This window comes from Episyrphus balteatus, chromosome 4 (genome assembly GCF_945859705.1).
Source record: "Episyrphus balteatus chromosome 4, idEpiBalt1.1, whole genome shotgun sequence".
NCBI lineage: Eukaryota > Metazoa > Arthropoda > Insecta > Diptera > Syrphidae > Episyrphus > Episyrphus balteatus.
In genome coordinates, this window is record NC_079137.1 from 65,105,564 (window position 1) to 65,177,038 (window position 71,475).

At 32.2% G+C, this 71,475-nt stretch overlaps 6 protein-coding genes across 9 annotated transcripts; 3 read left to right on the plus strand and 3 right to left on the minus strand.

Annotated features, from left to right (window-relative positions):
• Positions 1-7,502: 7,502 nt before the first annotated feature.
• On the minus strand, positions 7,503-10,197 carry LOC129918403 (vacuolar protein sorting-associated protein 26C). The gene is made up of 4 exons (XM_055998909.1): positions 10,041-10,197; positions 9,433-9,978; positions 9,147-9,369; positions 7,503-7,844 (listed from the first exon to the last, which is right to left on the minus strand). Exons 1-4 carry the CDS (start codon positions 10,098-10,100, stop codon positions 7,726-7,728), a joined length of 948 nt encoding a protein of 315 aa, XP_055854884.1. The 5' UTR covers positions 10,101-10,197; the 3' UTR covers positions 7,503-7,725.
• Positions 10,198-15,363: 5,166 nt separating this feature from the next.
• LOC129919695 (distal membrane-arm assembly complex protein 2) lies at positions 15,364-16,443 on the plus strand. The gene has a single exon (XM_056000666.1). It carries the CDS (start codon positions 15,497-15,499, stop codon positions 16,367-16,369), a length of 873 nt encoding a protein of 290 aa, XP_055856641.1. The 5' UTR covers positions 15,364-15,496; the 3' UTR covers positions 16,370-16,443.
• Positions 16,366-16,913, minus strand: LOC129919696 (coiled-coil-helix-coiled-coil-helix domain-containing protein 7). The gene is made up of 3 exons (XM_056000667.1): positions 16,766-16,913; positions 16,609-16,707; positions 16,366-16,551 (listed from the first exon to the last, which is right to left on the minus strand). Exons 1-3 carry the CDS (start codon positions 16,808-16,810, stop codon positions 16,441-16,443), a joined length of 255 nt encoding a protein of 84 aa, XP_055856642.1. The 5' UTR covers positions 16,811-16,913; the 3' UTR covers positions 16,366-16,440.
• Positions 16,914-22,419: 5,506 nt separating this feature from the next.
• LOC129918122 (serine/threonine-protein kinase PITSLRE) lies at positions 22,420-36,024 on the plus strand. Of its 3 annotated transcripts, XM_055998472.1 has the most exons (5): positions 22,606-22,736; positions 23,171-23,675; positions 23,760-23,896; positions 32,634-35,085; positions 35,156-36,024. In XM_055998472.1, the coding sequence occupies exons 3-5, from the start codon at positions 23,883-23,885 to the stop codon at positions 35,669-35,671; spliced, it is 2,982 nt and encodes a 993-aa protein (XP_055854447.1). In that variant the 5' UTR covers positions 22,606-22,736; positions 23,171-23,675; positions 23,760-23,882; the 3' UTR covers positions 35,672-36,024. The 3 variants fall into 3 exon arrangements, with proteins under 3 accessions (XP_055854446.1, XP_055854447.1, XP_055854448.1); XM_055998473.1 differs by lacking the exon at positions 23,760-23,896; XM_055998471.1 differs by lacking the exons at positions 23,171-23,675; positions 23,760-23,896 and having other exon boundaries at positions 22,420-22,736.
• Positions 36,025-38,979: 2,955 nt separating this feature from the next.
• LOC129918412 (uncharacterized) lies at positions 38,980-40,021 on the plus strand. The gene is made up of 3 exons (XM_055998925.1): positions 38,980-39,330; positions 39,398-39,502; positions 39,757-40,021. The coding sequence occupies exons 1-3, from the start codon at positions 39,187-39,189 to the stop codon at positions 39,850-39,852; spliced, it is 345 nt and encodes a 114-aa protein (XP_055854900.1). The 5' UTR covers positions 38,980-39,186; the 3' UTR covers positions 39,853-40,021.
• Positions 40,022-42,436: 2,415 nt separating this feature from the next.
• LOC129918699 (RNA-binding protein lark) lies at positions 42,437-47,160 on the minus strand. Of its 2 annotated transcripts, none has more exons than XM_055999397.1 (4): positions 46,982-47,160; positions 45,656-46,609; positions 43,353-43,594; positions 42,437-43,287 (listed from the first exon to the last, which is right to left on the minus strand). In XM_055999397.1, exons 2-4 carry the CDS (start codon positions 46,346-46,348, stop codon positions 43,188-43,190), a joined length of 1,035 nt encoding a protein of 344 aa, XP_055855372.1. In that variant the 5' UTR covers positions 46,349-46,609; positions 46,982-47,160; the 3' UTR covers positions 42,437-43,187. The 2 variants fall into 2 exon arrangements, with proteins under 2 accessions (XP_055855372.1, XP_055855371.1); XM_055999396.1 differs by having other exon boundaries at positions 43,353-43,633.
• Positions 47,161-71,475: the final 24,315 nt, after the last annotated feature.

Consider the following 71,475-nt stretch of genomic DNA (forward strand, 5'->3'; position numbering starts at 1 on the left):
TTGGATTTTATGATTGAAATATATGATTCTTTTGTAGACAAAACAAATAAAACGACCTTAAAGTTATCAATTAACGGGTAGAATTTCTGACAGTCAAGAAGGTGGTACCTACCGACCTCTGAGTTTTAAATATGAGTTGCTCTCAAAAACTGTTACAATACATATCTGTACACTCAGTTATTCTGTAACTACATATTTGCATAGTCACTTTATAGAAATCAATGAAATTTTGCGTATAACTATTTTTTAACGGAAAATAGTTAGAAAATAATTAAAAACGACTATTATAATAGTCAAATAGTAAAAAATAACTATTAGTAATTACGTAACTATTGAAATACCTGTTGTTCGTTTAGTTCTTTAAAAAAAAAAAAAGTCTCTTTTATTGATTAAAACCAGCGTCAAATCATAAAATTTTTATTCAGGGTGTTGCTCCAAAAAAAAGTAAGTAATTTTTATCATAATTATTATTAATAATTACACTGGTCTGCAAGAAAATCCTCCTTTTAATAAAACTGTAGGATTTTTGTAATCTGATTCCGAATCCGAAGTCAGAATTTTTCTATCAGGTCACTTTTTTAGATATTCCCATTGGAAAATCTCAAAAATACATTTGTTTGCTATTTTCGAAGCAATATTTTGGTATAAGGTAATCTTTGTCAAACTAAATTTGTCACGGTTTATGAAAGAACTTATTTTTTTCTTTCAAATTCTTTTCAATCTTCTCAATATATCATTTTTTCTCCGAGATATCTAAATTTAACTAAGTTTAGTAGGTTTAGCTTATCTTACCATAAAGAAGCTGATCTTTAAAAATTCATAAATCTTTCTCAGAAGAACAAAAGTATACTTTTCTAATGGATTTTAGTGTGCTGATTTTGAATCCGAATTCAAAAAATTTCGGTCAGCTTTCGTTTTTTGATATAAAGTAGTTTTTTTGAGATTTTCTAAAAAAAAACTTGATTTTGTCATTTTTTAATGCGTATATCTCAAAATCCTGACATGATAGAATTTTTTGACTTCAGATTCGAACTCAGCGCACCAAGAACCGTATGAAAAGTATACTTTTGTTCCTAGGAGAAACAAATCTGAAGCAGTTTATCGAATGGCTTATCAAAAATAAGATATTTCTAAATATAAAAATATGTAGTACATAAATTTAGAAAACACGTATAAATTTGTTTTAATATAGTTTTCTTTACATATTCGACTTTTAAAATATAATGGGCGGTGAGATTTTACATTTTCTTTAATTAAGGTGTTTTTGTTCATGTGGGTTTTACTAAAAACTGCAGGGTTTCAATATTTTTGTCAATATTAGTATCTTAAAATTTGTGTAAACTTTAATTATTAAATACAAATTTGGTGTCATATAATAGATTATGTTATGAGAAATAAGTCATCCAAATTTGAGCTATAAATACGAAAAATAGTTTTATTTTTCAACCGAATCTAAAAGGGTTATTTTCTACAAACTCCTACTCATATTTTTCAAAAATCATTTTGAAAAAATTTGAACCATTACTTTTGGGACATTGTATAAAAAAACTTTATTCTCTCTGTGTGGTGTGTAGGTACTAACTTTTTATCCATGACGGAAACAAAAGTAACATGTAGAAAAGTTATAATTTTAAATTAACATTTATATTTCTTAAAATTAAATACATATTATACACTACACAGACCATCCAACACAGCAACATCCCAAATGTTAACTATGGACAGGAAAATGTCAGTCCCGTAGAAATCATAAATCGTGCAAATATTTTTAAAAGATTTTAAAACATATTTGAGTTAAATAAGTATGTTATTGCTTAACATTTTTGAGCATGAAAACATGTTACGAGTATCACTTAAAGATTTGTATCAAAACTCCCATAATTTTAATGATACCTATTTCCTAAAAAAAACTTTAATTTATTTCTTCCTTCACAAAGTTTTTATATTAATCAAAAACAAATTGAAGAGTTAACCTGCAATATGAATCCTCTTCTAGCTACGGCTTCGTGCTCCAACATTAATTTTACGTTACATTTTATTTCCATTTTTCACTCAAATTCTTGTATAGCAACGTTTCAAATTAAATTGAAATTGCATCGTATACGTCGGATGCTGTATAACAAAAAAGTACACGCAAAACTTTTCCATTTAGCTTGCGATTCCTGAAAATCCCCTAATATACTTAATTCAAAAATTATAATACACATGGTCTCTTGAACATAAAACGTGCAGCAGTATAAATCCTGGAAAAACAGACAGAGGACAGCAGCAGTCGGTTTTCTTGTCCGTAGTGGGCAATTAATCAGGAAATTTCTAATTAAATTCCCTCCCAAAAGCCATGCGGAGTGCTTAAAGTTTTATGCGCCCTAAGGACACAACATGGTTTTATATACTTCACCTACTTTGACCCAGACTCTTCGCTCAATCTAATAATCAATTTTTAGCGTAAATAAGTTTTGATCCTGTTTCCAGGAGTGGTCTCTCTGTCTTGCGTGTGTATTTTTGTCTGGAGCATATCAGAACACTAAACTACCTATCCAAAGTATTTTTTTGAGACTTGAGTTCTTTGTCCTATGTCCTTTGTGGATGTGGTTGTGTGTGTTTGTTTCTTTTTACAATTTAACTCTTGGTCAACTTGGGAGCAGTTGGATTTTATGATTCTACCAGAAAGCAACCAAAAGACCAATGGTGCTGAGAAAAGGATACAAAATTATGGTCACCGCACACTGTGGGCTAAAAAGCCCTTTGGGATAACTTTGAAATTGAGATCCTTTAGATATAATATTAAGCATACATATCAAAATATATATGATATCAGCTAAAATTCTCACAAATGTGTGGTGTTCGCTCCCTTGAGTGTCACCAAGTGTGATACTTGAGAAAGAAATCTAATTTCGTTTGAAAATATCATCTCTACATTCACTTCAATCCCTTGATTCTTTTTTTTTGTGTGTTAGAAGAAATAGAATTGGTTCATTGAGAAGTGATATGACGAACAATTAGATTTGTGAGAATTTGTCGAAACGAGAAAATCTTAAGGGATTTAGGGACACAAACGACTCGTATCATTTGCACTTCCGTCATGTATGCGTACTGATGGGATAAGGAGTTTTTGCTTTAATGATCCGTGTTATAAATAAGAAGCTGGAGACATCCGCAACGAATAAGTGTTTATATTAAGACATTCCCAACAGATGGGATGGTAGCGGAAGAATTCTCAAGATGAAAACAACAAACTTCGTGGTGAACATCTTATATGGGCTATTTTAACATATTCAGATCAAATGCTTGTAAGAAGGGGTTCTAAACTTAAGGTTAGGTGTTGTGGGAAGCAACTAGATCCTTAAGTAGGTACCTTCTTAAGAATGCTTAGATATTTGAAATTTTCATTTACCGTCTACAGTAAAATAGTTAAATTATCTCCAAGCATTTTGGTCATGATTTTAATACTCACTCAACACTTTTCCCTTTCCATATTAAATATCTAATATGTATACTTATGTTTAAGGATTTTATTTTCTGGTTTAAATGTGCAATGAAATATTAATGCCAAATTTTATCACGGTATCATCTAACTTAAAAAGTTTCTTAGTGATAATTTTACTGTTTTAATTTTTGTACAAGAAGAAAAACTATCTAATTAAATAAAAATATTAATGATAAATAGAAAAAAAAAAATAAAATCAAATCTTGGAATTTATTGAAACTCTTGACGGATGGCGCGGATTTGTTTATTCAAATTTTTAGAAAAAAAAAAATCGTTAACGGATTAAAAAATTATGCTACAAACAAATAGAAAAATAAAAATAGTAATAAAAATAAACGGTTTTCGCCAAAAGATAATAGATACATATATTAAATAAAATGGTTTTTGCCAAGAAAACTATCAATCTACAAGAAATCAATACAATTTTTTAAAGTAGTTGCAGTGATTTCCAGTGATGTTGCTTTCGGTAAAATAAACTTTGATAAGTTTATACATTTATATTTTTTAATTGTTTTTACTTTTTAACAATTTTTATTTTTTTTTAGTACCAATATTTATTTATTTATTTCGTCAAGCAGAGTTATAAATCTCTTATAGACTACAGAATTCAATAAGACTTATAATATATATATTCTACCCACCAGAGAAGAAAAAATATATAATATTTTTTTTAAATACATCTCTGCTTAAAAACATATTGAAATCAGTAATGTTAACCTGTCTTAAACAACGAGTAATAGCTTCATTGTAACCATAATTCACCTTGTGACAAGGGATCTCAAATAGCAATCGAGAACGAAGATTACGCTCAGGAGCATACCAACAGACTAAAGAAAGCAAGAAAGGGCAATTGATTTTAAAGTTAATAATATCTCTTATGAACATTATTTCAAAATATATTCTTCTAGATTCAAGAGATTGAATTCCCAATAACAAACACCTCGAAGTATAAGAAGGCATATCAATATTCCAATGAAGAATTTTGATAGCCATTCTGGTGAAACGCTTTTGAATCCTTTCAATTCTCATAGAATGAGTTTTATACATAAGGTTCCATACAATGCAGCAGTATTCCAAAATAGATCGAACGAAGCTGAAATATAGTGATCTTAACGTAAAAGGATCTGAGAAATCTTTTGAGTTACGATAAATGAAACCAAGCATTGAGCTTGCTTTGGAGACAATATAGGCAATGTGATCAGAAAAGTTTAATTTAATATCGAATATAACCCCAAGATCTTTTTTTTCAATAATTCTGGCTAAAGGTGTTTCACCTAAACTATATGAAAAAATTATTGGGAATTGACTTCGATAAAAAGACATACACTGACATTTAGAAACATTTAGATGAAGGTCGTTAACTTCACACCACTCGAAAAACCTATTCAAGTCTCTTTGTAAATTAATACAATCGAGAGTTGACTTGATTCTGATATAGAGTTTAATGTCGTCAGCATACATTAAACATTTGCAATTATTGAACTGATCAGGAATATCGTTAATGAAAATAAGAAACAATAGTGGTCCTAAATGACTACCTTGCGGAACGCCAGAAGTAACATTTACAGAGTCAGAAAGAATATTGTTGATTTGAACACGTTGTGTTCTACCTGTAAGGTAAGATTCTAACCATTTTAAAATCGAGGAGAAAAACCCAATTTTTTTCAATTTTGATAGCAATATTGAATGATTTACGCGATCAAAAGCCTTTGAAAAATCCGTGTAAACTACGTCACATTGAAAACCACGTTCAAGGGAGTTAACTAAATAGTTATTTACGAAGCCATGCTGGAGAGGAGAAATAACTTCTTTCAAAAGAAATACTAATTTGTTATAAACGATTTTTTCGAAAAGTTTAGGTATTACAGGAATTTTACAGATCGGACGATAGTTACAAACTTCATTCTTACAACCTGATTTAAAAACTGGGTGAATGTATGATAATTTCCAAGCATCAAGGAAAATACCTTCATGAAGGGAACGGTTAAAAATGACTGAGAGTGGACAAGCCAGAGCTTTTGCACAATTTTTTAACACTAATGCAATAATTCCATCCGCTCCTGGATGTTTATCATCGTTCATCGTTTCACTTCTAAAACCGTTTACTACACTATCAAAAACTTTCCACTGCATGTTGCATTAAACTAAACAATTCATCTCATAAAAAAATAGCTCAAAACAAGTAGATTCCGTATTAAACTAAGCGGATTTCTGTATGGTTATTGGTCAAGATGAATTCCGTCTTAAATTAAGTGAATAAATCTAATTAATTTCTTGATTGTGCTAATTTAAAAATAATCCACTTAATTTAAGATAAAAATACTCTTTATTTTATGTGGAAACATTTTAATTAAAAAAAAAAAAAAAAACTGGCAGCCAATGGTGATCGATCCTACAATTGTTGGTACACTAAGTGATTGCTTTACCATCAGCCTATCTCAGTGTTGGAAATAAGTATGATAAACTGCAACTCAAGCTGAAGTCTAACGATAATTTTTAAATATTAATTTTTTTTGTCGGTTTTTAAGATGAAAATTCATATTAAAATAAAAAAAAGGTTCACCTTAAATTTAATAGAATTCAAGCGGATTCTTCTTATTTTAAGTGGACAACGTTTTAAGAGGGTCTGATTTAAGGTGGACATCATCTTATTTTAAGGTGCTTTATTATTATCCGTGTAGGAAAAGTTTATAATGATTCCCTAAGTTAAAGAAAATCATTTAATATCAATTAGTTTGCACATAAAAATATTAAGAAACTGAAAAATTGATTTTATGAAAGGAACATTAAAACGGATTTCCGAAAAAAAAAATATCTTGATCATTTTTCCAGGATATTGTCTGTTTTTTAGTCATCCATGAGTTGCAGAGGCTTTCAAAAAAAATATGTTTGGCTATTTTAATAAGATAAACCAGTGAAAACCATGCCACTTTATTCAGAGGGTTCGTTTAAAATAAACTACTCAATGATTTGTATCCAATTATGAAAACATTTAAAAAATCGTTTCATTAAATAAATTTTTAACAATACTAATAACTAATAAGTCCAAAAACTTAAAAAAAAAAAAAAAACTTTTTCTAAATTTTCAGTTTGGTCAATTCTGTTTGCCTGCTAAAGCCTAATTAAAAAATGATATTTAAGGATTTTGGATGGTTCCCTAAAAGGTAAATTTAATTTTTTTTAGTTCCGAAACGAATTTTACCTCCCATTTAAAAAGCCTGGTACGCAGTTCGCGCTAAATTTTAGCTCCCATACAAATTATCGAAAAAAATTATCCGAGCTACAACGTATTCCATACAAATTATCGATAACTTGTATGGGAATTTTATCTCGGGTAAAATTTACCTCGATCTGCGTACCCAGGCTTTACTCAAAAAAAATTCTGTTTGCTACAGTAAATATTATCACATATGTACATATTACCTACGTACCATAAAACTGTTTTAAAATCTGAATTTTCTTAAACCACTCAGTAGATTTCGTTTCTTTCTTATAAAGTGGTTTTGTATAAAAGTTTACAATAAAATCGCGTTCTCAAAACCAATTGCAATTAGTTCAAAGTTACACAAGTATTTTACTAGACTAAAGTATGGCTATCGGCCATATTCTGCTATTCGATTCACGTGAAAGTCTAAACTAAGAAGCGTTTAAATAGGGGGTAAAATTAAAGTTAAGCAATTTTTTTTCTTTAGAACTGCTAAAACAGACGGAAAACACGCTTTTCTTTGGTAAGTTACGAGGTTTTTCAAAGTCAGTTTGACGTGATAAAGGAAGGAAATCTTTCGATTCACGTGAATCGAATAGCAGAATAGGGCTGTATATGAGGCTATGAGAACAATAGTGGCGTAAGCCATAAAATTAAATTTTGAGCTACGAAAGATTTAAGATACAGGGTTTTTTTCGGTTATTTTTCAGCGAACAGTTCAAGTGAGTCAAAATCTAATATTTTATTTCTTATATCTCAACAGTTTCAAATAAAACCCACAATTTGGAAGAAATTATTATTATTATTTTTTTTTTTTAATTTTAACTACTTATTAAGTTATCCTAAATATAATTATATTTATATAAATCACTTGGTTAGAACATTATTATTATTTAAGACTAAAAACAAAAAACAAAAATTGGATACATTTAATTTATACGTTCAACATTAATATTGAAAACACACATGGACATTTTACATCACATTCTTGTGCATCATTATAATTGTCGTTGACCTCCCCTCCTCCCACTTATCAGCCATCACGACTAAATTTCGATTCACCAGGTGGTGCAACTCTCTTCAAAACAATTTGGAAATTTTCAGTTACAGCATAGTCATCTTTGAATATGAATACCAAATTTATTTCAAATTCTGAAAAAGAACAAGTAACAAATTATTTAAAAAATTATACTAATAGTGGATTAGCTAAAGCTCAAAAAATGGCAATATTAGGGAACGGCTCTAATTTTGATGATCTTTTTTTTTAACGTCGGTAATTAAAAATGTTGCCGTTTTGATTTTATAAATTTAATTGAATATTTTAAGAACAAAAAATTCTCTAGGCAATTAAAGGAAAACAACTATATGGGAGTGAAGGAAAATATTCCATCGTTTAGGCGATAGATGCAATTTTCTCACAAATACACATTTTTTTTTTAAAGCTAGAAGCTTAGTCATATTTGTAAAGTTAAAATTAAGTAAATTGAGGAAAGGGTTTTTGAAAAAATGGTAATTAATCTCTGATTTTTGAAAAAAAAAAATAATTATTGCAAAAATTTTAACATATCCTTTTTAAAACTTTTTCGTAATATAAAATCCATTTATATTTCAATTTTTTTTTTGCCACATTTATTATAATTTGAAATTATAAAATGAAATGTCAATGTGTATTACAGTTTATCAAAGAAAATTAAAAGTATTTCTTTTTCGAAGAACTTTTTTTAATAGAAGTTTTGAAAAAAAAAAATAAACTTATTTTTTTTTTAAGTTCAACATTTAAATACCTATAAAGTTATTTTTTCTTCATTTAATAGCCCTAATTGTTGAAACTTAAATAGCAAAAGTTTAAAGTTCTTATTTTCAAAAGTCTTCGGAATTCATTTGATAGTATTTATTGCCAAATTTTTTTTTAATAAATTTATATTTTACTACGAAAAAGTTTGAAAAAAAGTCATTTAAAATTTTTTAACAACGTTTTTTTTCAAAATTCTTAGTTGAGGACCATTCTTTCAAAAACTCTTGATTAAATTTAGTGGATTTAAATTTTACAGATAGAAATAAGATTCTGGCTTTTTAAAAACGTGCATGCAAATATTGTAGGTGTTGCCATTGTGTTCAAAATATTTTTTTTGTGTTTGAAGTCAGTTTGTGAGAAAATCGCATTTATGGCTTAAACGATGGAAGATTGTCTTTTACTCCCATATATTTTTTTTCTTAAATTACCTAGAGAATCTTTTGGTATCATTTATTTTATGAAATTTAAGAAAAAAAATTATTTTAAAAACAATACGGCAACATTGGCAATTTTTAACCTATAGACCTTAAAGTATTATTAACTACCGACGTTTGAAAAAAAAAGATCATCAAAATTAGAGCTGTTCGGCCGGGTTCCCTAATATTGCCATTTTTTGAGCTTTAGTTACTCCACTACTAAGAATCTCAAGAAGACTTTACCAATTTTAAAATTCTTTGTTATAAGCGTCGGACATGTAAATAATCTTGGCAAAATCATATAAATTGGAATTTCTAATTGTGGACAAACATTGCCATCGGCAATTTGTATAGTTTGAATTTCAGTGGCATCTCTCGAATAGCCTTCATCACATCCACACGTTTCTACACGAACTAATTGAAGTTCGATAGATTTTATTGCTACTTCAGTATGTTGGACAGATACCTAAAAAAAGAGCAAAGCTTAAATACAGAACAAGTCTTAAGAAATGACTTGAATTCTTCCTACATGTCCAGTAATTGGCTTTGTTACACAACATTCAGTTTCGTCCAACTTGCCTGTTATCAGAAATCTTGGAATTGAGATTCTCTCTTTGGCAGATTTCTGCAATGATTCCGGACTAATGCTAAATGCCACTTCAGTCGGTGGCAACTTTTTGGCATCGACAATATTTGGCTTATATTGAATGCAAAATTGTTGAGTCTTTTGCAGGCTTTTAGCCAGGAAGCTTCTTTTGACATCGCATTTTAATTGATAATTGATATTCACGAATACACCGTGATATGTTTCGTATAGAATTCGTGGTTCTTTAGTACAAACTAATGGCAATTCAAAGTGGAATTCAGATAAACCTTGAGCAAGTTTTCCAGGTGCACTCAATTCCAAATTAGTATTTAACAATTGAATGGGTTTAACTGAATTGTAAAAGGCTTCGAAAATGCCAACATTTTTTGTACTTAATTGTAGGTTGACAATGCCTTCCATTGATAAATAGATTCCGTCATGTTTGGATTCAGTTGGACAATTGAATTGGACAACGCCAGTAAGCATTTCCTGATTGGAGAGAAAGACTTAATCATGAGTTGTTTTTATTGAATTATACATTTCAAACTTACTCCTTCATAATATATTTTATTTTCGCGCTTTAGTTTTATTTCAAAGGGTATTGCACTCATTTTTATTTGTGTGTTTTTCTTGTTTTTCTTTTGTGGGAGGAATTTTAATAAAAATTGATTTTTGATGCACTTTATAAAAAATTGACAGTTGTTTTTATCCTGACATTTCTTGGTTTTGTTTTGTTCATGTCATTCGTGATTTATGATATGTAAGGGATGTGTTCAAAAATGATGGATTATTTATTGTTATCAAGAAAAATTTAAGACCCTACACACATGATTCAACTGTTTTGCAAACTTTTTTGGAAATGGTTGCTTTATTATGACCAATAATCCATATCATGATTACAAAATAAAACAATCTAGATCAATTTATTCATCTTTTTTTCGCTCATATATTTGTTTATTTTCCAGTTCATGCTTCATCTCTAATTGGTATCTCAATCGACGTACAAAAGCCATCTACTTATCAAAATAGGTGAGTTAGGGCTAGTTGTACAAATGTGGTTCAGCCCTGGTTCAAGAATTATCTCTCAGACTTCAGCGGATAAACTGCGTGGTTTAACTTTAGCCCTGTTCCATTGGAGGTGGTAGTTTACTCATGAGTAGATGATTTAGTACACTTACTACTAGAACTATACTCATGCTCTTCTTCCGAGTATAGATACGATTTGTATTGAATTCAATGAAAGTGCGTTCCATTGAAAATCGCTAGTAAATTACTAGAAGTGTACTTTGCCACCTCCCAAAGGAACAGAGCTTTTGTTTCAAACATGGACTTGGCTATTTTAACAGTGCTTTGAACCAGTGCTAAACCACCCAACAGGAGCAACATCACCACCTGTAAAGCTTTATAGAAGCAAATTTGTTAGTCGGGCACCTAAACGTGTTTATCTGTCAAATTTTTGTGACAGAACGTTTTTTATAAAAGCTCCCATACCACTAAAGGCTTGGCCACAACGGAGGGTATGCGGTAGCGGTACGGGTAGAGGCTACGGTACTTGTATGAAAAAAATTCCAAACTGACATATCAACGTTCAGATGTGGAATTTTTTTCATACAAATATCGTTACCGCTACCCGTTTCTCTACCGCATACCCTCCGGTGTGGCCAAGCCTCAACTTGACGAACAATTCCAGCCTCTTAGGCCGTGTGCGCATTGGGTTAAAATGTTGGTTAAAGTTTCTACAACGATAACAACGATTTTTTTTTTGCTGTTAGAATTGGTTTAAAATGGGTTAAATGGGACTTTCTTTGGCACTTCTGGGATTAAAAATCCCCCAAGATAAAATAAAATTACCTTCAAAAATGATTTTTCGTATGTTCAATTAATTATTTTATTTTCTAACAAAACCCAGCTGAAAAAATATAAAGTTAAATATTCTAGTATGAAAATGTTACGGCTAGTTTAAAAAATACATCTGGATGTAAAGAAATTAAAATGTCAAAAATAAATCCAAATCCATATCACACAGAGAAAAATATAGTAATTTTTAACTATTTTTTTTTACTAATTTCATAGTTAAAATCGGGATAACTATTTTGGATTTGGATTTATTTTTGACATTTTTCAATTTCTTTCATCCAGATTAGAGCTCTTGATTTCGACCGGGTAATACCCGTCGTCACAAATACCCGGGTACCCGGGTACCCGAGTTTTCGGGTATTACTCGAGTACCCGGGTACCCGGGTATTCGGGTACCCGGGTAGTTCGGGTACCCGGTAGTTTCATGTATTATAATACCCGAGTACCCGGGTACCCGGGTACAATAAAGCCATTTGTTTGTTTTATTTGGAAGTGTTTGATTTAAGAGTATTAGGGCCATGGGATCTATGATGGGTGGAAAATTTTTTTTTTTTTTACCAAAAACCAAAAATGATTGGTATATTCTAAGCTACAATTTAAGACAATAAACACTAACACTAGCGGCCATATTATTCACTCTGGATTTAGTTTGGATTTAAGTTAATTTTAAATCCAATCCTTTAAATCTGAATTTCATAAATCCAAGGATTTAATTTTTTGTTCATATTATTCACTCAAAAGTAATTATGTGATTATTCAATAAATTTTGTATAATTTGCATTTACCTATATTTTCCCTTCACAAAATACTTGACAAAACAACTGAACACTGTGAAAATGAATTTTACATCTGGATTTAAAAAGTTAAACAGACCTCCAGAGACCAGTTTAAATTTGTTTGGATTTAACGACATTGGATTTAAAAAATTGGATTTTAGATTGGATTTAAGTAGTGAATATTATGGATTTGGATTTATTTTTGACATTTGACATTTCTTTACATCCAGATGTATTTTTAAACTAGTGAATAATATGGCCGTAGGTGTGTTTTTTTGTTTATCTATATAGATTTTGTGCAAAAAAACGACATCGGGATTTTTGAAATCCATGCAAACATTTGTCACCACTGTACATACACTTTGGCAGCTGTCTGTCAAAAAAGTTGCTGTTGTTTTTTTTTTATTTAACTCCTAAGTGGGAAGGCCATTACATCCATGTTAGATACAAAAAAAAATTTTCACAAGAAAACAAAAACCATTTGTATGGCCATGGCATCCATGTTGGATTCAAAAATTTTTTTTTTACAAAAAACCAAAAATCATTGGAATATTCTTAGCTACATTTTAAGCCCATAACCATTAACATTAGTTGCGTCGTTCTTGTGGTATAAGCGTTTGAAGGTAGCCACATTGATTTTTTTTTTCGATTTTGAAAAAATCAAAAGTGGAAACTTTTTTATTTTTTTTTCTAAGTTTTCGAAAAAACTGTGGTAATTTTTTATATATATTTGTTCAACAATCTTATCAGGATCCATTTAAGACTTTGATCTGGAAAATGCATTGCGTATATCTCGAAATATTAACATTTCAATACAACCATGTCAAACAAATTTTTGATTATTTTTTTCTATGAGAGCTTTTTTCAAACCTCATTTTCTCCGCTTTTTTTTTTTTGGAAAATTTTTATGGAAATCTATAAAAATCAAAATAAACAAAATGAAAGGTATCTTTGCACACGGCAAGGACCCTTCTCCGGTGGGCATAGTTCGGCCACCCAGAGGAATGGAGACGATGCGGATGTTGCGTCTTTTGATTTTTGCTAGTAAACCAATTTAAAACTCTTTTTGACGACTATTCTTCGCTTTGACTGGAGAACTGTTTTGAGTTTAATTTTTGCCTTCAATCTTATACCTATGGTGTGTTATTTACCGTTTAAAATGCTCAGTATTAACAATTTTCCTAACAAATCCTTTTTTTTCTTTTGATACCCGAGTACCCGGGTACCCGGGTATTCGGGTAACTAAACAACCGGGTACCCGGGTACCCGAACTACCCGGGTACCCGAATACCCGGGTACCCGGGTACTCGAGTAATACCCGAAAACTCGGGTACCCGGGTACTCGGGCGAGTACTCGGGTATCCGGGTATCAAGAGCTCTAATCCAGATTAATTTTTTAAACTAAAGTGAATAATATATGGCCACAAGAAATTTTATTTTTATCGATAAATTCCCACTTACTATCAAAAATACCATTGTGACAATTTTTAATTCAGTCTTTGAACACTTATTTATAGTTCACCAGCTGTCAACAATATAGAAATGTAAAAAATAAAAAAAAACAAACAACCAACTCGTACATTTTCAATTCTTAAGCCTGGTACGCTGCTCGCGCTAAATTTTAGCTCCCATACAAATTATCGAAAATTTTTAGCCGAGATAAAATGGGTCCCATACAAGTTATCGATAACTTGTATGGGAATTTTATCTCGGCTAAAATTTAGCGCGAGCAGCGTACCAGGCTTTAAAGATAATTAAAAATTTGAGGTTGTAATTATTTGTATCAATACTTTAACATTGCCTAAAAATATGAACGCATTAAGTTATAACTACAACGGCCACTTTTTGCAAAAAGTCAAAAAGTGAACATTTTCAAAATCATTTTGTGACAATTTTTCCGACAACAAAATCAAAAATAATGACGCAGAAAGCTTATTTTTTTATCTAAAAAACAATTTTTGTAGTTTTTTCTCAAAAACAAATAGCGCTAAAACGAAATGAAAAATTTTTACTTTTGTAAATTTCCCACTTTTTCACTTTTTAGGTCATTGTAGTTAAAGCCTGGTACGCTGCTCGCGCTAAATTTTAGCTGAGATAAAATTCCCATACAAGTTATCGATAACTTAAGGCTGAGATAAAATTCCCATACAAGTTATCGATAACTTATGGCTTTAAGCCTGGTACGCTGCTCGCGCTAAATTTTAGCTCCCATACAAATTATCGAAAATTTTTAGCCGAGATAAAATGGATCCCATACAAGTTATCGATAACTTGTAAGGGAATTTTATCTCAGCTAAAATTAAGCGCGAGCAGCATACCAGGCTTTATAACAAAAATAATTTCAAATCTATCTTGAGAACGATAGCTACTTGCTTCTTGAAGATTGTAAAGGCTCTCTCTCAAAAGTAACTGTTATTTTTTTGTCGTGACAGTGTTGCGTTCGGCTGTCAAATTTTAATGTTTCTGCCCAATAAAACGAATACAAAAAACGCCACCCAAAGCGTTTTTGTATGATACAAATTTCAAACCGGAACATCGATGTTTAGGTGTGTAAATTATTTCATACATTATACTCTGTCGATAAAATTTCTCATCTTCGGTCATCGTTAGGTGTGTTTTTTATTACAACCGGTCTTAACTGGACAAAAAAAACGCAGTCTGGGCTAAGCAATTTACATGTTAAATACAACAACACCTTAGCCCCTTGGGCTTAGTTGTTTAGCCCGGAGATTTCTCTGGGCTTAACTTTTTGAAGAGTTTTAAATCTGTGCTACCAAACTCATTTTTTCATAAATTGTTTAGAATTTGTTTAAAAACGTGAAAGCTCATGTTTGGAAGGACAAAATGTATTAAAATAGTTTTGCTAGCATACATTTTTGTATCTCTTTGTAAAACATACATGAAAAATACAAGAAAATGACGAAAGCGAAAAATATGACAACTCTAAATTTTTGTTGTGTCTGCTGTTTTCGGAACATTCAATATACAGTGCTGCCAAGATTTCAGGTTAAGCCCCGAGGCGTTTTTTTTGTCCAGTTAAGACCGGTGGTAATAAAAAACACACCTGTTGTAATGGTAAACCTTTTAATTCTCACACCAACGTGATAACGTTTTTCATATAAACACTCTGTGAGTATAGTTTGTTTCAGCCTTAAAAACTCATGGATAAAAAACAAATTTTTAATCAAATTAAGAAATATGAATCACCCTGTTATTTGAAAAGTCATTTTGACGTTTTCAAAAAACGTCAAGTAAAAAGCGAAGTGTTCTTTTTTTTCTCTATTTTTCTTCACCTATTTTATAACACAAAATAAAAATAAATAATTTTAAATTATTTTCTCATGAAAACAAAATAAATAATTTACTATTAAATAATGTTGCGTAAATCAGTGCAACAACTCCTCCGCCCCACCCGCCTCCCACAACACATCTCAGTGGCAACGATGAAATTTCAAGAATTCGATCCCAACGAAGGCAATCGTCTTTCTGACAAAATCAAACGAGAAATTGAAGAATCCAAAAAAACCTTGGCATGGCGAACACCCATCGGCGACCGACCAGGTGATTGGAATTCAAAACTAAAATCATTTGCCGACATGGAACAAACAGCCGACTACATAACAATGATGCAAAAACCCATTAATCTTCGTCCGTCTGCGGTGAAAGCTTGGTGGGAAAGAAGAAAAGAACGAACAGAACGATTTTTGCAACAATATGTATCCGAACGTCATGAACAATTGGGCAATGAATTAGCAGCTGCACATTTTATCATTTTCCGCGGAGGTTCAGTGAAATTTCTTCACGAAAAAGAATGGAAGAAAAGTGATGAAGAAGGCGAGTATAATTTGCCTACGAAATTCCATCCAGCGTGGAAAGTGGAAGCTATAAAGTGTGACTACATGACTCTCTATTATGAGGGTTTAGAAAACATTCGGTGTTTACCGCACTTAAAGTTTCTCTCATTCAAAAATGTAAAAACCTTCGACGATTGGTGTCTTGATCGAGTTTCCGGTTCAGAATTTGTTCGATTGGAAGTCTTGGATCTTACCGGCACACAAATGACCTGCAATGGTCTACAATGCTTGTATAGAATACCAACTTTGAAACTCCTCATTTTAGACGATCCAAAGGCAGATCTAAAAATGGAATTGTCTTGTGCGTTGTTGGAAGAGGCAATTCCTAAACTTAAGATTATCCCATCGAAAGATATTCATGGGGAAATTGAAAATAATGAAACTAAATCTTAAAATAGTCAAACTAGCTCTTAAGTATTGTTTTTAGAATTGTTGTTGAAGAAATTATTAAAATTTAAAAAGCTTTATTGATTAGGTTTTGATTTCATGTATTCGGCTTTGATTTCAGCTCGATCTTCTGGCGCTGGTATGTTTGGATAGATTCCTTTACCTCGACGATCTAATCGTACTTTATTCTGCAAAAAGAATACAAATATAATCACATAAAAGTTTGAAAAATTGTTGAATTTTACCCAAAAGTCTTTACAATTGTTATAATTTGCAAAGAATACTTCACATTTCTCTCGATCGAAATTGTATTTGTGCAGACATTTGTATGTCAATTCTTGTTCCTATTGGAAATGGAAATGAAACGCAATTTATTTATTTATTTGGAATGAATATTTTTACCTTTAAACAAGGATTATCTCTTTCGGCATTTTCATTGCGAGGCATTTTTAGTTAATTAAACCAAAGATTTGTAAGTATTTTGATTGTTTTTGTTATATAAAAATAAATTTAACATTATGATTTTCATGAAATGTCAATTTTTTTATGAAAAGTGATGCCAAAATAAAAATAATGAATCGATAACACATTTTTCGATAACAATATACTTGTGGCTTGTTTACATCACTCTTGATTACGTGCAAGTTCTGGTAAAGCCTGGTACGCTGCTCGCGCTAAATTTTAGCTCCCATACAAATTATCGAAAATTTTTAGCCGAGATAAAATGGATCCCATACAAGTTATCGATAACTTGTATGGGAATTTTATCTCAGCTAAAATTTAGCGCGAGCAGCGTACCAGGCTTAAGCAAGTTTTTAAATGATTTTGCTAATTGCAAAAAAATAAATAAAGTTTGTGGCATGATATGTCATACATGCGACACCCTATGAAGGAGAAAGGCTTAAGTGACTAAGGGGGCGGTTATAGGGATCAGGAATATGAATTGGGAAAAATTTCAAACAGAGTAACAATTTAGCTTTCATAAGGGTAAATGCAAGCTATTTTTTGGCTTGCATTAGAAGAAGGGCAGGTCTGTGTAGCCCGCACTTTCGTATGTTTCGTTACTTTCGCATACTTCGTATGTTTCGTACATTTCGTATTTTTCATGGTATTTTGGTTTTTTAGTGCCGGGCTACACGGTGATTTTTCAATCGCCTAACCAGTCAGGTTGTTGGCAAGAGGGGTGAGGATTTTCCTCTTTTTGACGTTTGTTCCTACAAAATGTGAATCGGAACGTGATTGGGCAAAACACCTGTGTAGCCAGGCCCTTAAGCATGTTTCGTACGTTGGTATAAGGGTGTAAAATTTTTTTTTGTTTGAAAAAAAAAAAAACAAAAACGATTTGTATTCAAAGTTACATTTTAAAGCCATAAAAATTAATTTAAGTTGCGGCGTTCTCATGTTATAAGAGTTTGAAGGTAGCTATACTGATTTTGTTTCGATTTTTTTTGTAATCAAACGTGGAATTTTTTTTAATTTTTTTCCTAATTTTTCGACAAAACTTTGGTAATTTTTGTTTATATTCGTTCAGTAATCTTATCACAATTCTTTAGAGACCTTTATTTCAAATGTACATCGTGCAGATCTCGGAATATTAACACTTAAATACAACCATGTCAAACAATTTTTCATTTGAGAGTGATTTTCAAACCTCGTTTTCTCTGCTTTTTTTTTAGTTGAACATTTTGCACTGCCTGGTACGCTGCTCGCGCTAAATTTTAGCCGAGATAAAATTCTCATACAAGTTATCGATAATTTGTATGGGATCCATTTTAGCTCGGCTAAAAGTTTTCGATAATTTATATGGGAGCTAAAATTTAGCGCGAGCAGCGTACCAGGCTTGAAGCCTGGTACGCTGCTCGTAACTTGTATGGGAATTTTATCTCAGCTAAAATTTAGCGCGAGCAGCGTACCAGGCATTAGATAAAAACTTTTTATTTAAGATTGTGTGGAAAAATTGAACTTTTGTTTTTATTGAGAAAAGTTAAAAAAAAAACAAAAAAAAAAAAAACATTTTTAAGATCGATTTTTCCGTAAATGACAGTAATATTGGCGTAAAATAAAATTCCATAGAAACCAAACTATATTCTTCTAATGGCCTTTGACACTCTTAATTTGAATCTAGCATTAAAATAGCTCTACGTGCAAAGTTTTTGAGATATTGAATTTTGAACGCCCAAAACACTATTTTTGTGATGTTTTGTAATGGTAATGTCTCTAAAACATGATGTTATAGAGTTTTTCTGACTTCGGATTCGAGCCCAGCGCACAAAAAAACATTAGAAAAATATACATTGATTTCTATAACAAAAACTTTTTGACTAGTGAAATCGAACAAGGCAGAAAAATTCGATTGCCTTGTTCAATTCAATAGTCAAAAGACCAAAAACACTAGATTTTGGAAGTACCTATTAAATTTTAGGTGTATTAAATTTTTGTGATCATTGTGTTGAAGAATAAATTAATTTCTTTTTTCCTTTACATGTTCAATCTCTTTAAATGCTCAAGCCTGGTACGCTGCTCGCGCTAAATTTTAGCCGAGATAAAATTCCCATACAAGTTATCGATAATTTGTATGGGATCCATTTTAGCTCAGATAAAAATTTTCGATAATTTGTATGGGAGCTAAAATTTAGCGCGAGCAGCGTACCAGGCTTCAAAGTATAAAAATAGACTATTCTTTGAATAGTTTTTCTTAAGTATTTTACAATGTTTTAATTGTAAAAGTTTTTAAAAGGATGCATATCGATAGAAATTTAACTATCTACAAAAAACTACTCAATAAAAATTTTCAAACTCGATTTGCTTTTCAAGCCTGGTACGCTGCTCGCGCTAAATTTTAGCTCCCATACAAATTATCGAAAATTTTTAGCCGAGATAAAATGGATCCCATACAAGTTATCGATAACTTGTATGGGAATTTTATCTCAGCTAAATTTTAGCGCGAGCAGCGTACCAGGCTTCAAGTTTTAGGCAAGAACAAAAAAAGTAACAAAAACAGTCAAAAATACTGATCGTTACAAAAATGGTCATGTCCTTATAACTTATCCACAGATTTTGAAGAAAATTATCTTGTTACAATAATACAAAATTTATAACTATCAGAATTTGAAAGATTTTGATTTAACTTTGGTGTTACTTTAATTTTTAATCTTTTTTTTTCCAAATTAGGTCAATTGATTTTTAATTTTTAATTGAAATTTTTCCCGCACTGCTAAAAATTTCAAGTGGAACCGGAGAAACTGGCGTAACTTTTTCGTGGTAGCTACCCTGATTCATCGATTTATAAGACGTTATCACGTCAAAAAATAAAAAGTAATAAAATAATGTACATATTTGCCAATTATTGCAATAAAATTAAATGACAATAAAAGCCCACATATGGAAAAATTAAATGTTTACATATTGTTTTATTGTTTTTTTTTTTATTAATAAATATCGTTTAAGGTTTAAATTCTACATAAACCAATGAGAAATCAAAAATTTTCAAAATAAGGAAAACTATCCAAAAATAGTAATAAATTTAAATTAAAAATTAAGTAGAAAATTGAATAAAGTTTTTAAATGTATGTTTGAGTTTTCTGTAAAGTGATCTGTTGCTGAGGTATTGATAGTAAAAGTCAAGAGTTGGCTTTTGGTTTGATGACTGATTTTGCAGTCTAAAAAATATCTTAAAAGTTTGAAACAAAAAGAATCTTGAAGCTAAATAAATAGCCTTTGTAAAATTAATCATCATTTTATCAGAAAACAAATCCCTAATTTTTAAGAGAAAAATAAAATAAAAAAAATTGTAAAATGTTGGTTTTTGAACAGTTAAAATGATTAAGCTATGTGAGACATATGTATATACAGAAATCTATGAATTGAAAAAGGTTTCAGTTTGATTTTGTAGTGTTTTTCCTTTTGTTAATTTTTTCAGTTTTCTTGTAACTTTTTTGAAGAAATGAGTTAAAACAACATAGTTATATAAGTTTACTTACTTATTTGACGTTTTTGGAGATTTGTTTCTGTTTTATTCGTCCGTCTCATTGTTCGTCTTAGCCTATCTCACTGATCACACCCTTTGCAAACAGTGAGACGTTTTGACCTTTTCTACATTTTAGTTTAATGTGATGCTCTCATTCATTCTATAATTATAACTTTCGTTGCAATATTATGATAAAATATGTCTTTAAATGTCTTCAAAGTTTGGTTAAGATAGCTTAGAAGCTTTCTGAAACATAACAATTAAAAAAAAAGTGTCTGACTGTTCGCACCTTTCCGCTACTTTTTTATCATACATTTTAAGCATAAAATTCAATGCAAGACATATTTTTAAAAATAAAAATAAAATATTAAATTTATTAAAACAAATAGTAAATCTATTTTAATTTTAAATATTTAATAAGAAACATTTTTTTTTAGTATGTTTTTGACCTTCCTTTTGTCCGCGAAAAAACACCCTTCCACCCAACTTTTTTTTATAGACTTTTTTTTTTGTCCTTGGTCCTTATCCCAAAAGCAAACTTTTTACCAAGTTTCATGAGTGTAACAATTTTTTTTTAAAGCCTATTTTACCTGTAATAGTAATAAATCATTTTATAAACAAAAATGTTCCCACTTTCTTAGAAAAAATAAAAACAAAAAAAATTGAAAAATTTTGGTTTTTAAATAGTTCCTATGATTTAGCTATTTTACCTTTTGAAATAAAACATTTGGTACTAAAATCCTAAAACAAGAAGAATATAACTTTCACATGTTTTTTGTTTTGTCATAATACGATAATTTTTTACTGAAATACAGCCTATCGAAAATCACTAAAAAATCACATTTTTTTTTATTGTTCATTTAATTTTTTGGGCTAGTCTATGTGTGTACACCTGAAAGCAATGCATCTGTGCAATAGCACTAAAAGAGCTCAAAAAATAAAAAACAAAACCTACCCTCAGCTAAAAAATATTCCACAAAATCTTCAACACGAAAAATATACAAATATCTAAAAAAGGAAAAAAAAAACTGGAATGAAGAAAATCCTTACAAAAGAAAAGATTTTGCCAGACGCAATCAAACAATAACAAAAATTTATATAATTATCCTCCACCACAGAAAAAAAACAACAATTTCAAGGACGATTGCCGTGGCAAACGAAAAAAAAGTTACATACACAGACACACCTGAAACCAATGCACCTGTGCGTTGCCATCCTATAAAAATGAGAACAAAAAAATAAAAAGCAGAAACCACCCTCGGCTAAAAATTATTCTACAAAATATTAAATTCTTAAGGTCTTCATATTAAAAAAAAAAATAATCTAAAAAAATGAAAAAGCGGGAATGCAAAAAATCCTTTCACAAGAGGGAAGATCTGGGTAGACGAACTGGCAAAAAGTAAGGAAAAAAAAAAACTCCACCACAGTGATCGTCATCGGCACCGTTGCCGTAAGAAGCAAAACAAAATAAAAAAAAAAACCGAAGAAAGAAAACGAAAGAGATTCCATTTTTTTAAGGAATTTTCAATAATTTGTATGGGAGCTAAAATTTAGAGCGAGCAGCGTACCAGGCTTGAAGCCTGGTACGCTGCTCGCGCTAAATTTTAGCTCTCATACAAATTATCGAAAAATTTTAGCCGAGCTAAAATGAGTTTCAAATTATCAAATTATCGATAACTTGTATGGGAATTTTATCTTGGCTAAAATTTAGCGCGAGCAGCGTACCAGGCTTGAAAATAAACAAATTTAATGAAAAACCAAAAAACTTTTGTAAATTCTTTCTTATAGCCTGGTACGCTGTTCGCGCTAAATTTTAGCTGAGATAAAATTCCCATACAAGTTATCGATAACTTGTATGGGATCCATTTTATCTCGGCTAAAAATTTTCGATAATTTGTATGGGAGCTAAAATTTAGCGCGAGCAGCGTACGAGGCTTATACCCACCTTTATTCCTATTATCGATAACATAAATTTCCGCAACAGATTGCTTTTTCCATATCTTCATGTTGGTACACCTATTTCCTAGAATTTTATTCCCATCCGTTCCGCTTTTGTCTTCTGTCAACCATTTTGTTGGAACAAAAAAAAAACTCTATATATTTTCACTTCAATTGTCAAACGTTTACCTAATCCGTAGGCTAAAGAGAATTTTTTTCGTCTACGTTTTTTGGGTGGTTTTTTCTTTTCATTTTTAATTTAAAAATCTTTTTACTTAATTTATATACCTACAAAAAATATAGTTGATAATCTTTTTCTATAAAAATAAACAAGTTGAAATATAGAAATTTTAATCTAAACAAAGAGCAAAAAAACCCAACTACAAAATAAAAAAAAATGACTCATTACGATAACTCGGGCAGCGAGGATGGCCAACTTCGGAGCCCTGGCGATACACATTTTCTCAGGTGCGTATTTAGCTTCATGATAAACCATGAAAAGCGATGTAAAATATATAAATTCAATGACTTCTTAAAAATCTGAATGTTCAAGTAAAAAATAACTAATTTTTGTAATAAAAACGAAAAATCATTAAAAGTTTTTTTTTCTATACTTAAATCGTGTCGATTCGAGTGCAAAATCGCTTTTCATGGTCGCGGAAGCAAGCAAAAAAAAAAATTGAAAAATTATTTTCTCCTCTCTTGTTCCTGGCTTTTGGCTAAAATATACAAAAAAATTATAATATGCCACCAAAAAAAATAGATAAAAAAAAACACATAAAAAAAAACACAATTATTATCTCTAGAAAAAGAATATAAAAAAAATATATACAAACAAATTTTTTTAAATCCAATCAATCTTAAGCATATTTAATTTACTTGAGTTTTTTCATTGCAAATAGGCCAGAAAGTGTGTACATGTCCAATGACCGATGCGCGCGATGGCCACACGATCTCTCTAAAATAATAAATAATTTACAAAAAAAAAAAAACATACATCTTTCTTAAAAAAAAAAAAAAAAACAGCGAAACAGATACTTTCTCGAGAGACGAGTATTGTTTCGAAAAAATAACAAAAAAAAAAAAATTCAAATTATTGTGTACCTAAAAATCGATTTTAGAGTAATGCAACGAATTAAAGTCATTCTACTTGGGTTAAACCCGTCCCCGTAGAGACGAGACGAAGCGAAACGCACACGATGACGAGAAATGGATGGTTTTGGTTGATGGTGGTGGCTGGCAATGGAAATGGTGCTGGTTAAATGGTGAACACTTTCCAACTCCCTCAAATGCCTCGCCGCTACTTTGTATTAATCGTCGATATAATATCATAAAAACAATCGTCGAAATCGAAAGCGAAACTCGTCGTCACAAAAAATGAGAATGAGAATACATTCTGTTATGGTGGTAATTTAAATTTGTTGTCTTTTTTTTATTGAAAATTTAAATTAATATTTCTTCTGCCGACAATGAAAATAATATAAACTGGAGATGAGATTGTAGAGCGTGCTTTTGCAAATAATAATAAATAAAACAACAGCTGGTGTCAACTGGATATTTACTTCAAAAAAGAGTCCTCCTCCTCTTTTACTACTACTTCTACTACATCTCCATATGGATCTTCTTGGGTGAGTCTCTCTTTGTCTAATATACAACAACAAAACAAATATTCTATATGTACTGATGATACTGATTGAGGAATGTGTGTAGAATGGTTTTTTTTTTCTTTTTTTTTTTATATATTGATTAAGCTTATCTCTGAGTTCTAGAGTAAAACATACATCAATCTCTTTGCAAATGGGTTTGGGGTAATTTTTTCATAATCGATTTTTTTTTTCGTTCATGTTTTTTGTTTTCTTTTGTTATTGAATCAACATGTAGTGTTTTGGTCTGTGTTTTTTTTTATGTTCATAGTGTGTCTGGGTTTTTTTTTTTAAATCAATTATTAGTTTTTGTTTGTTTAGGATGATGATGCTGAGTTGACTTGTATTAGAATCCCATGCTTATTATTTTCAGTCACGTATGTGTATATTTTAAAGTTTATGAAGTAAAAAGATCTTTTGAATTGGAGGGCTCATATTATACCTACATAAGTTGAGATATTTTTGATTTTAAACTATTATATTCGCGATTACACATATTTATTTTATCAACTTAACGAACTTACCGCGATTTTTTGTAATTCAAATTAATTGAATATTTATTCCCGACGTTTCGACAAGATTCCACTTGTCGTGGTCACGGGTAGACTGATTTAAGGGGTAGACTGATGAATCAGTCTACCCGTGACCACGACAAGTGGAATCTTGTCGAAACGTCGGGAATAAATATTCAATTAATTTGAATTACAAAAAATCGCGGTAAGTCCGTTAAGTTGATAAAATAAATAAGTTGAGATAAATTAGATTAACTCAATTTCAGTCCGATATTAAGTACTGTGTAATTTAGGTTCCTACTTAGATAACAAATAATCTTTTTTATCAAAAAACAAAACTGACTTCCATGGGTTTTATGGTTTTTCTAATAGTTCCTATGGCTATAACTGAACGAAATTAAAATAGGACCACATTGCAGCCTTCCAGCTTTCCAATACAAATTGAATTATCAAAATTGGTTCATTCAGTCTAAAGTTATGAGGTAACAGACATAAAAAAAAAAAAAATATCCGGCGAATTGAATACCTCCTTTTTGGAAGTCGGTAAAAAACAAGAGAAAGCACTCCTATCTACTAAAGATAATTCGAGTATGCTGAACACGATGGCGTGCTTAGTTTTTCAAAGTTAGCTCAGATAAGAAAGATTTTGGCCTATGAAGTTATCTGTCAGAAATCAACGAAAAGACCCATCATATATTTGATATTTATTGGTTTACATCGACGTTTATAGATAAAATAAATGTTCTTTTAGTAGAATAACAATTTGTAGAAGATATTCCATCAATAAAATTATTATTTTGAAACTTTTAAACATAGTTCTTTGAAAAAAAAAACTCTTTTATTTTTGTAAAAAAAAACTTCATTTTTTGCTCCGATTGTCTCCAAATTTTATTATTCCAGTTTTATATCTAATGTTTCATTAAAATGATACTATTTTAAAGTTACTTCCTACAAAAAATCATTAAAATTTCATATAATTTATATCAATTTTTAATCCAAATTTTTTTAAATTTCATTTTAAGGGTTTAGGCCACTCAAGGTGCTGGAAAATTAATTCCTTAATGTATTTTCAAGCACAGTGTAATTATCATTAGCTGTGTTTCTTTTTTTAGCATTGCTATCTGCAGTAGGATTTCCCAAATATCAACATTGAACAAAGATTAATATGCATGCACCAAGATAAAAGTAAAATGTAACTAATATGCTTCTTAAAAAATGTATCCGCAGCTAGATATAGCTTTTATTCTTATCGGCAGCTACGTATTGTTTTTGTAATTAATGTAAACTCCAACTGCAAATACGGACAACAATGCTATAAAAACACAGCTATTGAATTACATCATTGAAACAAATCATTGGAAAGGTTTTTGAAAAGTTAATTAAAGCTATCATTGAAAAATTGGTATCAGTGGCAAGCCCTGTTGTTAGTGAAATAAATTACAGCAGGTAATTTTTTGAGGTTAGAGTTCATCAGAGAAATTATAATTAACAGTGAAAAAAAAACTAATGAGAACAGACAGAAAATCCAAAATTGTCAGTGAAACTATTTGTAAAATTAATTAAAAGACAAACTTCTTATAATAATAATTTTATTGAGATTCATACAGTTCCAGCGCGTAATTTTTTACTTATAATTAATTTGAAACTATTTGTGTTCCAAGTTTAGGAAGAAAAATTAACTGTTTACATCAAAATAATTTTTTTTTATAATACCTATTCTATAACTTATAAGGGTATTCACGTAACTAGATAATTTTCTACTTTGCAGAAAAATAGAAATGAACACCCCAGCAGAAAATAATTGCGTAAACAAGGGATTCAATTAAAAAAATAAAGTCAAGCTAATTTTGCAAATACTTTGTAACAATAAAAAAAATTTAATTTGCTCAAATAAAATAATATTCTCTTTTCAATATTAACATATTTTATTTGTGGTTATCTGAATAATAAGACATAAAAAGCTTTCAAAAACATATTCCAGATACGGGTATCCCATCCGATAGGTGATTGAACACACCCAAAGTTTATTAGATTTTTTTTGTACGGTTTCTGCTTCAAATTTGTGAGATAAAATTCTATGATTTGCAGAATATTTTTCCCATACAAATTTTAACAGCTCTTTTCTACCGATAGAAAATTCTACGAGTTCTATGGGTTTTCCGCGTTTACGTGAATACCCCTATTATCTTCCCGCTGATACCCTGATTGCTTGCTTTACTGCATGAAAATAGGAAATACAAAATTTTAATAATACCTATAACTGGCCTTTTAGAGCCCCCACACACTACAGACTTTCTATCGGCCAATAGTTTAGTCGGGTTGGGCTCCTAGTATGGACAAAGGATCCCACTAAATATTCGGGTAGGTAGGAAAAATATTTTAGTTTGAAAGCTAATGTGTAGAAAAAAAAAATTTTTGTTCGATCATTCAAATTTTTTGATCGGTCAATACTACTTATCGTTGTACAGCGCACACTTCCATACATTTTCGAAAAAAAAACTAATTGAAAAATAACTGCACCATAACAGAAACAATTTTATTCGATTTTGATTTAATGTCATTTCACTTGTTTCTGAAAACTTCTTATTGTATGTGTTGTGAGGTTTTAAAACACGTTTTAATTTTAATGCATTAAATTTTAATTGAAAGATACATATGACATTGAAAAGTTATGGCCAGTACAGTAAACTAAATTGGAAACTTTGTTAATTTATTGTTTGAAAAATATTACTAGCATTTAAGTTTTGTTAATAGATTAATAATTTAGCTACAGCACGTCTTAACCCGTTTTTATTTATTTTCCAATAACAAACATTTTGCGTTTGTGAAAAGATTGATAATAACGTTTAATTAATATCAATCGTAATTCTAATCTTCCTACTAACTCTAGCTCTGTTTTTTTGGTAAAGATATCGACGCTTTTATGTAGATCAAGAAAATTCGAAAATAATATACTTTCTTTTTGGAAAATCTATCCGCAGTAAAATTTAAGTTCTATTCTTAGTGGCATACATAAGGAAAAATGACCACATTTATAATAGTATCAATTGATAGTTTTTCAGTTTTTTTTAAATGCCCAAGACCGTCCGCACAATATATAAAAGAAAAAAAAGCATTGCTAATCAATTCCATACAAAATAGTGTACTTCTTACGGTTGGAAAGAAGCGAAATATTTGTGTGTAACCCAAAACGAATTTATGTATGTGTCTCTTTTATGTTTTTAATTTAAACTATATGCTTTTTTTAAATCATTTCTATGCAGCAAATTAATATTAATATTTTTAACCTTGATTTTTCTACAACTCAGTAATTTAATTTTTAATTTTATTTTTCTAATGAAAATGAGGAATGCAATTGTTCGCTACAATAAGCCAAAGATCTTGAATACGTTAAATTTATTAGAAATTTACTTAACTTTGAAAATTTAAATTTTGGTTGCAAAAAAAAAAAACAAAACAAAGAAAAACTAGCTATACAGGATGTGACAAGAATGCACACTCTTTCACTTTTACATTTCTCTAGATTCGAAAGAGTACAATTTTTGCGGACACTAATGCAGACAATTACAATGCAGTTTTTTTTCCAATAAAATTGATACAAAAAACAAATCGTCAGTGCGAGATCAATCTATATGAACATTCATAACTCAAGTTTTGCTATTAGGTGATGATAATTGACAATAGCGAGGTATCCGTCAGTGAGGAAATTTGTCCGATTTCATACTAATCGGAGAGTTTTTCCGCTCCGCCAGGTACCTCGTTAGGGCGTAATATGTGCGTACATAGCATTCTAAAATTAATTTAACTTTCAAGCTAATATTTAATTCAAAATTCCAAAAATATATTAAATCCCTTTAACCAATATCTTTTACAAATATTGTAAAAATTTAAGTGTAAAATTTTAAGCAAATGAAATAAAACAAAACAAATTTATACATTTTTGATATGTAATATTTTATTCCATGAATTTATTTGGGTTTAATATATTTGTCTTTTAAACTATTCTATTTTTTTAACTGTCAAATACATTTTCGTTAAAGTTTATAATATTTATCACTTGGTGTAACTTATTTTACTTAAGGTTAAATTAATGTACGAATGCTTATGTTTGCAATGTGTGTTTAACATTAAGTTTGTTCGTTGTGAGCTCTAGCGCACTCTGGGTCGCTCCGAATTCGTTGTCAAGCGTTTTTTGTAGCTCCTTTTTCAACCACAGTTATTTACTCTGTGTTCGATGTTCGCTCTGAACGCACCCTGAACAACTCTGGGTATTTTGTCAGAGCGCGGAATTCAGAGTTATCAAAATCAAATCAGCTGTTGTCATTTAAGAAAAAAACAATTGTTTGGAGTGTGAAAAGTGATTTGTCGTTTGTGGATACAAAATTTGGTAAATATGAAATTTGTCACGAAATTCATGAAATAAGAAACTAAATAAAGAAAAAAAATGTCAAAAAAGAAATCAGCAGATGAAACTAAAGCTCTGAGGTGTTCGATGTAAAATAAAGTCCGAGAAACTCTGATTTTTTTGGCAGTTGATTGACATGACTCAGAGTGCCCTGGAGCGGGAAAACAACGAACAGACCTTAGTAAACCAAATGTGCTAAATCTGCTTCTTTTTGCCAACAAAATATTTGTATGTTGTATCTCATTATAATTTGCAACATAATTTTCGCTACATAAATTCCGTAGACTTTTACTTAAAAAATATCACAATAAGTATTGATCATTTTTATTGTTTTTGATTTTTAAATACTTTGCGAAAAATTATTAAAATGAAAACTAGCACATACTTTTTAACCTTAATTATGAGTGGAACTTAATAACATATTTTAATCCTTTAGTCTTACATTAATGAAAAAACACCAGCCCATAGAATTGCAATTGCATGAACAGGCATGTCATGTTTATAAAATTGTAACAGCAACATTGCATGTTGGATTAATGGGCTTTATGACACACATTGCAGACATATTATTTAAAGTATGACTTTTTGCGCTTCTATTCATTTAGGAATAAAAAAAAAACATGAAGCACTATTTATCTCGCTAGCAATTCACATTTTTTTGTTTGTTTGTATACTTTCGTTACATCAAGTTAATAACCAAATTAAACTTGTATTTAGTGAATTTAAAATTATATGAACAAGTATAAAAACATAAACGCAAAACTTATAGTGCGAAAATAGTTGAGTACAAATAAAAATAATATGTTAACTTGTTTTAGATTTTGGTTTATACATACATTCTACGAAATCCAGAATTCTCGATTAGTATATCTAAAAATATCCCCCAAAATCAAACTTTTATTACATTTACATAGAATATTTATATTTTTTGCATAAAGAATTAATAAGGCATTTACTTTATGTATTATCTACATATTTGATACGGTGGTTCATATGGATTTAATTTTGCTTGTTATTGAATGTGCCTTTGAAATCATTTGCTATTATTGATTGCATTTTGCTTCCAAAGAAGAACAATTTTAAAATGTTCGTTACAAAAACATAAAATCCTTTTTAAAAAAATTTGATTTCAGGAAAGTAAAGGAATATATTTAATTTATTTAAATGAAAGCCAAAATTTTTAGTTTATTTAAAGTTTTTTTTTCAAAAGGTTCCTATTTTGTATCCTCTCCAACACACCTAAAGTTCAAAACGTTGAACACTGAGATTGCGCTCCCGAATGCGAAATTACATATAGTTATTGACTTTGCATTTATAAATACATATTTATGTACTTTTTTGGTTTACATCACATGTTGATCGCTTTTCAAACAGAAGACCCTATCTGTGTTTATTTTTGTACTTTTTTGTTTAAAAAAAAAGCTGTACGGAATGCATGTGAGAACAATTACATCGTTTCAAATATTAATTCCCATCTTTATTTTTTGCAGTTGGCTGTTAAACACTACGAATACATCAGTTGGCTAAAAGTTGCCCATCTGCATTAGAAACAGCCTAGACTATCATACGTTTTGGTACAGAATTCCGTACCAGTACTCTTACTTGTCTTGTGCTTATAATTTCATATTATAAATTCCAATAATCAGATCTAGATCTTATCCTATCACAATGTTGGGATTTTTTATGTTTATTTTTGAATGCGAACATCTTTTAGAAGTACAACAATGTAAATAAACGATTATTTTGTGTTGCATTTAGAAGCTTTTACGATTTTTCTACGCAATGTGATTCTAATAGTACGATGACATGTCTGTAGTTTTTTCTCAAAATATACCGGAAATAGCGTTGCGCTAAAACTGAGATATTTTTTTATACTTTTTGCATGGTAAGCGCCAAATTAAATCGTGATTTTTGTGCAATATCTAGTTATATATTTTTTTAAATATAGTGCACGAAAAAGATATAACTTTTGTCTATATATCAACAATTGCGCAAGAAAACACATTAATAACATCGTATTCAATAAGGCTAAGAATATAAATTAATAGAGATTTTTCTGGAAACGAAATAATCGTAATCGGCAATATAACATACGATAAAACAGCGGAGATGCTCGATATTTAATTAAAGTACGAAGAGAGCATAGAAACAAAGAATGTATTCAAAACAAACCTTTTTTTTGCAACAAAATGTGTGTAAAAACATATTTAAAGTTTAGTAAAAGAAAAAAAAACAACACTCTAATTATTTTGTATGTTTATGTTAAAACTAGAGAAAAATTAACAAAACGTTATTTCTTTTTTATAATTTATTTGCGCTTTAATTATCTTTATTTTTGGATGCAATTAATGAAACACTAATTCATCTTTTTGTTACCCTACTTTTCGCCGGTTTCTTTCCAGCTTCCTTAGGTTTTTTTTTTTTTATTTTAGTGGTGAAAATGAAAATTTGGTACATTTTGTATTATTGACTTTTAAAATAGTGAATTTGTAAATTAACATCAAAAACTACAACTTAGAGCTATTATCACAATTTATTATCGCAAAATTTAATTAATGGCAACACTATATACGCAGCTGATATTATCGATGTTATTTTCTTTTTGAAAATCACTATATGGAATAGTGTTCCGCTTTTCAGACCAAGTTTTTCAATTTTTAAAACCATATCTATTAATTTATTACACAAAAAGTGTTAAACTGATTAAATTAATTTTAACCACATTAATCAGAATTCATCCATTTTTTTTTTGAAAAACCTGCCATACAAAGCAAACTTTGTTAACAATGTACATAAATATAGTAATGTATAAAGATTTTGTATATTTAAAAATATCTTGAATTTGTAGCAACATTTTGAGGTGTTCCAGCGTTGGTTCTTACGGTTAAGACTTTTAATAAAGACTCGTATGAGCATTTTTGTATATTTTAGGCTTGTTATTCTTAATCTCTGACTGAAATAGATTTTATTTTTAAATGTTTTCCTTTAAAATATCACTTCCCTAAACGTTGCATAGGGATAATTGCTTTTTACTAGCATGGTTTCATAACCAATAAAAAAAATTAATTTCGCTACAAAATTGAACCTAATGGTAAAAAGCTAACATAGGATAATGGTAAGGCACTAAAATTATCATTTTAATTGCTAAAAAGAAAATTTTGCGAAAACTAATCCGTTACAGATACTGAAAATCGCATTTTTTTTTCTCAATTTGCATGCATCTAAATTCTTATAAGATTTTAAGTTCCTCTTAATTCCTGCTCTTACTGCGGCAAATTAAATTTACTAAAAAAATAGTTTAATTAATTTTTTATTAAAATCAATTTTTATTTATAAAATACATATGTATAGTTAACCACTTTATTACACTTTGATAAAGATTTCTTTGTAGACACTTACTCAAAATCCATATGGAGGCATATCCAGTCAGCTGTTGTTTTATATAAATCGACATTTCACACCAGTAACTCTAAAATCCATCGCACTCAGTTATTTTATTTATTTATTTTTTTAATTTTATTAAAATGTAATTTTTAACATAATAATAATTCTAACGACGCCATTGCGCTGTATCGAACCACGATATGGACTTTGCACACTGTTACACACTCTTCAAGTCTGGGTACCAAAGCAATGAGAGATTCAGCCATGGTTACGTCCAAATCTGTCATCGCCAAAAACTGGGAACTCAACGATGCGGAGACTCGGACAAGAATCCAAAAAAAATCCAACAAAAACATAATTTTAACTTTCTCAACAGATGATTTTCCATAGTTTTTCTTTTTCTTTCTTTTTATGATTCCAGTGGGGGCCAGAAGCATTCTTCCAAAGCTGGAAATGATTTACTTGAAGATGACACAGATTCCTTAGATATTAAACCACCGCAAGCAACAATACACCGTGACTTATCCGGCAAACGGCGATCTGGCAAAGAGAAAAAACATTCCAAAGAACGCAAGCACAAAAGCGACCACAGAGAAAGAGACGAGCGCCGAGAAAGAGGAGAGAAAAGTGACGGCTCGGTCAGTATGTCAGGTAGCATGGGCAAGTACAGAGGAAATGAGCGTGATATGATGGTCGACGATCGCCGTTACATGAAATATTATGAACGTGGCAGACCAATGTCCCATGGTCAACAACGTCGAGACCATCACTACGACAGAGGAACACTTGGCGATGAGTATGAGTACCAAAATCGTCACAAACATCGTGAAATGTATCATCAGCACCATCAACAACAATACCAACAACCACCTCATCAGCGTTACGATTATCACTCACAACAGAGGAACTACATGGAACCGCCCCCGTACGATACCCGCCCAGACGCAGAATTGCTAGAACAAGACTTGCGAACAAGGCTGCTGACCAAACGACATAAATATGTTAAAGAGTCTTCAGGGCCGCACAATCACCACGAAAAGAGAAGTAGTCATGAGTATCATCGCGAGCGCGGTGATGGCCCCACCGAAAAGAAGAAGGAAACTGTGATCGAGGTAATGGATAGCCCCGAACAACAGCAGGTCTTAAAGAAAAAACACAAAAAGAAGGACAAACCACGTCCAGTGGAAGATCCAGAGCTGATAGCAAGAAAAGCCAAACTCTTGGAAGCCGAACGTGAGATGGCAAAAAGGAAAGAAGTAGCCAGAGAAGAACTAGAAGCCAGGCGTGAACTGCGCCGAGAACGAGGAGAAGAACCAGGTGCAGAAACAGCACACAAAAGTGGTCACAAACGATACCTTACCGCAGAGGAAAGGATATTGAAGAGAAAAAAGCGAAAAACTGACAACGACAAGGTTATGACTGATGGCCTTTCGGATAATTCTGAAGGTCACAGTCACAATGGAGATGATGATGACCATGAGGGAGGTGATGGAGATGATAGCGATGCTTCATCAACCAAATCGGAAAAGAAGAGAAAAAGGCATAGGCGGACCAAAGACAATGCCGAAAACTTTGATGTTTATAGCCACCATGAAAACGATGATGATGAGGATGACGATGATGATGATGATGACGACGACGATGATAGCGATTCAGATTCCTCTGGCGATTCCGATGATCGGAGTCACAAAAGCTACAATGGTGCTGCCGAAAAATCAAAAAACAAGAAGAAGAAACGTCATAGTTCAGAAGAAGAGGAAGACGGTGCTCTTCCAGATGAAAGTCCCTTATCAATCGGAGACCTATCAAAATCACCGCACAAACATAAAGCCAATAATTCCAGATCACGGTCGCGTTCCGATGCATCAAGTCGTTCGAAGAGTGACAGTGATTTGGACGGAGATGAACGACGTACCAGATCACGATCACGCACACGATCAAGATCACCACGATCACATTCACGTTCTAGATCACGTTCGATATCAGGAAGTTCCAGATCGAGATCTCGTTCACGCTCGAATTCAATATCGAAATCATTATCGAGATCAAGGTCGAGATCGCGCTCAGAGGAGAGAAACATGAAGACAAGTGCTGAGGAAGAAGCCCGGAAGGGTGATCCTGAGGTGGTTCTCGATGAAAAAGATGTCCCGCGCAACGAAAAAGGCGAGAAACTGCCAAATTATTTCCCCGGCATACAGGGTTGTCGTTCTGTGGAAGAATTCCAATGCTTGAATCGTATCGAAGAGGGTACCTATGGCGTTGTTTATCGAGCCAAGGATAAACGAACCAGTGAAATTGTAGCCCTAAAACGGTTAAAAATGGAAAAAGAAAAAGAAGGTTTCCCCATTACTTCCCTGCGAGAGATCAATACCCTTCTGAAAGGTCAACATCCTAATATTGTCACAGTGAGAGAAATTGTTGTTGGCAGCAATATGGACAGAATTTTCATTGTCATGGACTATGTAGAACATGACCTCAAGTCTCTCATGGAGACGATGAAGCACAAAGAACAGTCATTCTTTCCCGGCGAAATCAAGTGCCTGATCCAGCAGCTTCTCTGTGCCGTTGGGCATTTGCACGACAATTGGATTCTGCACCGGGATTTGAAAACATCGAATCTATTGCTCTCACACAAAGGTATTTTGAAAGTGGGTGATTTTGGTTTGGCTCGAGAATACGGAAGCCCGCTTAAGAAGTATACTTCTCTTGTGGTAACTTTGTGGTACAGAGCACCAGAATTGCTTTTATGTTCGCCTGAGTACTCAACGCCGATTGATATTTGGTCGGTGGGATGTATTTTTGGAGAATTCCTACAAATGCAACCATTGTTTCCAGGCAAATCGGAAATTGATCAGCTCAATAGGATATTCAAGGTTAGTTATTCTCAATTGTTATAGATTAAAACTGTTTATTTAATATTTTTTTTTCTGTAAATTTTTTTAGGAACTTGGAACACCGAATGAGAAAATCTGGCCTGGATATAAAGACCTTCCCGCCGTCAAGAACCTGCTTAGCCAAAACTCACAATTCACAGAATACCCAGTGTCAAATCTACGCAAAAGATTTATGAAGAGAACGACAGACACTGGAATATCCCTGTTGCAGGGCTTGCTCACCTACGATCCCAAGCAAAGACTGAATGCCGAGCAAGCTCTCAATCACCCCTACTTCAAGGAGCTACCACTGCCCATTGACCCGTCAATGTTTCCCACATGGCCAGCAAAGAGTGAGCTAGGAGCTCGCAAAGCTTTAGCCTCCTCACCCAAACCACCTTCCGGTGGTTCACAATTCAAACAGTTGGGTCATGATGATATTATCACGACTAAATCATCGGGTGTAGCGTCGGGGATAATTTCGGGCAGTAAAAAAGCAACCGCAAGCAATACGGGATTTGTTTTAAATGCTGGCATTGATCAGCGTCAATTGGCAATGGGGCCAGGGTTTAGTTTGAAATTTTAAGAAACAATGTGTGGTTTTGTAAAATCGAATTTTTTGGCAATATTATTTGATTTTTTTTTAAATTGTTTTCAAATGTGTTTGAAATCTAACAAAAAAATTATTAGAGTCGAAATGGAAATGTTTTTTATTTTCTTTTATCCCATTTTCTGCCCGCCATTAGAATGTAAATTTTTAAGTGTACAAGAATTAAAAAAAAATCATAAAACTCAATTCACAAATAAGACAAACATTATAAAATTAAAAAATATATACTAGATGTCATCAAAACAGTCAGGTCTACATGTGTGTCTGCAAGTAAGAGACAAGAAGAAATATATGAAATAAAACAAAGCAAAAAATTAATTTTTGAAAAAAAAAAATATTGATTGTTAATTTTAATTTTTTTAAATACGGAAAGTAATGTAAAACAACAACCTTGATAGCGGACTGATGACGAAAAATGAATAAATAAGAGCAATTCTTTTTCTTTGAAGCTGTGAAGTGGTAAGTCAATTAATTTCTTTACTGTTTGAAAACTGAAAATAGTATCAACAACATCTGAATTACATTTTGTGCATTTTTTAAACTTGGGAAAAATGTTGCATTTATACAATGAGAAGGAAGAATCTTGAGAGTCCATAAAATTATCTTGGTTAAAAGGGTGGTTTTATTTAAGTTTATTTAATTTGGAATTAAAAAATCGTTTTTGGCACGAAGCAAGTACATGGTCTATCGCTCAAATAAAAAACAATGCTACAAATAATACATTTAACCAAAGAAAATTAACTTCATTTTCATTTAATACAATTCATATTTATGCCCAAACACTTCTCCGCAGTTAATTTGAAATTTGTTTATCTCGTAAGCCGATCTACAAAAAAAAAAGTAAGACTTTTGAAGTGTGTAAAAGAGGCGTCGTTCGACTTTGTAAAGAAATAAAATGCACGACTGGGTCGCACTTTTCCTGTGTAACAAAAAATTTGAAGAATCTTTTTTGAAAATTGTAGAAACCGCTTTAAAAAAAAACCAATGGTATGCTATTTTTAAGACATTATTATGCTAAATAAACAGATGATTATTCGGTTTCCAAAAAAATGATTTTTCAAATATTTTATATGTACATTTCGATGTTACAATTTCTCGACGCTTTTGTTTAAAAAATTTCTCCTAATCGGCTAAGTAATTTAGGAGAAAGTCAGACATAATGAAATCTGTTCTAAAACCGGTTAAAAAAAAAACGTTCCAAAAATATTTTCTATTGCAAAAGAAGAACCGTATACCTGGACTATTAAATAGCTAATAAAGAAATTAGCAATAGCTTTAAAAATTCCGGGCGAACAAAAATATTCCGTAGGCACATTTTCTTGACGTCTTTTAAAAAAATTTGAATTACTTTCAAGAAATCATCCAATCCCTTAAGCCTAGTACATGCTTGTGAAGCAAGTCGTGAAGTGGATCCATATATTTGTTCTTGGTCAGCCGTGAACGTTCCTGTGAACCTTCGTGGTTAAAAAAACAAAATTGGAGGGTTTTCCTTCACGAGGTGAAATAGGTCACGTGCAAAATGTACGGGAATCTATTTCAATCGTGAATCTACTCCCCCTATATATTTTTTTTCACTTCACGACTTGTTTCAAAAGTATTTACTAAGCTTTAACTAACAAATTTGAAAAACTTCGCTTCACAGATTTTATCTCTAGCTCTAAAATTATTTATGGTTCATTTTTCCATTTTTCGTTTTATTTGTGTGAAAAACAATTAAATTTTGAAAAAAGGTCCACAAATTTTAAGATTCCTCATGTAAAATATCCTAACAATTTTAACTTTTCTACGATACGATAATAGCGTATCCTGATTTTATAAAATTACAGTTTAATTTTATTTTAGCTGCATTACTTAAGTTGGGCCATATAATTTAGTCTCATTTTTTTAGCGTCACACCTATAACAGCCCAAAGTTTTACGCTAAAAGTGCAAAGTTAATAAAAACATTATATTTTCTACTAAATTTATAAGCAATCGAAATTCCCATGCGATTTCGCTTACATTATAAAAATTTTTCACATTCGGACATCTTCCTGTGACCTAATTCTGGAATACAAAATCGATCGTTTTAGGAGGCGAATTTGAAGTTTTGTATTATTGTTTTCGCTTTCGACCGTGTCGTTTTACATTTCCATGGATTTATGACATCTTTTTCTTGGCGGATTTTGTTTCGACCGACGAAAGGTGTTTTTAATAAAATATTGTAGAAATGCGTGTTTCCACAGACATTACAAAACAAATCTAAGGAAACCAGCTGTCATTTTGGAAGTATTCGCTTCGAATTCTATAATTGAGCAATTGGATGCGAGTAGAAAATTTGATATCGAATCTTAAACGATCGACTTCGTATTCCATAATTAGGCCACTGTATTTAATTTTGTTTTTCAGGTAATGTGCGAGGTATTCGACAGTTCTCCTCTTACTTAAAAAATGCTGCTGCCGAACAAGAAACTAGTTAAGCGGAAAATGTAAATTTCTTCCGTTCGAACAAAAATATTTCGGCGGAAAACGTAGACGTTGGCATCTACAGTTTTCACCGATCACCGTGCAATGCCCAAGTCCAGAAAATTATTTATAATCAAAAAACAAATTTATACGCATTGCATGAACCTAAATTTAGTAAAAAAAAGTGTAAAATAAAAATTAGAGACCAAAAAACGAAAAAACACAATTTCTTTTTATAAAAAAAATTGTTAAAAAAAATATTTATTGTACAAATTATATTGGTTCCTGCTATGGCCAATAAGGTAACGAGTAATTTGCATTTTATTTCAAGTCGATAGCTTCATTAGTTTTTGAGTTACGTTGCACGGCGCGTTTCGTTTTCGTACTGTGGTAGGTTCGGAGCGCGTAGGTTTTGGGACTATCTAAGACTTTTGAGGCTTCATTTAAGGCTTAGACCACTGAAAAAAGTTCTTCGGTTGTTAAATGATTTCGACCCTTAATTTAACATTCTGTGAAAAATAAAATAAAATTAAATATTCCTCAAAAATTTGCATATAAAATAAAAATAAATTAATCAAAACATGGTATTTCTTTTAAAATTAGCACTTCATTAAAGTTCACTGGGGCGTATACTTGTTAAATCCAAAACTTGAATTTTATATTATTTGTGTTTTGTTTCTCATCACACACCCTTATGCATAAAGCTTCAAAAAATTGAGCTTTGCACTTTTGTTGATGGTCGGTCCATTTGTCATTTATGACAAATACAAATTTTGACATTTGCCTTATTTCTGTTTAACCTCTCTTTTTTGCAAAAATCTCTTGTCATTGTGCTTTTTCTCACCAAGAAGATTTTTGACTCGCATATTTCTCCAGACTGCAAACATAACAAATCTCACAAAAGTAGAAGCTAAAAAAAAAAAAATAACCACCGATAACAAGAACAACTAGAGACAACCATCTACCGCTGTCTCATTTTCCCATCCAATATTTTTGGGGAATTTTCTGTGCCTTTTTTTCCACCCGATCGAATTGTAAATTGTTAAAATGGGCTCAGTCGTTGGTTCACTTTCAAAGAAATCTGTAGATATGGCAAGCCCCACAGCACAATTCGTACGCAGTCAAATCCAATCAAATAAGGTTGTGATATTTTCCAAAACTTATTGTCCATACTGCACCATGGCTAAAGAGGTTTCTATTTATTCCAAAAATCATTCGTTCTACTATTTTTAACTTTGTTTCATAATAATTATTATAGCAATTTAAGAAACTAAACGTTCCAATGCACGTGATAGAATTAGAATCTCGAAATGATTGTGATGAGATCCAAGATGTCCTTGGCGAATTGACTGGAGCACGAAGTGTAAGTTCATTGCGAACGAAAATTATTAACTTTTAACCAATGTCATGAAATTATTCTTTTCTTAAAAGATAAGCAAAGATTCAACAAATACGAATAACTTTATTATCCCATACTAATAATTTTATTTGTGGTTGTTGTTTTCATTTTGCGATGTGGAATGAATCATTATTCATTTTAATTTTAGATTTTTTTTTCAATTTGGAAAACCCTTATTTTGATGACTATTGTCACACTTTTTTCTTGTGAATTTATAGGTCCCTCGTTGTTTTGTTGATGGCAAATTTATTGGAGGTGGTACTGATGTCAAGACATTGTACGAAACTGGAAAATTGAAGGAACTAGTTGCATAAAGATGTGTTGGCACCCGACCCCCCTTTACTCCAAAAAATGCGGTGATTGGAACCTATTTTTATTGTAAATTTGCTTAAATTATTAAACATGTGAAAAGTTTTTAGTTTTTTTGTTAAATGTTAAATATATAAATGATAATTAAAGTTTACAATTCTTGCATAGGTTAAATATTTGTCTTTCTTTATTTTCTTCACGTGGCTGATTTTAAGTTTATTTAAATGTTTTTTTTTTTTTTTTTATTGAAATGTCGAAAACATTGTATACCTTAATATTTAGGTACCTAACATACTTAAAAAAAAAAAACAAAGGATTTATCATGAACATGAGCTGATTGAATTTTTTATATTTTCAACAATTAGAACCGGAGCGCATTAAGATTTTAATTTTGAGAGTTGTTGTTGTCTTCATAAGCTTATGGAATTTTTTCCTGCGGTTTTATTCATCAAAATTATAGATATTAAAAAAGGTCTAATGATTTATCAGTAAACTGACTAAATCGCAATTGTACATTCCTACTCTAAGAAAAATGTTTGAAAATACATTTGTGGCACTTATCTACAGCGTGTTTATTTTTCAAATAGATATATTAACCCCTTATAACCGCGATAAAATGATGTTTATGGTGAAGTTTGTTAATTGGGACGCCATAGATAACAAACTAACGTCTACTAATGCTGATTATTTAAAATGAAACAAGACATGGTTATGACATTTTAAGTACCTATACAGAGAATAATCGACATGCGGTCATAAGATCATAAAACTATTTATTATCATTATGTCTTTTCCAAAATGATAAACTTGAAAAAATAGTTCTAAGAACTAATCTTCTTATTTTCTTCAGCTGCATATTGTTATTTACCGTACAGTAGGTAGTTGTTGGGCAAATACCCGAAACCCGAGTCACTTACAACTCATGGGTCCATTGTTATACCACCAAGACTAGCGAGTTAGGAACACACTAGTTGAACCACTCGGAACTTTTAATGAATAGGAAGATGCTTTTTACGTCTATTTTTATAGATTATTAGTATCTTCATAGAAGAGTTCTCCCAGATGGAATTTTATTTTATAGGAAAAAGCAATTCATGTTGAGGAAAGATGTTTGTTTCCTCTTTTGCTTCATCTATACAGCTCCCACAGAAGAGGGTATTACAGAAAACGTCTCTTCCTTAAACAGTGTCCTGTTAAAACAATTATATATTCAAAAATTAATTTAACTGAAACAAACTAGAGGAATACAATTTAGAGCATGATTTTTGAACTTTTGCATTATGAACTGGAACGGATGGTGTTTCTTTTATTAAGTAGTTCAGAGAAAGACTATCCTACTTCCTTTCTCTATCTTATGTTTTGTGTTTTAAGGAATATCAAAAAACTACAATATCAAAAAACTTATAAGTTGTTAAAGATAACTTAACTCTCTAGTATGATTTTCTTTCAAAGATGTTACCTGCATTATTCTTATTTTGGTCGAAATAATTTCTATTAGGATAGGCGCACACATGAGATTTTGATCGCGCGATTATTCAGTCGCAAATTATATGACAAGAATTTCAATGACTATAGACACAATTTTCAAATTTATAATCGCGGGAAGCATGTGTGTTTGTGTTCACAGGCATTGAAATCCTTGTGATCCATTTTTGCAACTGAATAATCGCGCGACTAAAATCGCATGTGTGCGCCTAGCCTTAAATCGGTGAATTTTCGCTCCGATGGATACCTCGCTAAGGCCGACATTCTAAACTCTACCTCTGTGAAATAATTCGATCCATCTGTGGCCTGATTAGATTATGTCATACGAAGTTGATCGTATAATGTCCAATTCCTTTTTTAAAAAATCGATTTAAAAGCGTTAAATCGTTAAAAAGTTCAATCAATCATGTTCGGCACATTTTACGACTCGTGAACAGCATCAAGATCGATTTTAGTTCGTATCTCTTTTTTAAAAAAAAATTCGACATCTTCCTTTCGACTCGCCTCGTATTGCTAAAATTTGGAATTCGAAGCGAATGCTTCCTATATTCTAGCCAAGATTTACTTTATAATGTCTGTAGAAACACGTAATTCTTTTCTTTAGTTTTTTTTTAGTAATTTGCTTTATAAATTAACGTTTACAAAAATAAACAACAATAACACGGCTATTCTGATTTCCATTCGAATTCTATTTTGTAACGTTTTCAAATATTATCTGCTCCGAATTCCGTATTCGAACACATTTTGCGGATTCATGGTGTTTCGAAAAACGAACGGACCTACAATCCGACAAATTTTTTCCGTTTTCAATCCAAGTAACAATTTGCTACCGGAAAACAATACATACATATTTCCTAGCAAAAAAGCCGAATGGAAATCAGAACAACCGCTTTCAATCCGTACGGATTCAATTTTCATTTCCGTTTTCAAATTCGAACGAGTATTCGTCTGTCTGAAGTCTAAGTCTGATGAAAAAAGAAACAAAAATATCTTTCTCCGGTGGTTTCCAAGTGTCCAAATTCGGAGAATTTTAAAATGTATGCATCTAACAAAAAAGTTCGTTCTACTTTTGACACCATCTTAAAGAAATGACAATAATAAAAATTAAACGAGAATCATTAAATGACCTTACTCCTTTATTAATACACTAATAATTTGTTTAGTTTTCTTACGATTCTTTTACAATAATAATCTGGAAAATACACACACAATAATAATATTTCTCTGTGTACTATATATTTTTGCATAAATACAATATTTTTTTGTTTTGTGTAAACACAGTACGATTACAATTATTTTTTTTCTTTTAAATTCAATGTTTTATTGAATCTTTGAAAAAAAAAATGTATAAAATATTTTAATTTAATTAATAAAAAAAAAAAAATAAAGAAAAAAAAATTAACTTAAGAAATCAATGGCAGGATCTCTACAGAGAACAACATAATAATTAGGGTCAGGATACTACCATTTATACAGACCTTAAAAAAAAGTAATACATTTTTCTCAAGGAAATTTTGAATACTTGAACATTATTTTATGAGTGGTATTGTTTTTTTTTATGTTTCATTTTGGAAAAGTAATTTTTCTTGATTTATTTTTTTAGTTCTAGTTTTTTTTTTAACACTAAATAAAAATAGCATTTATGTATTTTTTTATATAACTATTTTTTTTCTTTTAAGATTAATTCTGATGCGTCTTCTTATCTTTTTTTTTATTTGTTGTCTCCCTAAATATATCCAGTCCGGTATTTCGAAGTTTTTGAGTGCGAGTAGGTATTCTTGATGGTGCTGTACGGTAGTGGCCTACTTCGAAATTCCCCACTTGTTGCACAGTCGACCTCTGAATAAAATTCGTCTCAGTACGGTGCATAGCGACGACCTGGAGGTGACGGACCTCTTATTCCACGCGACAACATACGATCGTCAAATGAATCTCGACTAAAATCTTCATAGCTTCTACAAAGATATTAAAATATGATTCAATGAATAATAAGTACTTTTTTAATTTTAAATTTTCTTACCCATAACGACCCAATCCATTGCTGCTTCTGGTTGGTGGTGGTGGTGATCTACGGCTAAACATCGAATCATAACCACGAGATATGCTGCTTCCTCTCAAACTGCCACTTAGGGTTGGCGGCAATGGCATTGGTTCGCGTCGCGATAGCGGTGGTGGTGGGAAATCACGCATGCGCGAACTTTGATAACGCCTTTCGAAAAGATCACGGCTGTCATCGAAACGTCTCTCATAGTAGTCATAATCCTGTTCAAACAACAATTTCGATTTGAATGAATCGGCGCTCTGCACAGGGGGGTGGTAATTAAAATGTTTTCGTTTGTTAAGTGTGACAAAAAATTATAACAGCATAAATTGTCAAATTTTTTTTTTTTATACAAATGAAAAATTTTAAAATGTCTGTTTTGTTTTTGTTGTTAGTAATTGAAGCGTTTTTAATAAATTTGTTTTGGATGTGTATAATATGTTGTTTGTTGCAAATATTTATTTTAAATGTGTGAAACTTATTCATCTTACATTTTCTATTTTTCATTAAAGCTAAAGTATATATAGTAAATTGTTACAATTTCTAAACGTCTAGACTCTAGATACACAATTTTACCTAACTTTACGTTACTTGATAAAAAAAAATCGTGCAAAATTCAAAAAAACGTTTTGGCCCTTAACAACTCTATAATTTCTGATAACCTATTCATATTACAAAAATGACATTTTCATTAATGCATGACTGCAGCAGTTTTGCAAAATACAACTTCCATTTATTCAGCCAAGGACTGTCTGTTGAAAAATGTATTCAACTTATTAGAACTATTCTTCTTTGTTTCTATGAACGAGTACTAAATTAATTAAAATTCACTCGTAATTATAACAATATGTATTATAAATTCTTTTTTGCAGCACTGCTGCAGTTCTGCATTTATGAACTCGCCCAAGGTCTTAATAATTTGTTTTTTTTTGGTTTTTTAGGGATATCGATTTAAAATCCTCCCAAATGGTAAAGAAAAATGTTGAAAATTTAAGAGTCAAGTGTTTTCAATTTAAGTTCAGTCACATGGAAAAGTTTAAAGACGGCAAAAAAAAAAAGAAACAATCGACTTCCTTGTACAGGAAAATGCATCAGGTGAATTCGTACATATATCAAATGGGATCTTCTATCTCTGTTCTATTGCCTAAATTTTAGTTCTTGCTATTGGTTTTTTATTTTCATAAAGTTTCGAGGGGAAATTTAACAAAAATAAAAGATGAGAAATCAATGAACATTGTTTTTGAATGTCTTTATGGGTGGCTGGAACTTAAGAAATACTTTCTTTTTGCTGCTCTCTTTCCGAAATTCCTGACTTAAAGATTATGAATTAAGAGGAAGTTTTTATTAGGAAAGCAATGTCACTGGCATTCTTTTGAGACAGTGATAGAAAAGGGAGAACCACACATTGAGGATTAAAAGCCTTTAGGTTTCCCAAAACCTATTTTCTTTGACGGTTGGACTTCATAAGCCTTCTTTTACATAAAACTGAGTAACTCATCCTGAACGCAGTAACTCTTGGGGAACTTGTTAACCAATTTGAATGCATGATTTCAATGTGATCATGACTTTTAGCAAAAAAAATACGTCGATTCCCTTCAGTTGACAATGTTTCTAGGCCAAAAACATAAGATTTATGGAGTATTTTTCCCTGATTGTGATCAAATACAAAATCTTTAAAAAATCATATATCCATTTATGCCCAAAATTGAAAAATTTTCGTGGTGGAATGTTATTGTTGTAATTAGGAAAAGAGAGGAGGAAAACGCGAACAAATTCTGTTTTCCCGAAATGGTGGAACATTCAGAAAGATAAGCCATGAAATACTTATTGGAATTCATGCTATGGAAACTGGTACTGTCGGTTATTTAGAATTTTCGTTCTTCAACATATTTCATTTAAATGACCATTTTCGACAATGGTTTAGTCATTATAAAAGAGCACCTCTTCCGACATGTAGGGAAGGACCAAAAGTCTTGCGAACGCGAATTTAAGGCCGTGTGTGAATTGGGTTTAATATTTAATCTCTGTTAAATTTTTAACACTATGTTTTGTTTTGTAAATGATATCAACTAAAGAATGTACCTAAATTATTAGCATGAAAACAATTTGATTTGTTTTTTTTTTTTTTTTTTTAACACTGTTATTACCTTTAACATCTCAACAAACCATACAAATACCTACCAAAACGTATCCATATTAAATACATAATTTTTACAATATATCAATATAAATGAATTTTTAAAGAAAAGAAAAAAATAAACAAAAAAGTATTTAAATGTTACCCTAAAGCCATCCATAATCCTGTCGCGTAAAAATGGCGGTGGTGGTGGCGGTGGTGGGTATGGATCCCTACCGTACATCCGATCTCGATAACCGCCGCGCTCTCCTCCGCCTCCTCCCCCTCCGCCGCCCCCAAACAACCTTGGACACTCTTTCGACCAATGTCCAGATCTCCCACAACGATAACATTGCTCCGGATCACCCATTCCCGGCTTAGGCCTTACCCGACTCGTCGACACTTGCACCTTCAACGGCTGCCCATCAACAACACGTCCATTCAATTCTTTTATAACATCTTGAATGTCCCCAACACTATCCAAATGCACGAAACCATAATTCCTCACAATGTCACACTCGACAACTGTGCCATATTTTTGAAATAACTCCCGCACCTCCGGTGCTCGAGTCTTGTCCGTCAAATTGCCAACAAAGATCTTGGTTGTTGGCGTGTTGGGGGCACGACGACTCTTCGCCGCCTCCACTTTAATCGGATTGTCGTGCAAAACGTAACCGTTTAGATTTTGAATGGCGTCGCGACCCTGTTGTTCCGATTCCATATGAACGAAGCCATAATTCTTAACGACATCGCATTCGACAACGGTACCGTATTTCTCGAACAACGGACGTAGTTCACCAGCTTGGGTCTTCTCGTCGAGATTACCAATGAATAATTTGAATGTGCCAGCGCCCGGCATTTTTTCGACGTTTACTTTAACGTCTTTTTTATCTTCGTCTTCGTCTGCTGAATCAGACTCAGTTAGGTTATGGTTGGTCGGAGGAGCAATTTTAATTGATTGATTGCAGTTGGATTGATGATTTGATAATAATCACGCGTAACGTAGACGTAGCGCGGATGCGAAAAGAAGGAAGGATTTGAAACGCAACAACGCACACACAAACGACGAGAGGACGGCGTAACGTGTTCCGTTTCCGTTTCGTTCCGGTTAGCTCTAGCTCTAGAGTGAATCAAATAAAATCAATAAAAGATGGTTTCGTGTTTAGCGACAAGAGGAATACAAAAAATGAAGAAAAAGAAAAGCGTAATCGAACTTTCAGTGAATTTTTATATTTACAGTGAAAATTCGAAAAGCGAAGCATTTTTTTTTATATTTCGTAAAAAATATTACAACGATAATGCACATTTTTTTTAAGGTGATTGAATTTAATCCGTTATTAAAATTTGTAGAAAAAAATCTTTTTTTTTTCATACCACGCACTACGGAAAAAAAGATGGCGTCGGTCGTTTCGGCCGGAGAGAAAAAATGCACACAATTTTGCAACTAAACTAAATAAAAGTTGGAAATAAATTTTTTGTTTGTTTTAATTACCTTTTTTTATATTGAATATCCAAATATGATTGAATTTATTTTTGTTTTTTTTTCCACTTCACTTGGAACAGAGAAAAGTTGAGTAATTTTTTGATGATTTGGAAAAATATTCGCGGACTAGCTGAGCTGAAGAAAAAGTCGACCGCCGGCTTGTTCAATTTTTTTCCAAGTGCAAGAAAGAAAAAAAGAAAATGGCGATTTGGTGAAAAGAGAGGTGGGAAAATTTAATGGAGAAAGTTGATAGGTGCGAAAGAGATGGTTAGATTAGTGGTTTTACAGTTTTTCGAGTCTCGTATGGGAAAAGGGTGCGTTTGGAAACTGGATTGCAATGTTGATTATTCTTAGGGACTGATTACACTTATGCTGGATTTACATGACTGGAAAAGTTGCCAATATTTCGGCAAACAAAATGGCAAAATAATCGAAGAAATAATTATTTTATATGTTCATGCATTTACACGAGTTCAATATATGGCAGATTTTAATGTTGGCATTATATTGCCAGCATTTAAGTTTTTAAGTATTTACAAATTAAGTAGACATACAAGATAAATATTGCAGTTGTTTAATAAAGATTTGACGTTTAAATGGCAATAAAGAATGAGCAAATTCATTTTTTTTCTAAAATGGCATAGTTTGGAAAATTGGCGCAGCACTGTGTTTGTACATAGCCATATTAATTGCAACATATTATGCCAAATTTTCTATGCCATCTCTTTTTTGCAAACATAATGTTAGTATTGAAAGCGTTTATACCATGGAAAGAAAAATGGCTTCAATTTGACAGATAAATTGGCATTTTGCCAGTCGTGTAAATCCGGCATAAGTCAGTAATTACATCGAATAACACTGGTTTACAAAATTAAACTTTTTTTTTGTTGCCGGAACAAAAATATACTTTTCTGAAGATTTTCGGTGTGCTGAACTTGAATCCGAAGTCAAAAAAATTCTAGCAGCTCCCGTTTTTGAGATATTACCGTTAGAAAGTGCAGCACTTCGGACCTTATTCTTTTATATAAAGAAAATTGTTTGAGCATATTTAGTAACGGTTTTTATAAGAACTATTTACCACCTTTTTAAATCTGTTTAAATCTCTCCGATATCTTTTTTACTTCCCGAGATATCTTCAGTTGTTTGATATTTTTAAAAATTTTATAATGTCATTATCTTCTTTATGATATATGAAGCCAAACCCACTGACTTCAGTTTAAGATATCTCGGGCAATACATAAGATATTGAAAAGATTTAAACAGGTATCGAAAGATGGGAAATAGTTCTTATAGAAACCGTTACTAAATATGATCAAACAATTTTCCTTATACAATAGAATAACGTCCGAAAAACTCAAAAAAACGTTTTTTTTGCATTTTCTAACGGTAATATCTCAAAAACGGGAGCTGCTAGAATTTTTTTGACTTCGGATTCGAGTTCAGCACACCAAAAACCTTCAGAAAAGTATATTTTTGTTCCGGCAACAGAACCCTTGTTAACCAGTGTAATAATTTATGGTGTTCACACGAGTACGAAAAAAGTTTTGATAAAGCCTGGGGTCGAACTACGGCATACGTTCGTTATCGTATGGTTGATATGTGTCTCTATCTTTTTGTTTTGATTAAATAGAGAGAGAAATAGTCAAAGCGTTAACGTATGATCGTAATCGTGTGCGGTGATACGACCCGGTACGCTGCTCGCGCTAAATTTTAGCAGAGATAAAATTTCCATACAAGTTATCGATAATTTGTATGGGATCCAATTTAGCTAAGATAAAATTTTTCGATAATTTGTATGGGAGCTAAAATTTAGCGCGAGCAGCGTACCAGGCTTAAAAGTGAATTTCTTTGAATACCAAGTTTAACTTAAATCACGTGTGCATGATGGCTTATATTTTTAATTTTTAGAAATTATAAATAATTTAATCAAGTCCACATGAGGTAGAAAGTAATTAGAGTTTCAAGCCTGGGTACGCAGATCGAGATAAATTTTAGCTCCCATACAAATTATCGAAAAATTTTAGCTGAGCTAAAATGGATTCCATACAAATTATCGATAACTTGTATGGGAATTTTAGGTCGGCTAAAATTTAGCTCGATCTGCGTACCACCCGACAAACAATTTTGGTTCTATAAAGCTGCACAGATGCAATTGTTGCTTCTGTAAAGCATTATAGAAGCAAAATTTATTGTTAGTAGGTCAGGCTTCATTTGTCAAATTTCATTTAAATCATCGCATACTTGCTCTAGTCGATTTCAATAGCAAAAATGAAAGAAATTTGAAATGAAAGCGTTTCATATATTAAAAATCTGTCTGAATGCTTTTTAATTTTAGCTTATCTCAAAACCACAATTTTATTCAGGGAAAAGGTTTGCGTGTTGAATAAAGTACCTATATTTACGTGGCAGCATTCAGAGATGGTTTTGATAGCAAAGACAAACATATACCAGGTAAGGTAATCAACCCTATTGTGAGTTTCACGTCGAATGTTTTCCGCCCGGAATATTTTTGCTCGCCCGGAATTTCAAAAGCTATCATGAGATTCACCCGAAGGGAATTTACATTTTCCGCTAAAATAGTTTCTTGTTCGGCGCCAAAATTTAAGTGGAAAAAGAGCTGTAGAATACCTTGCAAATTACTTGAAAAAAAGGTTAAAAATTCAGGAAGATGAACAACTTTTCATAGATAATTTAAAGGACTACAACAGTATTTTATTTTGTTAGCTAATACTTGCACCGTTTATAAAATAATAAGACAAGAGTTTGCTAAACAAAAAAACGTCTTTGACTTAATATTACTTATTTTTTATTTGTTTCAACAAAAGTATTGTGCACCGAATCGAATCACAAATGTTGTAACGAACAATCAATAGCTTTATTTTTTGTCGTAGGACATTCTGAAGCCGAGTTATTCCCAAAAAACGATATTTTTGGGTGTTTTCGCACCGGTTTTGCATGCGTTCATTTATCAATTGCTCGGCCATCTTTGGTGATAAAGAGCTGATTTATTCTTTAAAATGCAAGACATGAATAGGGCTACAAAATAGGTTAGAAAAATGTCAATCATGACATAAGCTTTTTTCGAAATAATGACAAAAATGTGTTTTTTAACAACAAGAATTTGACTTTAAATGGCTGCCATTTTGTATTTATTTATTAAACGATAGAAAATATTATAAGGAAGAGAATGTATGCTTAGTTTTTAGTCTACGACAATCTGGAGCAAAGATATTAGCTTGCAAGTAAAATATCCCAAAAAATGCATTTTTGTGAATAACTCCGCTAAAAAGAATGATCAGGTGGTGAGAAATTGGGTTTAAGCCTTTTAAATATACCCCTATCGATCCATGAAATAAAAACTGACAGTGCCTCTGTGCGCAAGGTCAAATGACGCTTTGACTGCAGAACTACAAAAATTTGAAAAAATTAAACCATTTAACCCAGGTTTTGTTAGTTGGAAAATATAGTTCAATGTCACAACTAACTTCTTCTTTAGCATACTTATAAGGTCAACAACTCTCAAACTAGATGTTCATTCTCCTTTATCATTAATAATAATCCTTCATTGAATTTTGAATTTCCACTCTAAATATTTTGCCAACAAAATATATATCACAAAATCATAAACGATATTCCTTTAACTATTTCAACTTGTCCTTGCTCCTTGAATTAACATCAAAAACAGAGAGATGAAAAGCCGGAACAGGAGATAGTCCTATCTTTCATTCACCGGATTCAACCAAAAAAACATCATTCTTGACTGCATATCTTTTGTGATGCACTTCAGTCTGATTGCACTTAAGCCGCCTATTCACCAAACTTATTACCATTTTGAAGTTGTGTTGTATTCAAAGACCAGAGAGAGATGCCAAAATGAATTTGAATTACACCTTTTCCATAAAGTCTCTCCACTTCTTAAAGTATTTTTTTCTTGTCTCTGTCTGTTGACTATATCGTAACTTTTCGACTTATTTTTTTTTTCTTGTAGGTACTTTAGTTTCCCATAACCATCATCAAAAAGCATGAGCAAGTTATTTCTGATGGATGATTGGAGTCTTAGATTTTATTTCATGAAATCTTGACATCGACTACGACTCTGAGTCGTCCTCGGCATTGGCGTTATGGGTTGTTGGGGAAAAGCAATGTTATTTCGGTCGTTGAGGAATCACCCATATCACCCTTTATCCTGCAGCCAGAAGAAGCCAGCATGACGATGCCCTTGACAGAGACGAAAGACGATATGATGGTGTTGAATTGAGGTAGAACGAAGAGGGTTGGTTTTTTTTTGCACTTGTTCTTTTAGAAAATAGCAATTGCATTCTGTCAATGTCGTCGGAGGTCTATCGAGGAATAAATTGAAATTATTCCACCCATAGCCATCATATCGTCTTAGCAGACGTATTTCCAGACATATCCTTCAATACCTATGTGCGTTTTTTCTATATCGTGTTGTCTTTCGTAGTCGGTGTTGTAGTCATCGTTCGTCGAAAGCGATGCTATTCCAAACGACGTTGACGTTGTTGAAGTTCAATCCAATGAAGCAATCAAAAATTGCATAACGTGGTGTAAGGAATTTCAATGCACACGTCGATTGGTTTTTTTTTTCATCTTCTGGGTTTTAATATCTGACACTGACTGGGTAAAGGTACTTTACTCTGGTTGGTTTTGTGTCTTTCATTTTTGATTGAGTGTCGTATTGGTCGATGGTTTTCTTTTAGAAATGTCTGTCATAAGAGTCCTGTAGAGACTATTTATAAATCCTTTATCTTTTTGAAAGGATTGCCAAGCTTCTCTAATTACCTAGTTAAACTTATCACCTATTAACCAACTTCACTCAATAAATGATTTAGTGGAAACTGATCCTTAAAGTATGCCACTTTTGATTCCTTATTTTTCAAAGGATTCACTTTTCCAAAAAAGCAAAAACAACAATTTCAAGTTTGGAAACAATTTTAAAGACAACACTCTTGAATGGTCGTCACAAGACGATTATACTTGCCGCACACTTGACCTATCACTTCGAATTGCATTTGAAGTTTATATTCGAAGTCGTCGAATATATATGTATGTTTGTACATACTGTTTTTGGGATACTCGTCGTCGTATGGTGAAAAGAAGAAATCAAATTACTTTGAAAATTGAGAATATCCTTCAGAGTTTGATACCCGTATGTCCTATTCAATTGTGTGTTTTTTTTTACATGAGTGTATCGTCCCGTAAAAGTTGTGCACGTTGTCCATGAAGGCCCGTCGGGAATTTCAATTTCATTAGGTATGTCCTGGGTAGAGAACGATAAAAAGAAAAAAAATCTGTATGTGACGCCCCACACACCCACTTGGAATTGAGTGAAAAATATATTTTTTCTTCCTGGGACCACCACGATGACGACAAAAACGTATGGAACGGAAATCGATGAACTCGATATGTGACTGGAATCGTTTTGTTTTCGTTTTTTTTTTGTTCAGTCACATTTATCCTTAAAAGAAGAGAGGGGCTATTTTTTTATACTTTTTCGCAGAACTATAGGTACTCTCCTGTAGGACAAAGAACTGAGTTAAAACAAAATTTACCGCCACAAGGATAAGACCAGGTTAACGAAAGCCATGCAGACAAAAGTGAACATATGTGCCACAGTCCAAATACTCTATATACGACAAATCGCTTGGCAATAAAAGTTTGGCGGCGGTTAAAGTTGCACCGAATGAAATATACAATTCGATTCATTTGAATTTGATGAATTGTTGGAAGAAAAGGCGGTTAAAGGTATAGCCAGGATGTCACAACGAAACGATTAGTGGGTAAAAAACCTAAGGGTATATGTTGGGTTTTACAAGATTGACAGTGAAAAATAAGATGCTGGCTAACATTTTGTATTGAAACAAGTTCGCATGTGAAGAGCTGCCGTAATGAACAAATTAATAAAATTCATAGATTTAAAATTTAACTTTGCCCGCAAGCCACAGACAAATAACGGATTAAAAGTTTCAGGTTGTTCACACTCGATTATTTATTTTTTAATCTGGAGTTATTCCAAGGAAAATCCAGGATTAAAAGATAATCGAGTGAGAACAAATTAGGCCTAAGCCTGGAACGCAGATCGAGATAAATTTAAGCCAAGCTAAAGCTCCCATACAAATTATCGATAATGAAAACTATATGTTTCTATGCCTTTTAGGTTTTGAGAAAACAGTTTTCTAAAAATCAGTCAAGTTTGTATAAAAATTTGCAGCCTGGACAAAAATAGCAGGTATTCAATGAGTTTAAAAAATTTGTTTTGCGTGTCTCTAACTTTTGATTATTTCAAAAACAATTGGTTGAAATCTATTAATTTACAATTAATTAGAATTAATTGTACAATTCTTCCTTTCGGAAATGGTATCATTTAAAACTGTAAGTGTTGCCGTTGTTTTTGAATAATTTGTTTTCCTCTACAAAAAACCATAATCAAATCCTGGCGCCCAAGTGCCAAAATAACATTTTTTTTTTCGGTGCCTAAACATTTGAATTTCTGTAGAAATAGTAATATTTTTTTTTCTAAGCCAATTTTAAACCGATTTTCATACAAAATACCTCGTTCGGTTTGGAAATAAATATGATTTTATAATATATCTTCAAAACAGCATGTTGTTTTGAAAACATATGTATAGATACTTTAAATTGAACTTTGTCAGCTTATAAGTTCTAGGTAGTTTAACCGAACCGCAAACATGTTTTATACATTATTGAAAAGGTCTAAATGTCTCCTATCCAAAACTGTAAACTATATCATTTGGGTTGTAGTAAAAACAAGCTATAAGAACCTCTTCAAGTAATTGAATTGAATTAATAGTATCCAAATGCGGATCCTTATGACAATGAAACAAGATAAAGGCAGGCTTCAATTTTCCTGTTGGTTGAAATTTTAACAATAGGTACATTTGAAGTACCTAACCTTTAAGTCTAATGTCTTATACTAAATCGAAACCAGGAGACACTACTTGGAAATCCACCTAAATTGTATCCTGTTATTTTTAAAGATTGAGATTTAGGTACCTGATATCCAATTATTATTATTATTATCAAATATTCAATTATTAAGTTTTTTGGAAACAAAATGAAAAGTCAAAGTCTTTTAAACGCATTTTAAACCAATCACCAGTTTTAACCTGGTTTGTAGGTACACGCATTTTTAAATCAAACTTGTTGGTTTTTGAGAAAAAACAACTTTTTTCATTTTGATTAATTATTAATTATAAATTATATATAAATTAACAAGTACCTACTGTACATTTTTCTCCTAAAAAATATTCAGTTTCCCACTCTTAAGAACTACCCAAAAGCCTTAACTACCTTCAGTTTGAACCAAATCACTTCAGTAGTTTGGGGTGCAGCTCAACTGTATTAACTGCAAATTGTTTTTCTTTCAATATAAATGTTACACATACGCCACAGTGACCCTGCGAAATGCAAGCAAATTAGTGCCTCTCATACAAAAACATTTATTGTTCCCACCTTAAATGATAAGAAATTAAATTGACTAGAATAAAATTTAAAACGTTAGTTATGAGAATAATACAAAAAATTACTTCAAATAAAACCAAAAAATTGTAGTTTGATTGGGCTGATCATATGAAAAGCTACTAAAAACACACTCTTAATATATTGGTAGAAAGTAAGTGGCTTTGTCATTTCAGTCAGAAATTTAATCCTATCGACAATTTGGTATAAACATCGATATTAAATAAAAGCTATTAGCTTAGATATCTTGAAATCATAAGAGCTCATTGGCAAAGTCTTAACACATCTATCATAGAGCTTTAAGATTCAAAGGTAAAATATTGATATAAATATTTTTGTAATGGTTTCTACTGGGGAATCATTTTAAGTCGTATGTCCTTAACAATACCTTCTAACTTTGTTAACTTTGTTAGTGCATTTTCCACATCCTTACTATCAGATAAAAAAAAAAAAAATAAAAACCATTAAAAAAAATAATGACTCCCATCAACTTAAATCCTCTAAATGATTGTAAAAAAAAATCAGGTATTAGAATTGTTGTCCCTAATTGAAATTTGCTCATAAAACAAGGTTTTTTAACTGCAAAGAAAATTCAACTTTCAAGTAACCAAGTCCAACTTTACAGGAAGTTATAGAATGTGGAGTAACTCCGACTCCTTCTCCAAATTTTTGTATTCAACTATTACCATGATCTTTTGAAACAAAAATAATATCCCTCTAGGGGAATGGAAAAAAAGAAATTTCTTTTTTTTTTCTAAGTAAAACATACTTAGGTACACCTCTTTTGACGAAGACGACTATAAGCTTTCCCTATATCCTGGGGTAAGTTTATTCCTTGCTCTCAAATGCTTCCCTCTCTTAACTTTATACGACAGAAAATATAAACACAATACAAAGTCTGGAATAAAGAAACAATTCTTTAGAAAACGAACAAATGACTGGGAAGAAGATAAAGTAAATAGCTGGAGATGAAGAGAAAAGAGAAACTCACCGCCGAAAAAAAAGGAGGATGAGAAAGATAACTGAAAAACAAAATTGAAATTGTCCGGGGTTAATTGAAATTCCTCAACTTTCTCAATTAAACTTTTTTTTTTATCTTTCACAATTTTTATTTTTTTTTTCTTATTTTATTTTTTCTTAAAAACTCTCAAAGGCCATGATGACGAAGACGACGACGACGACGGTGATGATGATGATGATGATGCGATGCTGCTAGCGCCTGTTATCGCTTTCTCATGGTTTGTAAAAGTTTTTCGAACATAATCCTGTGAACAATTTAGGTAGCCATAGTTATTGTTAACTTTATGGGAATTCCATTATTTGTTCTAGAATTTTTTTCTTGTTGATTATATACTTTTCTAGGAAAACACACTTTTTTAAAGAATTTTTTTTTTGTTCGAAAGTTCGTAAGTTCGACGTAGGGTAACTTCGGGCATTATGGCGCACCGGGCATTATGGCGCACCTCTCAACTACCATACTTCCAATACTCACTTTTAAATAAAACCAATGCAGAAACTTTGGCCTTCGTCGAACACTAGCCTTGTGACGATCGCAGGTCAGTGCTATTATTTTTGTGCCAAACAAAAAAGAAAACAAAAAAAAAATACCGGTTCTGGGTTCCAATATAATAAATCTTTGTTTTTGTTTGTGTGTATCTCGGTAAGTATACAGTGCACGTGTTTGTTGTAAAGAGTGAAACGCAGAGTACAGTTTTGGTTTGGTTATATCACTTGTTATATTTTAACTGAAGTAAGAATTGTGTTTAGTTTTTGGAGTTTTGTGAATATGTGTATATTTTGCAATATGGCGCAGATGCAATAAGGGCATTATGGCGCTATATTATACCCGACTGCGCCATAATGCCCTTATGTAAAACTAATTTCAAAAGTAACTCTGCATTTTTTTTAATTTGAAAATAACCTCAATTTAACGTTAATTTTATGAAACTTATTAACAATTATATTTCAGAAATGCTGAATATACGTAAAAAAAGTAAAGGGTTCCGAAGTAAATGGGGTTCGCCATATTGCCCGTACATAGGGCAATATGGTTTTTTTTGGACTATTTTTTAATTAATTTATTTTTTGTTAAAAAGCTTGAATTTTTATTCTTAAATAATTTATTTATGTTACGTTTTTATGAAATTTAATTAAAAAAAATGATTGAAGTAAAAATTGTAGTCCGTAGTAAAGATATTTGAGTTTGTGCTTAGGTATGCCATAATGCCCTAATTTACTATTTTTACTCCTGATTCATTATATTTGAGTAGAAATAGTTTCAATCGCTTCCGTGGACACTAATAGCCTCCGTACTCTATTGTGTGTTGGTTGCTCTCTAAAGGAAAAGGATAAACTTTTTATCCGAAATAATGTCTATGGCAAGTGATGATGGCGTTGGTTGTTGGCGTGGACTTTACTTTATAAAAAGAAGTTCAGAGAATAGCACTCCTTTGAGTAAACACCTTTGTTCAATTGAATTATATAGCTACCCCCTGCCATCTATCATTGGTATCAACAAAGTGCCGCATGACAGGATAAATCTTTTTAAAATCAATTTAACTCGTTCCTCTTCGTCGTCGTCGGTCGTTCATACACACAATCGTTCATTCAGCTGGAGGAAAATTAATAAATAAATTCCCGCCAGTCAGCCAAACCACATCATATTGTCGGTTGCCGGATGGTAATTGAATAACGGTGATGTAAAGTTTTACATTGCAAAAAGGGTAGATTTATGCCTGTCATACTTTGAATACAGTGGGGCTAAAAAAAAATTATTATTAAGACTGGCTTTAGAACTACAGGAATAAAACCGCATTGTAGGACATTCACCATACTTTTTTTTTGACTCAGTTTCTTTGATGCAAGCATGCAAGTGTCGCTGATGACCTGTGGTAAAGGACCTAGGTGTGCCTTCAACGAGAGTGAGACTTTTCGAGGCTTAAATAACTTTGGATTCTAGAGTTTTGTCATTTTAAACTTAATGAACAATCATTTGCAGCATTCAAAGATCCTCATCCAATTTTAATTAGGAAATTTATCGATTTGGCTAATCATATACATATAAAAAAAAACCATGCACAAAAAAACATTTTTTTAAAATTTGTATTTTTCTTTTTTTTATTTTTTGAAAATCATTTCATTTAAAATTATGAATAAAATTGATTCTACCTTTGCCAAATCATACAAAAATAACCGATAGGTTAGTTTTCAGAAAAAATGGCAAAGCTATTATATCCACTATTCGATTTTTTTGAGAAAACCTAAAAACGCACTTTCGTTAGAAAAGCTTAGACCATTAAGTACAACAAATTTAATCGAAATCGTTTGAGAAGTTTTTGAGAAAAATGCAAAAACTCCTTTTAAATTACATAAAAATAATATGTACCAAATTTTAATCAAATTCGTCTACACGTTTAAGCTCTAGGTTATTGTAGAGATACGCACAAACGAATAGTTTTGGCATTACACTTCTTAAATAATTTTTTATTTTGTATAAAATTGGTATTTAATTTCTGCTTTTTTAAATTAATTCTTATTTATCTATCTTTAATCATTCTTAAAAAAGTATACATGGGCGTAGCTAGAGATTTTATCTAGGGTGGGCCAGATGTTATCATCGACCTGAAGCCATAACCATGAGTGTGCAATTTTTTTGAAAGTTGTTTTTTTTTTTGTTCTTTTTCTACCTTAATTAGAAAGTGTACCCCCATACAAATTCTTCAAGTTATACCAAATAACTGGAAAACGGCTCTAACGATTTTGATTAAACTTTGCAGGCGTAAAACTGCATTTTTAGTTTTTCTCAAAAAAGTCTAATAACAAAAAAAATTATTTAACAAAACTTTGCCCTGAATGTCGGCTCTTCCCCAACATCGACAAAATTTCTTTGAAATTTATATAAAGGAAGCCCTTACAATCCGTAAACTAACATAAGTATTAGTTTACAGCAACTACGTGACACAGTCGTGCATTTTATTTACTTTGCTCCTTTAATTGGCAAATAATTCGCCACGCTCTGTTGTTTTTAATAACTTAAAATTAGCAAAAAGTTTATTTTTAATAATATATTCGATCGGTATTTTTAATAATATATTCGATCGGTAATGTAATCGGTAACTCATTTTTTTTTTTGAAAAATGTGTGTTTTTTGTTCAATGGTATCGTATTTTGTTAATATCTTTCAATATAAAAAGGAATCAACTCCAAATACGCAATATATTTTTGATAGTTACTGGTTTTTCTTTTTATATTGTTTAGTGTAATATGGTACTCCGTTTTTTTAAAGTTTGTTATATCGAAATGCAATTGGATGGAGTTACATCACTTTTATTTTGAGATACACAAAAGTTGAATTCAGTCGCAATTTATGACAGCGATTGGCTTAAAAACTGACCTTACCAAGTTTTCAATTTTATTTGCTTTATTTTTTTGTTTAAGGTGCTCTTGAAACTTAAGCCAGAAGTGTAGGTACATATAAAAATAAAAATTTTTAATTAAAAGTTGTTGTATGCGGGTGACAATATGACTCTAAAGCCATATTTTAAATATTTAGCAGAGGATACATTTTTGACATTTGAATGTCTGGTGAATAAAACATTATCTTTAGCTCAATTTAGCTGTGTGAATTTGGATACATTTTTAACGTAGATAAATATTTTTTTTCTGCAAATCGAAAGAAATAATGATTTAAAAAAAAAGTATAAATATTAACAATTTACAAACTTCCAACACGCGTTGTCATGTGAATTTTATTTTTGTGTTGCCATTAATGGGTAACTAACAATTTTTTTCATCATCAAAAAAATGAAATATATTGAAAAATATAAATTTTTCCTAATATACACTCATAATTTTGAACTACTTTTTCAATTTTCTTTCTTTATTTTCAGTTTTTGATTAGTTATTGAAAAAAATACTCAAAAAATTTTTTCTCTGAAAATAAAAATTAAACCGGCTCTTAGAGCAGGATAAATTTTTGACAACTGAAATTATCCTTTCACCTCAAAAGTGTCAAAAATATATTCTCGGCTTAGTATTTAACCCGATTCACACACGGTCTAAGGCCGTGTGTGAATTGCGTTAAATAGTTAACAACGTGTAAAATTTTTGACACTATTGAGGTTAATACAAAAATTTCAGCTGTATGGATTATTATTGTTTAGAATTTGGTCTGCCTTTTTCTGCCATGATACTCCTTTTTAATAAGAAAAAAACAAAAACAAAATAAAAGCATCTGCAAAAAAAATTTAACTCAAATTTAACCAGGTGCCAGAGCCCAATAAATTTTTAACAGCTGAAAATTTTTTATGAACCTCAATAGTGTCAAAAATTTTACATGCTGTTAACTATTTAACACAATTCACACATTGAAAAAGCTAATTATTGAATTTGACCTTTTAGACTGCTCATATAAACGGGGTATTTATACATATCGCTGACTAAGAAAAATATACATAAACACAAGGCTGGTTCAAAAAAATCGATTTTTTTTTTATTTTATACTCCGATAGATTGCCAGACATCTCTAGAATATACTCACCAAATATGAAATCTTTGTATTAACGGAAAGGTCCTTCGCTTCGCAATTTTCCATTTTTTATATTATCCTTCTACTAAAAAAAAATCATGTTTTTATAAATCGGCTTTTTAGCAGGTTTCTATACATATTTTTTTTTTCAATTCAATTCAATTTTGTTTTATTGAACATACTATATACAATTGACTTAAGCTTAACTTATTTCTAATAAGATACATTGATTGATATTAAAATTTGTTGGCACATATGGGGCCTAACCTTATACAATGAATAAAAGATAAAATATATGTAAATATAGTACATGAATAGGCTTAATTTTACAAGTCTGCTGACTAGGTTATCCTCGGGGTGTTCCGTCCCGGTTGTCCAGTTGTGGTATTGATAATGGTGGGTTGGGTGGTATGGCAATTAGCCGCGGTAGTAGGCCGATTGCGTATCGGCGTAAAAGTAAACTACTTCCTCGTTGTCGGTTGGGATTATGTGCTCATCCAGAATATCCAAAGCACTAAGGTATCTGGGTTCGGGATGTCGTTGTTGGGTTCTCATGCTTCTCATCAGCTGATTGGGGTGGTTGGCGATGCTTCCGACAAGTTTCTTTGCAGATTGCAGCAGATACTTTTCCAACGTTATGATGTTTGCTTCCTCGTAAAGTCGCTCGTTGCTGTAGTATTTTTGTCGCTGTCGATCGAAGTAAAGTCCGGTGCAGATCCTCAGGATTTTCCTCTCAAAAATTTGAAGTTCCTTCATGGCTGTCTTGGAAATGGTATACCATACCGGAAAGCTATAGGTGATGACAGGTCGTAGAAGCTGCTTGTAGATCAGGAGTTTCGTTGGTTGGCTTAATCCGTTTCTTCTCTTCATCAGGGGGTGAAGGCGATGGAAGGCGTAGTTGGCTTTTTTCAGGACAGACCTAGAGTGAAGGTTGAACCTCAGGAGCTCGTTAAAGTTGATCCCTAAATACTTCGCGTTGCGTTTGGCTGCCAATTTAGTACCATCAGGTAGTGTAAGTGTGATGCTCCTACAGTTTGCAGCTGACCGAATGCTTCGTCCTCCTGTTCGTCTAAAGCACAGTAATTCCGATTTGGATGAGTTGATCCGGATACCCCATTTACTGTAGAACCCATACAGTTTTCGAATGTGAGCTTCAACTTTCCTGGCGGCTATCGTTGGCGAGACGGACTTGTAGTATGTGAGCGAATCGTCAGCGTAAAGCAGGTTCTCACACTCACTTGCAAGCGGCTGGTCTGACGTCAGGATACTATAGAGGAAGGGACCAAGTTTTGATCCTTGGGCAACTCCAGCTCTAATGCACTTCATTGCTGATTTTCTATCCTCCACTTGTACGAAGAAGTTCCTAGAAGAAAGAAAAGAAAAAATGATTTTTATTAGTGCTACAGGGAAGCCTAGTAAATGAAGTTTATGGATAAGGGCTTCTATCCATACGCTGTCAAATGCTTTCTCGACATCCAGAAAGCATGCGACGGTAACTTGATGGTTGTTCAAAGCTGAGGTGATGTCTTGGTGGAACTTCATGAGCGGATGCAGTGTGGAGTGCTTCTCCCGAAAGCCGAACTGCATGTCTGGGATAATGTTGAAATCGCTGCAAAACTTCTTGAGCTTCCTCAGTGTCAGCTCTTCCAAGAGCTTACTTAGGTTGTTGAGAAGAGAAATTGGCCTGTAATTAGATATAAAGTTCCTCGCACCTTTCTTAGGAATTGCCACGATTCTTGCAGTTTTCCATTTCTGCGGGAAGTAGCTGTTGTTGATGCAGTTGTTGAGGATAATGGTTAAGAAGATTAATATTGTCTGCGGGAGCCTCTTAATGACGAAGTTGGAAATGCCATCCGGTCCGGCTGATTTCTTAGGTTTGGATAGGCTAATTATTTCGGCAATCTCTTCTGGGGTGCTCAGGTTTGGGCTGTCAACTGGATCACTTGCGGGATTGGTGTTGCTGAATGTTGCTACATCGATGTTAGGTACTAAGGTCCTTCGGATGGATGCTTCCATTTCCTGTAAGAAGACTGGGTCTGCGGAAGGGTTCGGTGTGAAGTTACCTTCGAAGTGGGCTGCAAATGCTTCTGCTTTTTCCTGAGATGTTGTTGCTTCTCCATTGTTGGTGTTAATAACTTCCGGCATTGGTGACTTCTGTCCAACAATTCGGTTGATATTCTTGAAGGCATCAGGTCCGGGCTTTATTGACTGCAGTCTCTTCTGGAACTGTGTGTTGTTGAAGTGTTGAATGGCGTTACGGAGCATGATGTTGGTGCACTGCAGCTCACTCCACACTGTCCGGTAGTTGGCATTTGATGTGTTTAAGTCCCGCTTGTGGATCCTTTGGAGGCGTTTTCTTAACCACTGTCTGTGTGCGTATAAATTTTGCACGTGTACTGGAAGATGTTGGTAGCGGTCCTTTGATGTCTTCGGCTGTTTTTGATTGTCCAGTGCACTTGTGATTGCCGTTTCCAGAGAATCAATAGCAGCATCAATTTCAACATTCTGGAGATTTCTGTTGTGTGGTGGGAAAGTGATGGATTGTTCAACCTCTCTCTGCAGCCTGTCTATATCCAATCTCCTATAGTTGATGAAGTGTTCCGCTGGTTGTGTCACTAAGTTGATGGGCTGATGAAGCTTAATACTGAGCTGAACTGCTTCATGGTCCGAGTCGCTGGATACTGTTGAACAGATAAAGTTGCAGAAATCTGGATGAATATGCACAAAATTTGATGTTACTAAGAAGAAGTCCAATGTTGAAGGTGTTCTTGGGTAGGTTGGTTTCGGTTGAGAAATTACAACTAACGAGTGTTGGGCACTGTTGAAATCCAACCAGTCGGATATTGCCTTCCCTTCAGTGTTGATTGTTGTATCCATCCAAAGGTGATGTCTAGCATTGAAATCACCGCCGATGAGTCCATAAGTGCTTCTCGAGAGTGTGCCGTTGAGGGTCTGTAAGTCGCTCTGGATGTTTTTGGCCGTGGAATTGCATTTGAAGTACACGCTTATTATGGTGAGTGTCTCATCTCTTCCTAGGTTTAAGATTACGGCAGTAGCTTCACTGGTCGAGAGTCCTTTGATGATGGTTTCACTGGTGCTTATATTTTTCTTTACAAAAATTGCAGTCCCTCTTCGGTTCTCGGCTTTGTCCTGTCGGAAGGTGTTAAATCCAACGATGTCAATGTTATTTTTCCGTGTCACGTTGGTCTCGCTGATGAGGGCGATGTCTGGGCTGTTGTTCTTCAAGAACAAGTTGAATGATGTCCTCTTCTCCAGGCTGTACAATGAATTGACATTGTACGTCAGTATGCGGAGCTTCTTTAATGACATAGTGTGTAGATGAAGGTGGCTAAGGCCGCGGACTTATCTTTATCACTCAGAAGCCCATAGTTAGACGGAACGGCACTCCGGGCTTTCTGCATCACTGACAAGAGGTCACTTCCGAAGAGGCGCTCAACTTCGTTGTTGAGATTCATCGGTGGTGGTGCTGATGTAGATGCTGGTTTGGTCGGCTTAGTTGGCCCTGTCTTAACTGGGATGCTCTTTGCTGGAGTCCTGGTTTGCCGTTGTTGTGTTTGGTTCTTCATTGGTGCTATTGGCTTGGGTGTTGCTGCCTTTGGTGGTTGTGCTTTTAGGGCCATTGCTGCATAGCTCACTGCTGGCCGGGTAATGGTACATGCTGACTTAGCAGCAAACTCCTGGTGAGACTTTTTCTGCGCCAGCACCTTATTCCTTTCGGTAAGCTTAGCTTTCAGTGTCGGGCATCCTTTGAAGCTAGCTGGATGTCCTTCCTTCTTACAGTTGGCGCACCATACATCCGATCCGGTGTTTTCCTTCCTTCTACATTGTCCTGGTTCATGGTCTTCTTTGCACTTAACGCAAACATATTGGCGGCCGCAGTTTGTGGCAACGTGACCAAAACGTTGGCAGTTTCGGCATTGCACGATGTCGTTGGTCCTAAGACGCTCCCAATGAACCCGGTGGTTCATTATCAATGTCTTTGAGTAGACCTCGGCGATGTCACAGCTCTTACTTAGTTCTACGACGAAGTTGTTGAATTCTTTCCCCTGTGCCTTTTTGGACTTGAATTCAGTGACTTTGATGACTGGGAGACCCTCGATCCTAAGTTCATCTTCTATTTCAATGGCTGCGAGTGTGAAGTGAAGTCCTTTCAGCATTAGTAGGTTCTTCCTATCTTCTCGGGGTGTAAAGGTATTAAATTGGATCTTCCTCGCCTTTAGGAAGTTTTTAATGTCCTCAAAAGATTGGCGGTTCCCAGTTGAAATGATGGTTGTCTTTGTGGGTTTCTATACATATTCTTGTAGGAAATTGAACGCTCTACAAAAAAGGCCTTTGACACCATTTTCGTTTATCTAACCGTTTAAAAGATCTTTGACGTTAAAAGATCTTAATTTTGTAAAAAATTAAATTTAATTAAAAAATTAATTTTAATTAAAAAATTAATTAAATTATTAAACATACATACAGCCCTATAATTTTCAGCAAGCGATATTAAAAAAAAATGTTAGTGGGAGCTAAAACCAGACTAAAAGTTCCGTAGAACTGTCGGTTTTTCTAGGGTGGGCCATTGATTTTCTAGGGTGGGCCTGACCCACCCAGGACCCCCCCTTCCTACGCGCATGAAAGTATATAAGAAAAAGAAAGCCAGAATGAAAACCTTTACTTGAAATGGGGTTGGTACTAAGGGACTTTAGTCGCTTTGAGGAGTTGAGCCATTCTTTTCTTCAAATTCCAACTCGATATGGAATGGAGTAGTTTGAGTTGGAAGAAATTCCCCAAAATGGGATCCAGACTTTATCCAGAACGACAAAAATATCGAATGGACAAAATCTGGAAAGTAAAAAATAAAAATCTCGAATGCAAAAATCTAGAATTACCAAAATCTCGAATGTACAAAAATCTCCAATTTGTAGAAACCCATTTAACATTTTTGCTTTTTTGCTTCCGGAAAATATCTATTAAACGTGGAAAGTGAAAAGAGACAACTGGTAAGTGGTTAATTAGAAGTTCATAGCTTAATTGAAGCAGTTAATGGCAGTTTCAAGTGAAATGTAAAAAGTGACGAGAAACAAGTTCCAAACGGCTATGTGAAGTTGGTACCCCAAATGCAAATTTTTTCTTAATCCTAGCTGGTAACCCAAGTTTAACCCCATAGCCAAAGTTTTTGTTCGCTAGCCCACTTTTAGTTCTAAGATTATAACGGAATTATTATTTTTCACCTAAAAAAAAACAAAAAATAATTTTGCACTGTGGTTCGCTTGCCCAACGTTAGCCCAGGATATCCCAGTTCAAAAATTATAATAAAAAACTTTTTTTTAATTTCAAACTTCTTAAAAATCAGAATTTGTTTCTTTTTTGTCAGGGTAAAAAGTGTCATTTTTACACTCTTTTTAATTAACCATGACGAATTCCACACTTTTTTTCGTTAGCCCACCATTTGTTAAAAAATTATGACAGTAAATAATCATTCTCTTAAAAATCGAAAAATCGAAAATGTTTTTTGTTTTTCAGTGTAAAAATTTTTTTTTGAACTGTGGGCTAGTGAAAAAAAAAGTGATTGAATTTGTTGGAATTACCATGGTTAAAGAAATTGGCTATAAGAAAGACTATTTTTACACGGAAAAAGGCAAATTTTGATTTCTAATAGGCAATTTAAAAAAAAAGTTTTCATAAAAGTTTTTACACAAAAAACTTGCATTTGGGGGAGCCAACTTGACATAGCAGTTCCAGACGCAAGTGACAAAATTGTTTAAAAGTGGGAACTGAAAAGTGATCGTTGGTAATTGGCAAGTGGTATTACATAGTTGCATTAACATAGATCAACTATAATTATAACACAGAAACGATGTAAAATAAAACTGTTGCCTAACTATCATCATCCACTGTATGGACCACATACCTTTTTGGTCGTATCGCGTCTTAGAACTTTTTCTAACATCGACGAACCATAAAGTCTACATTCTATATTTTGAATACCCTATACCCAGAGTGTGAATAAAGGACCATTACAATGCTCTATATAAAATCTTTTTCAACTTTCCTTAGAACCTACCGACTTCCTTTTGGTCGTCGCGCGTCTGATCCATTGGATTTTCCATCTTGCGGCGCATTTACCAACTTCTTCCAACTGTAATAAGCAAAAGAGTAAGTAAATCTGATTATCCTTTCTCGACAGACAACACGGCTAGAGATGCTGGCTGTGGGATGCACTATACCATCCTGTGCATCCTGCATAGTATACATGAAAGGATCAGAAAATTTTCTTTAGATAACTCAACGTCTATTCACAATCAATGAAAGAAATAGAAAAAAAAAAAATCAAAAAAGAAGAAAAATTGAGTTGAAAAAAAAAAAAATGTGAATGAAAATTGTTGCAATGATGTCCTTTTTCTCTACTGAAAGCCATATAATATAACACACACCAGGACAATGCAAGTTAAAAGTTAAAAGGATTTCCATCACCATCGGGTTTTGTTATAGAGCTTCTTATGGTTTATAAACGTTTAATTAAATTCCTTTAGCCAATATGTGACTCTCTGGGCTGCGTGAGAACACAACTATACCAACTATGAGAGGATAGTAAAGCTAGAGACCGAAAACTTTATCCTTTGGAGGATATATTTATACTATAGTTGATCCTTAAACCAACACAGGACGACGACACGGACGCAAAACCGAACGGACACACATAATTAATCACATTTCGCCAGAGAAATTATTCCAAAGTTAGCACGAATTCGTTTGGACGAGTTTCCACCAAAAGTAAGATACACAGGAGTATGAGAGACAAGGAAGTATAGAAGAAAGGGGACACAATATTTGTTTGTGGGTGTAAGTGTGTGTTTGAGGGAGAGATGAATAATGAAATTAGGGGTTTTCCTGTTGATGATTCCTCTTAGTGTTGTGCGGTCGAGGTCCTTTACTGTGATTAGTTATTTCGAACCCATCTTTCAATGGATGTGAATAATTGTAGTGTTGGACATAAATAACAAAACTGTGTTTCGGACTGGACTACACAGTGATGTGATAGCCAGAAAATGTTGTCCGACATTAATCATTGATTATACCCGAGAGAGGTTAACCATGGAAAAGGATTTTGAGGTTTTGCCGAGATAGATACTAAAACTTATAAGTCTGGAAAGTTTGAGTAAAGCTACCTTCCTACTTAAGTTCATTCACCAATAGTAAGTGAAATCTTGTAGGACCTAGTTAAAACTAATATCAAAGGAAAGGGAAAACTTATATAAATCGTATAAAATAGGCATTTAGGTGTGAATGTTTAGTGTTGATTTCGATATAGATGAGTTAAAATATGCTGGTACTTGCTGCTGGTAGATGTTTAATATGCTTTGGCTTGGTTCTATTCTATTTTCTGATTACAAAAGGACAAGGAGGTAAATAATGGCATTTAAGAAAGGTATGTAGGTATTTCTTGGGAGAAAGAACATTAAACTTAATGGCAAATTGAATTGGAATTCGATTTCGTAGAGTGTGCGGTTAAATTGGTTAATAAATTTTAAGAAGTATAAAAGCTTTAAGTATATGGTAGTTGGTATAAATTTAAGGAACTGTAAATTTTAAAATTTGAATACTGATTTAGCTAATGGGAATATATATAATTCTCTGACCTTTTTAATATAGGTTCTTTTAAATTTAATATACATTAAGAACTTTGCTATTATTTGGGAATGGGTTTTTTAGGAAAGTGTTAAGGAAAACATTGATTGAAATAGAATTTTTGAGAACCTTTTTCTTCTTTTCTTTTGACAATTTTTATGATCCCGAACAGGACCATAGCTTTCCGATCACTGTACTGCTTGATTCGAATGTGTCGTTTGTTTAAATTAAGAAAACTTCAATAATTGTTATTTGTTCTGAGACATTTAAAAGTTGGTACATACACGGAGAAAACAGACCACATAGAATTAAGCGGATCGCACCTTAATTTAAGCGGATTTCTGCATGGTTTTTGCTAAGATGACTTTCACCTTAAATTAATGTGACAAGTCACATTGAAATTTTTATTTTTGGTTGGTTTTTTTAAGATGAACATTCACATTAAAATAAAATGAAGTTCACTTTAAATTTAACTGAGTTTAAGTGGAATCACCTTATTTTAAGCGGATATCACCTTATTTTAAAGTGGTGAAATTTAATGTGCTCACCATCTTATTTAAAGGTGACACTTTTTTCTCCGTGTAAGTATTTGTTCCAGAGGTTACAGACTTGATTCTTAATTGTTGACTTTTCGTACGTAATGCCAAGTTCCAGGGCAATTTCTTTGAATGAGTGATGCTTTTTTTCAAAAAAAAAAAAAAAAAAAAAAAACAGAGTCGGCTCCCAAGGCTTTCCCACAGAAATCACAGAAAAACTCGAGTTAAGAAGAAGAACTCTATCCATATCACCGCTAGTTATTATTCCTGTAAGAATTAAATGGCTATGCCATGCGTTATCAGAACGCATGTGTACACCGGGCCTTGGGAGAACGCAGTATGCGATGCTTCGTAAATCGTAAAGTGAGAGAAAAAACGGAATACAGCCGAAGACTTACAAGCTAGTTATTCTTCTAAAAAAACACCCTTTTAACAATGATATTCTTATATACACTAAGATTCTTGTTTCCAATCTCAAAAGTAGCTTAATTGCAATACACCCACATTTTCTCTCCACCTAAAAAAAACACCCTTTCACAAGAAAAAAATTTATAGACTTATTTTATTCATAGTTCCAATGGGAAGGACAACATTTTTAATTAATTTTGTAAAGGTACCATTGATTTTCCTTATTTCCCAAAAAAATACCCTTTCTTTTAAAATATTTTTATAGGCTGCTAGGATTCTTGGTTTCTGTTATATATGAAATATTTGTACCAATTTTCATTGGGGTAACATTTTTTCCCAGTTTTTGTGGTACTTATTCCGAATTTCATCATTTCTTAAAAAAACACCCTTCCACCAAATATAATTTTGTAGACTTAAAAAAACACCCTTCCACCAAATATAATTTTCTGGACTCTATAGATTCTTAGTTCTTTAACAAACAAAACTTTTTTTAACAAGTCTTAAAAACTAACAAAATTTATGTTAGGTGTTATTATACCTTTGTCACACATAACTGAACCCCTCAAAAAAACACCCTGTCCCCAAAAATATTTTTAAGTACTCTATGGATATGGAACCCTTGTCCCTGCTTTATTTAAAACCTTCATCCTGAATTTCATCAGTGTATCATGTTTTTCACATGGGTTTCGCTTATATTTTACCTGTCGAAGACAAAAAACAACCACCCTTGTTTTCTTAGATCAATCGTATTGGCTTATTTTTTTGTCATTAGATTCATATCATTATATTCCACAAACAATTTTTGCACTATATTTTTGACCATCACACCCTGCCTCTATTTTTCGAAAAAACATACTTCCACCCAATTTTTTTTAGGTATATAAACTTTTTGATCTTTAGTTCTTATCCCAAAACCAAACTTTTTTGCCAAGTTTCATGAGGGTAAGAATTTTTTTAAATGCCTATTTTACCTTTAAAATTTTATTTTTTGAATTTTATTTTAAAACCAAAATGAAAAATTTTAATTTTCACAAAAATAACGTTTTTGAATAAAGTTTTTTTAGGTAGGTATGTTTTGTGACAATTCACATCGTAACTTTTGAAATTAAAAAACAAAATGAACCCTTTTACTATACGACTTTGTTTTTAGAAGTCGACTTATATTTTCTTGTTAATGTTTTTTATTTTATTAAACTATTTTTTTACTGTAGTTGATACCAATTATAGATCTTGAAATTCTACTTTTGCTGATATCTGCAGAAGCGTTTTCAAAACATTGCAATACATTCAAAAGTGTTTTAAAAAATTTTTTGTTGCTAACGAAAAAGAAACAGAACCGTTTCCGACCGTGGAGTACCATTATATAAAATAATCTGGAACTTAAGGAGTATTTTTTTTAGAGAAATCAAAGATTCGGTTGAATAATTTCCTCTTCGGTGCCCGCTCAATTAATAAGTTATTGGCACTTAATTAAAAAAAAAGTTGAAAGATGTTCAAAATTCTTTGTAATTTGTTAGTATGCGCATAGCATGTTTGGCTAATATCTTGTTTATCAACAAACACTCAGATTACTGTCTCATCTGAAACTAAACTATCTTCATCGAGAAGACATAGATATTACTATTTAATCAAATCGTAACCATCTCTCATTTGACTCGAAGTGAAACCTCTGACTAAATGTAAATTCATACATTGGTAAGCAATTTGTGTATTATTTCCAAATAAATGGCATAAACCGATCATATGTACTTAACAAACATACTTGATGCCCATCAAATTAACCTCTTAAAGCTATGAACCATTAATAAATTAGGTACTATACAATCACTTGAAAGATGCATGCTACACAAAATTTATCGATTAAACTGACCTAAATTTGTGTGTGTTTTCTCTCTTAACTTACCATCCTAATAACATCAAAAACCTTTCACACACAATAATTTATTTAAACAAAGCTAAATTTAACCTTAAAACCTAGACATTAAACTCTATAGAAGCTTTATTTCATCGTCATCGCTTGCTTCCTTCTCTGCTGATGTGTATAGTAGTTGTATACAGCAAAATTATAAGGCTTTCATTGCTTCTCCAAGGATTATCAATTACACTTTGCAAAATTATTGCTGAAAACAGAGCACCAACACAATATACAAACCTACCTAAATGTTTATCTATTTTGTGTGTATTTTGTTGGCCTCTGTGCTGCGCTGAACACACAAAGATAAAACATTGTGTTCATTTCCAAGTTCTCCCGAGCAAGGTTTATGTTCTTCATTAGCATTTTTGTTTGTATAAATATCCAAGGTTAAGAGTTAAGTTTTCAACAAGGTCGTATATATAGTCTCTAGATTTCACAGAGACCAGACACCAAAGGCGATTAAGAAAAGTTGAGTTAGGTAAGAAACATTTATACCTACCATTTTAAGCAAGTTTTTCTGATACATGAAGATAGTTTTGCTTTCTTGAAATAAAAATTGAATAAATCATTCTTCGAGAAACAACATGATTCACAGTCCGAAAAAATGGGGAATCTGAAAAAAAAACTTGAAAAAATCTCTAATTAAACTATAAACTTTAAAATTTTTTGTCAAAATGAAAAAAAAGGACATAAACAACGACCCAAACTGAACTAATTTTTAAAATCCACTCCTCACTGCTATACCATAACACAATTATGCCTGACCTTCTGCAAAGAATTTATTTTATTTTATTTTTCAAAATTAATTGACCTAACTTTTGCCAAATTATTTTTTTTCTTTCTTTCCTACCCTTGTTAAAATACACATCACGTTTTCATAGCAAAATAATATACAACCATATATAACCTACGTAAGCAATAACGGTTGGCCACTTTTCGTCCTTAATTGAAAATTAGACCATTCCACATTATTATGTGCTTC

What these genes read in the sequence shown, in the direction of transcription:
- LOC129918122 (XM_055998471.1), top strand. Translation starts at nt 22,666, where the DNA reads ATGACTCATTACGATAACTCGGGCAGCGAGGATGGCCAACTTCGGAGC. An exon ending in GGCGATACACATTTTCTCAG is followed by an intron (nt 22,737 to 32,633) that starts GTGCGTATTTAG and finishes TTATGATTCCAG; the next exon opens with TGGGGGCCAGAAGCATTCTT. An exon ending in AGCTCAATAGGATATTCAAG is followed by an intron (nt 35,086 to 35,155) that starts GTTAGTTATTCT and finishes AAATTTTTTTAG; the next exon opens with GAACTTGGAACACCGAATGA.
- LOC129918403 (XM_055998909.1), bottom strand. Translation starts at nt 10,100, where the DNA reads ATGAGTGCAATACCCTTTGAAATAAAACTAAAGCGCGAAAATAAAATA. An exon ending in ATAAAATATATTATGAAGGA is followed by an intron (nt 9,979 to 10,040) that starts GTAAGTTTGAAA and finishes CTCTCCAATCAG; the next exon opens with GAAATGCTTACTGGCGTTGT. An exon ending in CAAAGCCAATTACTGGACAT is followed by an intron (nt 9,370 to 9,432) that starts GTAGGAAGAATT and finishes CTCTTTTTTTAG; the next exon opens with GTATCTGTCCAACATACTGA.
- LOC129919696 (XM_056000667.1), bottom strand. Translation starts at nt 16,810, where the DNA reads ATGCCTCGCAATGAAAATGCCGAAAGAGATAATCCTTGTTTAAAG. An exon ending in GAGATAATCCTTGTTTAAAG is followed by an intron (nt 16,708 to 16,765) that starts GTAAAAATATTC and finishes CATTTCCAATAG; the next exon opens with GAACAAGAATTGACATACAA. An exon ending in ACAATTGTAAAGACTTTTGG is followed by an intron (nt 16,552 to 16,608) that starts GTAAAATTCAAC and finishes TTCTTTTTGCAG; the next exon opens with AATAAAGTACGATTAGATCG.
- LOC129918699 (XM_055999396.1), bottom strand. Translation starts at nt 46,348, where the DNA reads ATGCCGGGCGCTGGCACATTCAAATTATTCATTGGTAATCTCGACGAG. An exon ending in GGATTATGGATGGCTTTAGG is followed by an intron (nt 43,634 to 45,655) that starts GTAACATTTAAA and finishes CCCCCTGTGCAG; the next exon opens with AGCGCCGATTCATTCAAATC. An exon ending in AATGGATTGGGTCGTTATGG is followed by an intron (nt 43,288 to 43,352) that starts GTAAGAAAATTT and finishes ATATCTTTGTAG; the next exon opens with AAGCTATGAAGATTTTAGTC.
- LOC129918412 (XM_055998925.1), top strand. Translation starts at nt 39,187, where the DNA reads ATGGGCTCAGTCGTTGGTTCACTTTCAAAGAAATCTGTAGATATGGCA. An exon ending in ACTGCACCATGGCTAAAGAG is followed by an intron (nt 39,331 to 39,397) that starts GTTTCTATTTAT and finishes TAATTATTATAG; the next exon opens with CAATTTAAGAAACTAAACGT. An exon ending in AATTGACTGGAGCACGAAGT is followed by an intron (nt 39,503 to 39,756) that starts GTAAGTTCATTG and finishes GTGAATTTATAG; the next exon opens with GTCCCTCGTTGTTTTGTTGA.
- LOC129919695 (XM_056000666.1), top strand. Translation starts at nt 15,497, where the DNA reads ATGTTGCGTAAATCAGTGCAACAACTCCTCCGCCCCACCCGCCTCCCA.